This window comes from Hetaerina americana, unplaced genomic scaffold (genome assembly GCF_022747635.1).
Source record: "Hetaerina americana unplaced genomic scaffold, ioHetAmer1.1.p SCAF_7, whole genome shotgun sequence".
Taxonomy (NCBI): domain Eukaryota; kingdom Metazoa; phylum Arthropoda; class Insecta; order Odonata; family Calopterygidae; genus Hetaerina; species Hetaerina americana.
In genome coordinates, this window is record NW_027287316.1 from 28,650,554 (window position 1) to 28,722,642 (window position 72,089).

The window sequence follows — 72,089 nt, forward strand, 5'->3', positions numbered from 1 at the left end:
TTCCACTTATCCACTCTAGAGCTCTGCAGTTTTCGGTGCAAATATTCCTCTATATACTAACAGGGCTCATGTTCTCATCTGGTTCCTGCCTACTGACATCTTTGAGTTGAGCCGAGTTTTTTTGCCTGTTAACAGGTCACTCGGGAGACGTTGGAACATTATACCGTTAACATCGAATTTACCATCGAAAACTCTCCGAAAGTATCGACGCTTTAATGAGCTATTGCTACCTACTAGATGTTTGTAGGGGCAATATTAGGCAATCAAGTAAACGGGAAGAAATAATTGACATGCTTGAGGGGATGAATAGAGGTCGAAATACTGTCGAAGAATGGTTTATTGAAGTGTAGGGTGTTAAGTTGCTTCGTCTCGGGTGAAGTTTAATAATTTAGAAGTCGCTATCCTGTACAACCATCCAAAGCCTGCCTTAAATGGGAAACTGCCATTTATAATTGCTACTTACTGATTAAAAAAGAAAATTAATTTTTATTTCCTAAAAGGGTGTTCTGGCTAGACCTTTTTGACCTACCATGAGCTTAAAGCATGGTGAAAATGTCAATTTATCTCTGCCGTATGATCGGAGACAATAGAAAGAGGTCAATCAATCAATAAATATTTCTGCTGAAAGTTCGAATCACTACATCTGATGAAAATTATTTTCACAGGAAACGATTCAACCAAGCCATCAGGAAAATGAAGAACTTTGGCCAATCGTTGCTAGTTGCAGGGATTTTTCTCCTGGTGGCGGTAACCCTTGCAGAAGGCCGATCAAGATGGAGAATCACTTCCAGTTTGTTCATTTAATATATCATTGTTTATAAAATCATCCTATGGCTCAAAGAAGCCTTTGGTGGGTGGGTGACCCAGATATTAGGGAAAGAGGAAATTGGGGTGCTTGTAATTACACATATGTGCAATGCTCAGTTTTATAATGATTTTAGAGATCTTGCCTTCATTTCACAGGAATGTCTGGTAAAAAAGAAGAAATATGTGCCTTGCCCATCAGATATCTTGCCATTAATTAAGGAGGGCGGATCCTTTGCCCTAACTTCTCTGGCATGCTCTATGAGTTTGGTTTTGAAGTTCTTCCTGTTTGGCCAATATGAACTTGGTCACATGTGTCACATTTCCGATTATACAGTCCACTTTTGTTTTCTCACTCAGTCATGTCCATCATTCTTTATTAATATTTAAAAAAGTGTCCTCATGGTATAGAATGTTATTCGAAGTTCATCACTAGGGAAATGGTTAGCTCTTGAGTTAGAAACTTTCCCCAAGAAATGAAGTTTACACAATTTTGACAAGTTTTTTCTCAATGGGAAAGAAATAGCATGAAATATCACACTTATGTCAATAAAAATATGTCACATGCTTAGTAAGAACATTTTTGGGATAAAAAAATTTACCCTCAAATACATCCATAAAAGTTTCTACTAGTAAAGGGGAGAGGGGTTAGGTAATTGTGCCAGTCTAATGGATGATCAAATTTGTGATCTAACAAAGAATTATTTTTATTTGATCAGCCTTTTTCCATTGATTCTCCGCAGATCCATTTGTTGAACACTGGATACCTCTTACATCTGGGAAACCTTCTGGTTCTGACAAGTCATAAGAGCTCTACTTTTTTATGAATAAGTTTTAAACATTATGGACATTAATTTAATACCTTTTTATCAAATAAGCATTTCATCTTGATCACCTTCCATCAGAGATAATCAAAGGCAAAGTTCTCAGTCATATGTCTTAAGAGCATGCATCCTGGGTACCATTTCATTTAAAGAAAGAACTTTCAATTGCAACTTCTCCAATTCTGATGGAAGTACTTAGAGTCCATGGGAAGTATAAGGAGTTACATGGAATGAAGAACACCATGTATTTTTCCACTGTTCTTTATTTTGGTACTACTGGTTTCAGAACAGTGGAAAAGTACACTGTGTTCTTGTGTGAAAATAAGGAACAGTAGAAAAACACATTGTGCTCTTCATTCCATGAAAATCAACTTTCACAAAGTTGAGCCAGGAACCAAAGGATTTTGCATGCCAAGTTTGATATGTTATGGTAAATTTTCGTATGGGAAATGTTAAGTGCTTCATTACTGATTAAATAACAATTTTAATTAACTCAAACTTCTAACTTTTTAAGGTATTGGGCAATTGTGTAAACGGGATGATGAATGTGGGGACCATGCTGTTTGTTATCTGTCATCAGATCAACAGTTTCGTTGTCAATGTAGATCTGGATTTTCTGTATCCAAGAATGGATCTGTATGTTTGGCAGGCAAGTTGATGCATACAGTTAATGTAACAATTTAATGTAATTAAATGTGATTTTATTGAACCCGTTTCTAGAGCAATGTGGTGAGGATGGCTCAGTAGGTGAGATTAAGAGGAGGATAGGGCCAATAAGCAAGAATCAGAGTTTGAGGCTGGTTTTTGATGGTTCAAACTGAGAATCTCAAATTTGAAAATCCAAATGCTAACATGGGACAATTGGTCGAGTCTTGAAGATATAGTACATGAAGACAGAGGAATGTTGGGGGATGTAAGAACTTCAAATGAGCTCTCTAAGACATTCTGTTTCCTTGGGTATAAACCTTGCAATGAGAGTTGGAGGATGAGTAGTGAACCAAATTATATCTTATAATTATATAGATCTTATATAGATATAGATAAATAGATCTTATAATGCCTTATAATTGGTAGTATGAGAATGTATGACATGTGATGTGTAGAAAATATTTCATTATGAGATATGAATGTTGTAATAAATGTTAATTACTTACATGTAGAAAATATTTTGGAATATCCAAATGAAAACAGACACAATAAGCAGAAACTTGTCTTGTAAAATATGAGCAAAATTCGGCTTAGCTGCATTATTAGTATTTGAGAATAGGGTGGCAAGTCCTGGTGAATTTTTGGGAAAGGAAATTATGCTTTATTTTTCTTTACCTGTAGTGGTGAAAATAATTTCAATAAATAAACAGAAATCACCCCCATATGTGGCAAAATGAAGAATTTTTATCATGGAGTTATCATAGATTAAAGTTTTAAAATCATTCACTTTGACAGTTCATCCCTTGATATCTGACCAAGTGATTTAATCCTTTAAGCTACCCAAGCATCCTCTTGCACTGTTAATTTATTTACGCTTGAAAGGAACAAGATATTATGACAAATATCATAAACGCAATGTCACTAATAATCATAATCTTGTGAGTTGTGCCACAGTCCAGGATATTAAAGCCAGCATTTAAACACAAAGGTGTTTTCTTTTCATATTTGAAGATCTGTGGGAGATGCAGTAACTCTAATGAAGTCATCCTCTGATGTGAATCTTGCCCATCGTGGCATCTCCCACAGCTATTTGGGTCTTCCACCACGGTTTCAGTAGCCTCTCATTTATTCCATCCCCAATTTTAATGCTGCTTTTCCATTTGTTATGTACAGCTATTTTATCAAGTTACCTAGCTCTTTAAGATGTTAGCACTCCTCCATAGCAAATTTGTATGCTTTCGTACCATCATATCTCAGGACCCCTTATTGCTTGTTTCAGAAGAAGCCAATATGTCCATTTTACTAGTTTCTGATTGGTTAAATTGGTACCTCTTATTATGTATTAACCCTTGAATGTTCCATGCACCAATATTCAAACACCTTTTCAACCAGGAATCACTCTTTGTCTGACTCCTACCATTTGATTGTCTGTCTTGTGTTGCCATACCAGCAGGTTAAACTCTTCCCAATAGAGTTCTCACAATCTTAGGGATACACAAACCTACCCACTGTGTACAGGTGGTGGTCCATGGGTAAATTATTCTAATCAAATTAAATAATGATCCCTGATAGTGCTAGCCCTCAATTTCTTCTCGTAATACAACAAGTGATTTCCTCTTTTCAACTTTCAGAGCTTAATGAAACTTGTACTGCAGACAGTGACTGTAATGGGCAGTTTGTCATTTGTGGAATTTTCAAGACATGCCAGTGCAAGTCTGACTACATGGACCAAAATGGAATATGTCTGCCTGGTAAGAACATTGCACTATGGCATTTAAAGTTATAGAATACTAACAGAATGAATAAAATCCATTAGCTATCGAGGAATGACATAATATGAATATATAATTACTGCCAGAAAGGGTAACATCCTGAACTCTGGGAGGTGACTTGTGAACCTGCAGAGGAGAAACCATATCCAATGAAAGATATTCATCTTGTAGATCTGTCCTCTGCCCTGTAGCTGTAGCGGTCCATCTGAGGGAGGAGGGAAGTGTGTTTAGGGGCTGGTAGACAGGAGTCCCTCTTCAATTCAGCATACTTCCTTCCTCACTGCATTCCATCCAATCATCCTATCCTATTCCTGTCCTTCCCTTGTTTGCATAATGTTCTCCCCACTGTCACAGTATTCAACATCCTATTGCCAATCAAAATATTATGCATCCTTTGGATTTCTCCCAATGATCATCTCTTGCCCCCACCATACCTAGTACACTTCATTTTTTTTCATTTCAGCCCACATCACCTTTTCCATCGTTCTCCACATCCACATTTCAAAAGCCTTGAATGCACATCATTCTACTTCATCGTAGCTTAAGTAATGGCAATATTTCCCTTTATTTCTCTTATCTGCCATCCTGTCCTTGTAAAAATTCTCTCTAAAGAGATAAAAGAGAAAAGTTAAATGCATGTTTGGGAAGATAAGCCTCAAATTAGAAGTGAATGAGGAACTTGAGACATTATGTTAACCCCGCAGTTGATACTACACAGATACATGAAAAAGACAAAAGGCCAGGTTCATAATATGAGCAATTTAAATTCATCAAAAGTGCTCAGACAAGGATACACCTTCATTAGAGTTACATTCATTGATATTATGATTTTCATCTCACAGGACTTCATAGCTACTGCAATGGTTCTAATAGCTCCTGTTTTGAAGATTTTTCTACGTGTGAAAACAACACATGTGTCTGTATGGAGAATTACAACGAAAAGGATGGAAAATGCACACCTGGTAAGTCAATAGAGTAGTGTACTTTCACATTGGCTCTCTCCCTCAATTTGTCTTGTCCATCTTTCTGCCCTTGCAAAATTTCTCTCAAAGAAGATGAAAGGGAAAGGTAAGCTGCATATTGGGAAAATAAGCCTCAATTAGGAAGTGATGGGGGAACTTGAGATACTACATTAACCCCACAGTTGTTACTACACAGATACATGAAAAAGACAGTAATACAGGTTCATAATATGAGCAATTTAAATTCATCAAAAGTGCTCAGACAAGGATACACCCCGATTAGAGTTACATCCATTGATATGATAATTTTCAACTCACAGGACTTCATAGCCACTGCAATGGTTCTAATAGCTCCTGTTTTGAAGATTTTTCTATGTGTGAAAACAACACATGTGTCTGCATGAAGAACTACACTGAAAAGAATGGAAAATGCACACCTGGTAAGTTAATAAAATAGTAAAATTTTATATTGACATTATCACCATGTAGTCTATTCTCTAATATCTCTTCAGCTCTGTTTAGTATTATCCATTTCACTCTCTGGTGATCCGATGATGTGTTTATTAAGTAATACAATGTATGTGGTTCAATACAAAGAATTTTGTTCTTGGCTCATTTTTGAGAAATTAAAGCCATTCCATATTTCTTGAAAGTTGGCAGTTCTCCCACCTTAAAATGGGCAGTGCTCTTTGCTTCAAGATTGTGGCTTCAGGGAAAAAGGTATAATGGTACAAGGGGAATGTTCAGTCGGAAAATGACCTACATGCATCATAAACAACTGGAAAGGCTGTCCATCAAAAATTAGAACAGTAATATTAACAAAATACCTTAATACTTGATTATTCTACTCAAGTTGAAATTTAGAAATCCACTTCACCAACTTGGAAGTTTAGGTAATTTGTAAGCAAGTAAGATATAAGATATGCCATGAACTGATGATTCGTTTTTATTCAATACTTTATAGTATTTATCAAATTTTAATTTCATTCCCAATTGATTCACATCATCACACATTGCAATTACTTTACCAAATGTTTTTTTCAAAAAAACTCATATTCATATTTGCAGAAAATGTAGACATTTTTCTGTTTTATCTTACTGCCCCATAAGAACCAGTTTCTTCATTTATGAAAAACTTACAAAGCACTGGATTTGTGCAGTAGCTATCGGCATATAAAATATTTCCATATATTTTTTTTATCATTTCACCTGACACACCTAAATGACCACTTTGATCAATATTAGTTTTCAGCTCTGTTCAAACTATCATATCTAATACAGCACCCATCTCACAATCATAAAGGACAAATATTTTGAGATCAAATCTGTGTTGTTTACAGGGAATATATTGTTTGAAGCCTAGGCAGACTTTGAATAGAACTATTGATTCTTCAACCACTGACTTCTGAAATGGCTTCAAGACAATAGAATCTTTTCTTCAAATAGGGAAAAATTTAATATTTTTTTAGGCATGTATTTGCCAACGATATCAGTTTTTGAGAGGGTATCATTTGCCAATAATCTTAAATCCCATGCATTTTTACCAATTGCATTAACAATTCTAATGTAAAAAACAAATACATTAAGCAGCTGTTAAATCTTTCCACAACTGAATATTAGATGTTGGAAATATCAAAGATAAGAATTTAAATAAAAAAGTTTAAGTTAATGTCACCCCTCAATTTAATAGCTCTCTGTAAAAACAAATTTCATAAACATGCCCTGACAGAGCATAACTTAAGCACATGACTAAAATTGACCACCAATCCAGTGAATGACTAAAATTGTTCTAAATTTTACATATTAAATTTCATTTTGTCTTCATTTGAAAAACTTTATTGGCTCATGGAGTATGCTCTAATTACTGGGAGACATTTGGTGTTTGGTCTGTGGATACCAAGTGAGATATTGCGATTTAAGCTTTTTTACCAAGGGGATAAACTGTAACGAGTAATCAACATATCTTTTTTGAACGTGGCCTAAAAGCTATTGCATAAAAACTTCTTTTGTGATTTGAAATTATTAACAATGACTAATTAATTGGGTTAATCCTGCTTCATTGGTTAAGTCTTCAAGTTCAAAAGTTTCTATCCATTATCTACTGCTCCTTTCTCCTGGATACAAGTAAATAAATGTTTGCATGTTAAATTTCAAAGCAATTTAATCAATATGCTCAGTTTTTTTTGGATACCAGTTCCATGTGACATTCTTGAAATATATAAAAATAGTTCTATGCATAATTAAATGAAAAAATTGTGGAATTTTTCACACCAATTAGGAATCTATGACCTAATATTTTTTTATGCAATCCTGGATACTTAAGTAGAAAAGTATCTTTTAATTTACCAAAGTAATTTTTTTCTAGTCCTCATTAATAGACTCATGAATAATTTTCTGATTTTTTTAGTTAGGAAATTTTACTATGACACTAAATTATAAAACTAAATCAAAAGTGTTTCAGTGGTCTCATGAGTACCAGCCCAAAACTAGTACGTTTATGGTATTCGAGCTATCTTAAGTTTCAATATGTATGGATTTATGCATAATCACAAATTGTGTATGCCATATTTCATGCTTGTTTAGTTAATATTTATTATTTAGGCATCTCTCCACGAATGAATTTTAAATCATCCTATATATTTCAGCTGGAGTTGGAAATAATATTAAATATCAATACCAATTATTTTAGGTATATAATATTATTGATGTACTAGCAGAGTGGCACTTTATTTAAGAAAATAAAATGCCATATCTCTCTATCTAATCAAGAAGAGACAATGCTATGGAAGTAATGCCAATGGTTTGACATGTTACATGCCTTTAACCTTATTTTAGAAGACTTTGTAAAGTGACCCTCATTAAAGATTAAATAGTAAGTTATACATTCACTTGGGCAATTTTCCATTGATTTGAAAGTAGGAGTTGCATATTTTAAAATGTATACGTGAAATCCATCCTTATACATAACAGTTTCAGGTTTAACTTTGTGGAATTCCTTCATTATGAGGGTAAAAAGAAACTTTACGCTTCCACGATAAAGATTTAATATTTCACAACCATGGTTTTGATGCTGCGAATCCTCACCAGGTGATGATGATGTGCAGCATCGGAACCATGGTCATGAAATATTAAATCTTTATCGTGGAAGTGTAAAGTTTCTTTTTACCCTCCATCCTTAAATACGATTGAATCAATATCATAATTGTCCATGCATTAAATTGCAAATATTCAGAGCAATTTTATTTTTCACAGTCGATCAAATGAAAAAAAATGCATTGTATGATAATAGCAATTATAGTACAGTAGAGAATGGATGGAAAATTAAAATTATTGCAAAAACACTTGAAATGTGAAAATGATTCATATAAACGTCTTTATTTCAGAATTGGGAATTCCATGCCAACCATCTGCTGGGTGCGTAGATCCATTGGCAGAATGCAAACCAGCTGAAGGAGGGGCATATGTTTGCCAGTGCCTTGAGGGCTTCGAAAGTGATGGGGAGGAATGCAAGCCTAAGCAGCAGAAAGCACGTTCAGTACGCATTCACTTTCGCCAAATGGACACAAAGGAGATAGAAAAAGATGTTATAATCGAATATTAGGATGAAAAATGCCAGCAACCCACTAATAAAAACAACTGAACTCTTTCTGATTTATTGCTTAACCCTTCGAACTCTATATCAGTTTCATTTCCATGAATTAACAGGAATGGTGATTACGGCTGTATGAGTATTATGTGAAAGGTCAACCCCAGCTGTAATCGTAATGGTGGGCAAAAGATATGGTGAGGGAATATTCAGGGTAAAAAAATAAGATTACATTAAATTAAAAAAAGAAATTGGGTTAGGATGGAACAAACGATTAAACCAACTTTTCATTTTCAGTTTCATTAGATTAGTTTATTAACATTTTCATTAAGATATCCACTGATCCTTGAATTCCTTCTAACCAGGCATGGTAAAATACTAACAGATAACCTGCTAGAAAACCTGTATCAGACAAAGGAAATTGGACTTTTGGTAGTATACATAATACCTTAACCAAATCTTCTGGCAATGATTCAAAGGGTTTGTAACCAACTGAATATAGTAAAGGCTTGGTTGAATTGCATGTGTTGCTGTCTATGGCGTATTTTCTGTCACATTATCTATCTCTTTTATGCAGGATCAAAGTGATCAATGATACTGTAATGCCATCTCCTCCTAATCAAGAAAAATAAATGCTTCTTTATACTTTAAGTATTGACAAAAAAGATTAATGACTTTTGGGAGATTTTGAGATACAATCATAGAAAAGGATGGGAAATTTTAAAATTGATTGAGAAGAAAACTATTGAGAAAGTCTTAGGTATGGTAGGGAATGAGAGAGATAGGATAGAGAGGGGAGAAGTGAAATAAATCCAAAAGAGGTACAAAAGGTAGATGCAGAGCATTTTGATTGGCAATGGAATGACTAAATACAGGATGTACTGTGATGGAGAGGAGTTCATAGATAGTCAATTGTTAAGTTTCAGTCTATTTTAATACATCATCTTTGGGTAATAAGTGTAAAATGATTGGTTGGAACTTGCTGCTGTGAGCATTGTCCAATGAATGTTTGGCAAACAGGGATGTTGGGTTGGCATTTTAAAAACAATTTAATTGTTCCTTGGAACACTCAAGGGCACTTCTTCTGCTTTGGCCTATACAAAACACAGTACAGTCCCTACAAAGTAAATTGCACACCACAAATTTCATATTCCATCTTTAAATTCATATCCCACCTCAAAATCTCTTCCTCCATCTCATTTACCTCCTTGATCTCCATCATCAATATTACTTAATTATGCTACAAAAATTCCCTTTCCAACAATCAATCCCTTACCTCAATTCATATCAAACACACCAACCGCCAAAGGTATGTATATTTGAATAGCTGGAACCCTCCATACACTAAGCACGCCATCCCCTATACACTCTCAATCTGTACTCATTGTATTTACTATAATCATCAATGACTCTACCTTCATCTAGAAAATCTCAAAGAACCCTTCCTCAAATGTGCGAATCCACCCTCCCTTCTTAATCTGTGCATCCTGACTTCATCTTCTAGCAAATTCAATGTCGATACAACGTCTAAAAACTACGCCACCTTCTTCCCTTAAATGGATAAGGTAACAAAAGGCATTTCCTTCATTCTGGAGGTCAGCCCCCCAACCTGAAACCTTGTTACGAAATGCTCCACAGTCCCCAACAGACGACCCACCACACTCCAAAATCTTCTACAGCCTCATCACCCTCCAAACACAATTATTTCCCTTCAAGTCCCCAGATCCTATCCCTGCCATCAGTCGCGATGCAACGTATTCTTTCTAATCCGCTTCATTTCAATATTTAATAGCCCTAGCAGTCCAAGTCCACTTTTAATTTCATCCATGTGATAACTGATCTTCATAGAACGTCATTATCAATTAAGTGAAACCAGTGCACCTCGTTTTCTATATTTGAAATTTCTACCTTATCTCTTCATCCGCATTAACAATCACAGAGTCTCTTAATCGCAGTTTTTGTTTACCTCCCACAGTTTTTTTTCAAATAATTTAGCATGCAATTTTCCTGGTGCAATCCATCAAAATATAACAAAATATTCACATTTGGTCAAATAAAGACTTGATATGTATATGAATACCTATCGACAACTTGTGTATGAACGTTTTAGAAATAAAAATTCGGATTGTAAAAATATAAGACGACGAACGTGGGCACTTTTTTGCCGCATTTGCCAAGCATTACTTCAAGACATCACTAGAGCAGCTTTTTCTCCCATATTCTTGTGAGTTGAATACCACTGTTAATTTCCTAGATAGTTTATTTTTCTTCGCCTTCAACAGCAGTACGCTCAAAAATTGATATCTTCCTCTGGCAATCTTTGACATGACTATTACATATAAGCACTACCAAGCGCTTTCCATCTTCTTACTTTCTCACAGCCCTGGATGCTACACTAAACATTCTATGCATCGAATTCTGATGGCTTCCGTTTGACCACTCGCCGCTGGTCCGATGCACTACGATTGAGGCAAGTATGTTCGAGTCCCTCTCTCTCGCTGACCGAACGGCTAGTATTTTCCGCCTGTGCATTCTGGAGATGGGGTGGTGACATGTGTAAACCGGCCGGCCGAGTCTCGAAAGAGTCTGTCTAGAGATTAGCAAGCCTCTTTCGCAGCACACGCATGCATTTCCCATTGACTGACCTTTTTCCAATATCAGATCTCGCTTCGTAAATACTCCGCTGTAAAGCTAATTTTAATTGTGTTCGTCCTCCTCTTTAAACCATGACTTTCACCCTCCCCATTAAACCACTCTTATTGCCTTGTCACGGAATCGACTATTGTACCGCTATGTGGAAGGGAATGGAAAACCGCCACATTATATTCTCTAGGTGATGCAGCCATGCATACGATACAATATGGCTTGATGACATTCCTCCTGGTAAAATATTCTGGTGACAAAAATAGTCTCCAAATCGGATATCCGTTTGGGGAGTACTATGAGTGTAACATTAGATAGAACTGGAAAATGTATGGTAGGGATGTGGAATATCAGGGTTGCCATACCTTCGAACGATTGCGACAAACGGAAAGCCTCCTGCGGCCTTCCCACTCACAACCTACGTAACTTTCAAGGTAGACGCATCGTCATCTGGCGTGGCAATGCACAAAAGCGAAGGCACTGGACTCATCAGAGAGGACGATCTTGAATGTAAGTAACATTCACTTTCCACATTCTTCTATTCTCATCAAATGTTTTAAAAATTCAATTGCCTAAAATATTTGTCAGCCATTTTAATTCGTTCTGTTGTTGAAGTCTGTGGCATTGCTTTTGAAGTTTGTGACTTTTACGGTGAATAACTTTCATGCGTCTTTGATATTCTCTAGGTGACATTGATTTCACCCCGTTGCTGTAAGTGATGACGACCTCGGCGAGAAGCCTGGATTTTTGGAATTACGCAAAGGGAGTGAAGTTGAATGAACTCGCGACTTAGGTAAGCGTGATAATTACTTATTTAACATTCATCCCTCGTGTGTCATAAAAATTTGTATCCGTAGTTCACAGAATAACAAAAAAAATGTGTGAATGAGGAATGTCTAGGATAGTCCATTCGGTTGGAGAGAGTGATCTCCTAAATATTCTCTGCATTCCATTATGGGAGGATTGGGCTTGAGTGGAAGGGGTGGCAATCCATACGCGCCCATGTTCATACCTCGGAGTTGCCAGATTTCAATGGGCATCTCAATGTGCGATGCCCATTCTTCCTTCTAAGAGTTCGACGTAATTCCCGGGAGGCGCTCTCGCGGGAGTGGGGTGGCGAGTTTCACCGTTTTCCTCTCCTTGCGTGAGCTTGTGGGAATCTTCCGCATCGCGAGTCCCGACATCACCAAAGAAAGAGATTCCCGTTCATTCGACCCATTTGCCACCGACCTGTTGATTTGATAGCCGTTGAATGGGCCATAAGAAAGATCATCTAGAATGCCCGCGGTCAGCTGACCGACTAACTGGACGCGGGGAAGATTTTGGGCTTGAATTTGGCGAGCCTCCAATAATCCGACCGAAAGCTCGATAACATTTCAAAAGCCTCCAATCAACGTCCATGTTTCCGCGCCGTAAAAAAACCACACGGCATATCAAAGTTGAGATGAGCCTCTTCTTAAACCTATCCTCAACGTCCTTGCCATGAATTTCCTCCTCGTTTTGAAAGCTGCTTTGCCGAACACAATTCTTCATCTTATTCTACCTTGACCATTGTGTTTCAAAAGGCTTCATAAATTGGTAAATATTTACTCTTGGTACGGTGCGCGAATTCAATGTTAATATATGGCTTAGATTTTCTCTTTCCCAAAAACCGCATAACGTACTTAATTTGCTCTTATTCTCATCCCAGACGTATCATAATAAATTTCCAACGCGCTCAGTATTGCTTTCAACCTGTTAACTATATGGCTAACTAAAGCTTAATCATCAGCAAACCTAACGGATTTTATGAATTGATCTCCAACTTTCACTACTAACTCCAGTTCTTCCCATGCCATTACTCATTACTCTTACTCATACTATTGCCCATGCTCTTACTCCGCATATGTGGCGAAGAGAACAGGTGATAATCTGTCTCACCCCTCTTCCTAATACTGTCCACGTGAACTCTACGTCCGCCACTCACATCTAAGTAGTCTAAGACATGTACAGGTTTTGATTTGTTTTTATCTCCCCAATCTACTCCTATTATCTGCAAAAGGATCCATTAATTCTGCGCAATTCATTCCATCAAACACACTCTCAAAATCTACGAAACAGACAAATATATCCTAATTGTATTACGTCTTTCTCTGTGGTAGTGGCGTAAATGCTACTAAGTAATCTCACGTGCGGCACTACCCTTCATGAACCCAAACTGATCATCCTAACTATCAATAACCATATTTCAAACCAAACTTATTGTTCTCTAGTCCTCGCATTTGGCTACCATTCCCTTTTTTAGAATAAGAACAAACACTGATCGGACGAAATCTTCCGGTCGGATTTCTCACTCGTTAATGGTATGAATTAGTCTATAAAACTCTTCTTCCAACGTTTCCTTAAAGTAGTTCCACGGGAATGTTGTCTATCCCATGCCTTTGTATAGTATCATCTGTAATATATCTTTTTTCTTTGTCATTTCCCTAAAGTTTTGTTTGCAGCTTTGAATGTCCCTTTTTTATTTGTTTCTATTTTTTCTATCAGCCTGTCCTCACCCCTAATTTTCTTTAAAGCCTCTTCATAAACCTTTCTTGTCGTTTCGGTCAATGCTATATTTCATTTCCTAACCCGTCATCCGTGCTTTTACTTTTTGATTCGAACGTTGAAGTTTATTATTATAAAAATATAATCTGAATCCGCATTCGCTCCCGGGAAACTGCGAATAAATCACGCTATTTCTAAATCTGTGCATAGCTGTAATATATTCTCACTGATACCTTTCTGCATCGGAGGGAATCTGCCATGTATACCTACGCCTTTTTTAGCCTCCAAACCAAGTGCTCCTTATGATTAACTTTTCTCTTCTACAAAACCTTATTGCCTTCTTCCCTCGGTCATCACTTCTTCTAGAACCGTAGTCCCCTACCTCACCACCATCTCTTCCTTCGCCTATTTTGTGCTATACCACCATCAAATCTTTCCCGCTGTCACAAGGACAAGAGGTATAATGGCCTAAAACTGCAAGAACAGGGTAAGTAATAGAATGAAGAGAGTATTACTAATTTAAAAAAACTGTAATGACATCTTAAACCTGTGTTTAGTAGTGTTAAATTGAGTAACTACATTAACAGTTGTTGGTAAAAATGAGCAAAACTATGAGATATTAGGGTTCAAATAATCCAGAAAATCATTTGAGATGAAACAACAATAAATGTATTTAATTTATGCTGAAGATAAAAATATTACATTTTTTGTACGTAACTTGTCATTCATCGCAGGAGGACTTTCTCTCCACAATGCCCCAGTGTGCGCAGAGGTGATGCTTAGGAAAGGCCTCTAACTAGGCTGTATCACCTACTCCACGGCAATTTGAATTGTTCACTACAGACGTATTCTTGAGGTCTAAAATTAACACGCTGTGCCTAAATTGTCGTCTTGATTGCGAATTGTATGCTCGCCGTTCCTGACATCTTGGTTTTCTCCGACGGTTCCTCCGACTCTAGTGGTGATAGTTTCAGATTGTTGGAAGTCAAAATGAGGCATCAAAAAGGAGGGGTTGTTAGGGTAAGGGAATCATGGGAGGAGAGTAGTGCAAGTTTTGGTCTTCTTCTATGTTTCGCAGGTGCAGCCATATTGACTACAAAAGCATTCAATGAGGGTCTGTAATTCATGATCTATGGTCGGTAATTTTTTGGCGAAGATTTGAAGGGAAGTTTTAACTTTCTTGAGTATAGGAGTAAGCCGCAGGTCTTTCCTGATTCCTTTGTTCCTAATGCACCATGGGGGGAACAAAGATTTTTCTAGTTATTTTATTTTCAGCTATTTTATTTTGTTTTATATACGATCTGGCTGCGAGGAGTCAGGCCGGAGATACAGAAGAGAGCAGGGGGTGGATCGTTGACGTTAACTTTGAAATGATATTGTACCTAGTCATTTTCCCACCTTTCTGTCCCTCCCTTTCCTCTACCCATTTCACACAATTCGCCCCTCCATGACGTCGTGCTCTTCTCGTCCGAGTACAATAAGCTTTCGCGAGAGCTGGACTTGCGGCTTGGTGTCAAATCATTTAGATAATCACAAGGAAAGTAAATGTTTTGTGAATTTCGTATAAATTTTCAAAATTATAGAAATTTTTTCCTAAAATCTAGAGCTCAACTCATGAGTCATCGAATTGCTCTCTGCGGTAGCTACTTCCTAGGATGCCAAGAAATAAAAAGGACCCAGGAGGTTATTTTTTAGTGCTCTGCTAGCCACCGCTAGGGTGAGTGACAGTGGGTGACTACCAGACTAATATTGACAGCTAAATATTTCCCTCGTAGCACGGACGGGAAACGTTATTCTCGTCCCTTATCGGTTGTGGGAAAAATGACATCTTAAATCACCCCTGCAAGTAGGGCGATGGAGAATACTCCCACAGTATCCCTGCTTGTCGTAAGAGGCGACTAAAAGGGCGGGGAGAAAACCCCGAAAACAAACCCCCAGCCACCAAGGGATGCGTCCGGACAGTGTTGTGGATCAACTGCCTGTGTACGGCCATACCATCTGGCCTGCGATCCGCCCAGGTGTTTCCCGTGCCAGAGAACCGCAAGGGAGAGAAGGGGATGCTGGAGGGTGAGCTATCTGGTTCCCAACAGGGTTTCGAATGCCCTTTATGGACCGGGATGTGATACCCCTCTTCGGCCCCCGATTCCGTGTAAACGGGAGGCCGGGAGATAGCCACTCTCGATCAATTGGCTTCCGTCGCGTTTTCGCTCCGGTGGCGAGTGCCGAGGTTATGGGGGTCTGCATAGGGAGGTCGGGTATGTTAGGGTTTAGGTGGGCCATTGCATCGAAGATCCACCCCGAAACAGACAACCACTCCTGAAGCGTTATATCCCTCGAGTTAGCACTGGCGACCGCTACGGTTCAGCAGAGCAGCGTCCCGAATGAGTGGCTCCGTAGTGAGTGGGGAGGAAAAATTATTTATTATGGAGGAAAATATTTTTCCACTACCCAAGAGATCCCGTCTGGACGCGGGCGGGGGAGATAATGGTTATGCCGCATGCAAGCGGTACTTAATTATGTCCTGTGCTAAGGAAGGTGAGACCTTGAAAAAGGTGTCTCCATTTCTTATTCGGAGAGAGCTGTCGCAAACGTACCTAGTCACTCTATGAGCGTGAAGAAACTGAGGGATGGTACAGTGCTCATTTAGACCCTGAACGATAGACAGAGTGCAAAAATATTGGCAATGGGAATGCTTCATGACATTCCCATAAAGGTGGAGGTGCATCGCACTCTAAACACTTGTCGGGTAGTCATTAGCCATCATGACCTCCTATACGTGGAAGTCGACGAGATCAAGAGAGAAATATTTTCCCAGGGTGTGATTGAGTGTCGTCGACTAACCACAAGGCGCAGCGGAGAAAGCTATAAACAGCACCTCCGTGATATTGACGTTTGCGTGAGACAATCTCCCCGACAAGGTGTTAGTTGGGTATGAATCTGTTCCCGTTCGGCCGTTCATACCAAACCCAGTGCGTTGTTTTTAGGGCCAACGCTTCCGTCACGTCGCGTCGGGATCTAAGGGCAAGGCCATCTGCCCGCGCTGTGGCAAGGACACGCACGAAGGTAAGGAGAGCACCTTGGAACCTCTTTGTGTTAATTGCGAGAGTGCACACCCAGTGTGCTCCCGTGATTGTCCGAAGATGAAAGAGAAAAGGAAGGTCATGGAGATAAAGACTCTGGGAAAAATCCCTTGCATCGAAGCGAGGAAAAAATACAGGGCGCTGATCGCCCCAACTTTCTCCCAGTCCTTTGCTTTCGTTGCGTTCATCTCATTGCCCAAGTGTACCATCGCCACTCAAACTGACGATCTGAAGGACAATGCTGCGGACTTGCGTACACCAAAAATGAAAAGGGCCAAAGAAACTAAGAGAAAGGTGGACAACGAGCCACCTACTCCGGCAGTGCCTTAAAAGAAGACCCAACCAAGGGGGACACGCCGGAAGGGCGTGAAAAGACACCATCCTCTACACCACCAACAAAGTCAATAAAGCTGGAGGTTATTGAAGAGGACCATAGTATCTCTGATGCTGAGGTCCTTGCGAGCGAGTGGGGATACATCGCTTCAAGCGATAATCTCGATTGATCATCTCACCAATTTAAAAAAAACTTATTTATTTATATTTTTTAACATTTGCAATGATGTATTTTATTTTGCAGTGGAACTGCAATGATTATTATTATTATTATTATTATTAAATTTATCGGCACAAGGAGGAGCTGGCGGTTTTCATTCTTGATTTTATGCCTAGAACTGTAACTGGGGTGAAAAAACACCGCAGAGCGATTGAAAATATCGCGCCAAACGGAAACGGCTTACATTTGCGACCCGGGGCCCTCACTATAATTCATTTCGATTATCCGGAAGAAGGGAGAGCCCCTTCCCCGCGTCAGCGGCACGCGCAGTCTCGAGCAGTAAACATTAGAATTGCCCCACGTTACGAGAATAGGGTGAAAAAACTAGCGTTGCCGTTCTAGGGTTACTCATCCTTGCATTTGTCTGCAAGTGGCACATTTCAAGGCGACTGGCAAGGGTATTTTAAAGGGATACACTGTTTTTAGACTGGATGACACGAGTTGTCAATGAGTCCAAGGCTGAGTAGCAGTTGTGACTCGTGAGGCCCTTTACTCCTTCCGAGTCCGTCTGAACTCTCCATTCCAAGAAATGGCTATCACACTGTACATCCCTGATAGGATAACGTTATGTAACGTTAACCTGCCGGAGAGTGCACCGCGGATGCATCAGAACAAATTTGCCATTCGAAATTGAATGAAAAGTTTGCATGTTTGAACTACAGCAAAGCTACCGTACAAGCCGATTTTTTCGCTTTTGAAATAAAATATACATTCAACTTAACGAAAAATATGGGACAGGAAGGCTTCTCAACTAATTCCATTGAAGTAGAATGTTCGAAAGACAAACCGCGAAAGATGGTTGCTCAACTTGGAAGCGTCTACTTAAAACAAAAAATTCATAGATAAAAGATGAGAATTTATGAAAACTATTATTATTTCATCAAATGTTTCCTAAACATTACTCCCTTCGATTCCATCTGATAAGACGTGAGAGCAAGGAATCAAACTACAAATGTTGTTGATATAAAATTTGTAACATTTTTGTCGGGAAAGATGCCAGTCGTCAACAAAGAAATTTCGAACAGAAATATGATCCATGAAGAATGAAATTTTTTTAGCAATTCATTGATAATCTTGCGTCAAATCGATCCGATCTGATCATAACTGATCTGAAAACTACTTGCATTTTTTTATTATTGTATTGATATTATTTTAACCTAACTAATACATTATTGTGAAAATTTAAGTATGCGTTCTAATCGGCTCGATTGTTGCGCTGTTTGCGGTGACGCAAAATCGGTTCATCAAACGGTGGTTTATTGAAAATTTAACGACATTCTCTCCCACGCGATGTTAAAACCTTATATCTTTTGAGTTCTTGATGGGAGCAGCTTCAAAATAATTATTTAATGATGCACACGAGACTGGGAAACGACTCGATTTTTTTTATTTTTATAATCAGTTGACGTTATTAATCAATTAGTCCCACCGTTGATGACGGATTTGAGTTTGATAGTCAGCCTTGAAAGGCCTTATATCTTTTATCTCTGTCCATTCTTAGCAAAATAAGAGTCCAAAGTCGACTTGCCTAACGATGGATTCTTTGTAGGGACTTCATTTGACTATAACGAGAATTCTAAATTGGAAAGAGGGGATGTGCTGTAACAGCCTAGAAAGTTGAGCGTTCGCCTACTAACCGAAGGGCCTGAACTCAAATCTGTGATATGCTCTGAACACAAAATCATCCGCTCAATTGGTCCCATATGGTGCAGTTACCATACTTTTTGCATGGAAATTTCACTGATCCTCCTACCCTGGTGTGCGGATTCAATACCCAGTAGTAGACTTGGTACGAGGTGATCTCTACCCTTGTCTACAGAAACCGAACTGCGGGTGGCTATTCTCTGGTTTTGTGCAAATCTTAATAAAATGAAATGGGATTCGTTGGTTCTGAATGAACAACATGCATTTTCAATTAGTCAAATTCATCTCCCAATTTATCCCCCGTTGCATTCGAACTTATTTTCTTCAAGGGCAGGTGGCCTTACATACGATATGTAGCCGCTCCCTCTCCCGAATCCCTCATGTAGACTTCACTGTGATTCGGCATTCCAATTCTGGTCGCCGTATTCTCTATTATAATGTCATCAACGTTAGGATTGTTTTCGGGCAGATATTTGAGTGTCTTATCTGCTAACCTCCTCTTAAATCAGTATATCTTTGCTTTTGCATCTGCCGCTATCTGTTTCAAGAACCCCAACTTCCTCAGTCTTGAACTGTGCTTCGACGGTAGTCTTCAACGCTGACCGTAGTGACGCAGGACTTTCCTCGATGATTTTATCTCTTTTTCATTACATTGTTTTGTTATCATACCACGCACTCCTCCAACTCTACCAAGAATTTTATTTTAAAAGTGTTTTCCACATAAGGTGTCGTGTCTTATTCTGTGAGTATATTTGTTTGCTATAGAAGGTCTGACTTGCTAAGCTTCCTTTTCAAATCACTGATGATACCACTTCTCAAGTGAAAAAAGATTTTCCATCTTTTCTTATTTTGGATTTATGATTCATACTATAATTTCCGTTGTATTTTATTGATGATTAAAACATACGAAATACATTTTTCTGGATTTAAACCAGAAAGAAAGAAATGAATGGATGTCAAGGGCCGATTCAAAAATTTTTGTAATTTGTGTGATTGAATTTGGGGACTAGACATTGAGTCCTACGATATATATTTAGCTTTTTATGTGAAAAGTGAAGTTTCATTCACAAATACAATCATACTTACGCTTAAATTGACTCAATTTGAATATTTGATGGGCCTCTGTTGCATTTAATGACCGAAAAGCTCTTTCAGGAGAGCTACAACTTTCTTCCATGACGGAAGGCGTATTATTAAATTTTGTAGGGACAGTATTTTTCCAGAGATTTGCATCTCTAACCACGACTCATTTCGCCAAATTCTTCAATTATGGTGAAATTTTCTGAGAGATAAAGTTTGCCGGATTCTTGTCTCTTCTTACACTCAACTTACGTAAAATATCGACGAGAATGCGGATATGCGCTTAGACTGAAAAAGTACCCATTAATATAATATTTTGCATATTGTAATTTTCTCGAAAAAAAATAGTGTCATAGGTGAAAATTTGACGTCTCATTGGCTCAATGTCAATATGTTTATACCGAATGAAATGTTCCCTAATTTTTGGCCCGGAATCAACATTGTGGTCGTGTTTTACTCAGATGATAAAGAGTTTGAATTGTTTGTCGATGAAGATACTTATCTTATGATTACTTTAAAGATGGCGGTAATCTTTCAAAGGGAAAAATTTAAGTATGCACTTACTTCCTATCCTTACAGGTGTGAACGGTATTCGTAAATATTTGAGAGAAATATGAGGGCGTATTTGATTGGCTTCCTCGTCGGTTGTTGCTTCCTCCTGCCAGTGGAAGTTGGCGCGGGAATAATCGTCCCGGAACGAAGAGATGATGGTATTATAATAAATAATTAACGAATCAAATTAAATGGAAGAAAAATACCTTTTTAAAATAATTTTTTTACATATAATTATTTACTGTTGATATTATGCCGTTTGATGTATGTTTTGGTTGGACACAGCCTTTACAACAGTTACAACGATAAATATACATTCCTCACCTAAATCCGACATGACAAAAAGCTTCCCTTCAACCCCGCATATTTCTTCATCCCTTTAATCCGTCCCACAAGCTTAATCTATTTCTATCCCTCACCAATGCTTTCAACCCCTGGGTTGACTGAAAAACTAAAGCTTGATGATCTGCTCACCAAACAGATTTTATGAATTGTCCACCAATTTTCATGCCTATCTCTAGTTCTTCCCATACCTTTTTAGCCATGTACTCCACATATACATTGAATATCGTAGGTGATAATGGACATCCATGTCTCATTCATCTTCCTAACACTACCCATCCTCACCCTCCATCCACCACTTGTACTTGAGCAGTCTGAGACATGAACAGGTTGTGGATGTCTCCTATCCCTCCAACCTATTCCTATTTTCTGCAACACATTGATTAATTCTACCCAATACACTCTTTGAATATCTTTTCGAAATATACAAAATATGTGTATACTGATTTATTTCTTTATTGCTCTCTATTAAAGACCTCATTACCGCTATGGTATCAGGTGTACCCATCCCCTATCTGAACCCAAACTGATCAATCCTTAAGTAATCATTTACTTTTCTCTCCTCCCTCCTGTCAATTATCCTGAGAAATACTTAACTCGATCTGCTAATCATATTTCATACTAAAAATCATACCAATTGTTCTCTAGTTCTCACATACAGCTGCATTTCCCTATTTTGAATTAGGAACTCAAACTGATCTGTCAAATTCGTCAAAATTCCTCCCTCATAAATGCTATAAATTAGTTCATAAAAACTCCTTGTCCCATGTTCTGCTAAATCTTTAAGTACTGCCATGGGAATGACCTTATTAAATATCAGTACTCAAATTCCCTTTCTATTTTACCATCCAGTAAGCCTTGACCTAAGCTATCCTCATCCACATCATATTCACTTCCTATGTCTAAGCTTGCTAGTCTAATATCTTTGCCATACTTTTCCTCAATATGTTCCTTCCATCTCTCTTGAATTTTACCTGGTTCAATCAATAGTTTTCCTGACTTATCTTTGATGGTTTGTATGGATTTTCCTTTTTTACATCCTAAAAGTGCTTTCTACTTTAATATATCTAACTAATTTCACCCTTCCTATGGAAAATTTTCATACTCTTCTACCATACTTATTTTGCTCCCATCTTAGTTTATCATTATTCTCTTTTTTTACTTCCTTCCATCTATCTCTGCATTTGCATTCTATTATTTCCTTTTCTCATCTATGTTCTAATCATGTCATGATTTTATGATCTTCCTCTTATTTACTATTCCTATAGTTTTGCTAGTGGCTTCTCATATCCATTTTGTGATATTTTCTTATTTGGTCTCTTTTGTACCAAGTTCCAATTCCTCTCAAGATTTTCTCCCCTGGCTCCTGGTATTTCTTTCTTTTAGTTCCAGTTAATGCTTCAGTCTTCTATTTCATACCCTATTTTCCCTGTTTTTTCCTCTTGAATTTGACGTTGCACTTCTTTAGCTCTAAATTATTTTCTTCTTGAGCTCTAAATCTACATATGCTCGGGGAAAATAGTGAATCAAAAATGTTGTTCCTAAATCCTTACCCAACTATTATATAGTTTAACTGAGATCTCTCTGTGAATAACCAGGTGTTTTTCATGAATATCTATGCTTATTGGGGTATTTTAATCAATCGCTCATTCTAAGTTTGACTCCTGGAAAGATCTATTGATTGCTCATTCTTGGTTCCTAAGGGTAGCCCCTTGCCTCACCACTGTCTCTCCTGTTGCCAATTGTAGCATTCCAACCCCTCATCACTACAAATGTTTAATTCTAGGAAAACCCATCATCATTTCCTTTAATTTATCACATATTCTGTCAATTTCTTCTTTCTTATGGTTGATTGTAGGCATGGTGACCCAACTAATAATCAAGTTCATAGGTTCAGCTTCTATTTCTAGTAATTATATTCTATTACTCATCCCCTTTAACTATACTGCGCTTTTTCCTATTTTTTTTGTTCAATACTACTGGCAAGCCCTCTCTGGCTCTCTCCCTTCATGCTCTATAACCAGTAATAATTTGCCATTATATAAAATAAAGTGTTTAACTCCAGTAATTCCCAATGTCCTTCATTTTCTCATTGCACTGCCCTAAATTATGTATATTTCCTCTCCCCTTTCTTTCCTTTTCCTCTCCATTTCCTGCTTTATTTTAATTTACCTTTCCTCAAAATATTCCTGACATTCCAAGTCCCTATTATACTACCTCAGTTTTTCTGTTCTGCTGTTGTCCATACCTCTTAGTTCATACTCCAAAAAGGTAAAGGTTGCCATATGCAAGAACTGTAGAACAATATTTGATTTTGTTGGTAATTAAAGTAATTTTCTGGATCATCAAGAAGAGGATGGCAAGCCGAGCAAGTAATATCTTAAAGGATGATCAATCTGACTTAAGGAAGGGGAGAAGTATGAGTACACATGATGCCATTGCAGTATTCAGGTCACTAATTGAGAGGAACACAGAATGCAATCAGGATGCATTTGTACGCGAATTGAGATGATATAGTAAAAGTGGTATGATGAGAATTAGATATAGTAATAAATGAGGGTGAGTTTATCAATTCCATAAAATGATGTGTGTGGTTGATCAAACTTTAGTTAGTCAATCAGACAAGGAGTTACACAGATTATTTAGAGCATTAGAAAATGAGAGATAGATATGGGATGAGAATCAGTGTAAACATACCAAAATTTTGGATTTTTTGAGAAATAGAAAAGCAAATTCAAATGTTAATGCAGAATAGGAAAGACTAGAGGAAGGAGAGGAGCAGTGCATCTATCTTAACAATGATTCAGATCGAGATATTCTAGGAAGCATTAGAAAAGAATTGTGTTTGGCAAGGAAACTTTCATGGGGAGGAGAAAATTGATGATAGGGATGTTAGGTAAGAATTTTAGAAAATACTAGCTAAAACTTTGATTTGGGGCATGTTTTTGTGAGGTATGGAAACATGGCCATTGAAGTAAAACAATTGGTGCATAGTGAATGCTTTTGAAATGAGGGTGTGGAGAATAATTCAAATGGTGAAATGATCAGGAAGGAAAATAGATGAGAAAGTACTAGGCATAATGGAGAAGGAGAGAGGGTTGTTGGTAGAGGAGGCATAGAAGACATGAAATATGGGTGCAGAACATTTTGATTGGTATTGGGATGTAGAAGACTGTGATGGGGGAGAATGTAAAACGAACAAGGAAGGGGTAGGAATATGACAGGTGTTTGGATGCAATTGCAGAAGGGCGGAAGTACATGCACTGAAAAGGGTTTATTTTACTGTCTGATGGAAGGTTGCGTTCTTCTGTAGAAGCAGGACACATTGGTGTTAAGTCTTTATCTGCCAAAAACCAACCACAAATGGTAAAATACTGATAATAAAAACACACACAAATTAACAGATATATGACCTTTGTACATAAGTTGAGGCAAATGTTAGTAAATGACTGATTTCTGGGGATTAAAATAAAGTAGAAATAAAAAATCAAGGCTTTGCTTGAAGAAAAGTCTTGTTAATTAAAAGTTATCCTTATAATATGTACTTTTGCCTTGAACTCAAATCAGTAGTTTTTGTCAATGGATGGACAGGAATACTGTATTATTTGAAAAGTGGTGATCATTAATGTTGAGGGAAAAGGAAGTTGTGCATTCTCAAATATAGGAAGGGGAAAGGTTGCAAACTAGGGTATGAGCAATATTTTATAAAAGACTTTTGGCTGGTAGTAAATCTAGCAAATGAAGCTAATTCCATAACTCATGTAATTAATGTGCCTTAAAAGTAGTTTCTGTAACTAATGAATTTTAAATACTGTTTTCAATTTTTTTATTTCATTTTTTTCTAGATATTAAAATCCCTGGAGCCAACTGCATCTATAACTGCAATGACACCTTGCATACTCTTTGCAACTTAATGACTCACAAGTGTGCCTGTGGGACAGGGTATGTCAATGATGGAAATGTATGTGTTTCAAGTAAGTTTGGATTATGATTTGGTGGATAAAAGCAAAGGGCTATGTAATTTATATTTTTATATATTTAGGTTAATAATCACAGATTACTTCATATAAATATCTCTCAGAAAATGTGCTGTAGGAATCAGATGTGATGAATACCCAAAGAAATTATTTCATGTTTCCATTTAGCAATAATATACTCATATGCTATATACTCTGGTATATAGAGACATCCTAAGAATCTTTAATTCAAGTTTTGGTTTAAAATATGAGAGAATCAAAGCAGTATGTAAAAATGTTATCAATGGAATAATGCAGACCATCATACAATTGTTAACACTGAATGAAGTTTTCAAATGAAAAAATATTGCTTATTTGGAATGATTAAAGTTACTTTTAAATGAAAAAATTTTTGCTAAATAGCTGTATTTAGGTAACCCTCTGTAGTTATAGAATTCCTTCTTCTGATATGCCATACCATAAACTGGAAAAAGAATCAGAACTTGTTTGACGTTCAAATCAACTCCTTACATGGTTTAAATATCACTTTTTGATTTATTTCATGGTAATATATGAAATTGGCTGAAATATCAACCAATGAAGCCAGAATCTTGGAATTAAGCCTCCACAGAATAAGATAAGAATCTGTGGAATTTAAAATAAAAATTTATTGCTCAATTCAATGCCATAATTTAGCACCAAACATACATAAAGCAGGATGGTATAAAATCATATGCATAAATGAACCCGGAAAATTTTTCCATGAATTTGAGAAAATGAGGATTGAAGTGTTGATAGTTTGTTAAACTGGGTGTGGTTCACATTCTTGATGATAATAGCAACACACTTAGATGAAAAAGAAACAAGTTAAGGATACTTCTGGCAGCCATCAGAGCTAGGGTTATTGGAATGGCAATGATATTGAAAGGGGAAGCCTTTGGCTGTAGGAGATGGTAGGAGAGTGAGAGGGAAGTGCTCATTCTCTGCTGACCAATCAGAGAGAGGTTGTCTGATTCGTTCATAATGCCAGGTTTTGGCATCACACGGCCTCGTGTAACTACTGTCAGCCTACTGATGGCCTTTAAATTTAATGTTTTATTGTTTTTTTAATGTACTCCTATTTTACTCTTCCTTTTACCTTGTATCAAAGGGTACATGATAAATATGTGTGGTATTATGTTTGTGTAGGTCGTAATATTGTTTTTATGCCAAAACATTAAACTATGAAGGTATTATCATAAAATTATTTTTCAATTCATCATTATCTACAAATATATTCATACAAAATAGACCCTAACTCATTATTCCCAAAAATTAGTGGAAAATGAGTTACAGATTAATATAGATATTTTTATGCAGTAAGGATATAATGTGACATATAATTTTGCTCTTACTTAATTACTTCCAGCTATTCAGCAATGGTTTTTATCGCTGGGTAGTCTGACAGCCTTCCAATCCAACTAACATTTGCCTCTTAATCAAATGTTTTGTAGTCATGTACCATTAATCTGCCGTATACATTCTGTCATATCTTGCTCTTTGCTCTACCTTCTACCTGACCTAACCTCTACCAGAGAGAGAGAGAGGGAAAGAGAGAGCATTATTACATATCCTCTCAACAATTTAGTGTCCCATCTGCTAATAGTATGTATTCTACTTGAAGTGCTCTCCAGTACCCAAAGTGTCCTATGCAAAGTGCCAAGTAGGGATCAGGATACCTTGGAAAATATCCACCATGACTAGGATTTTAATTCATCTCTCTGGTATCAGAAGTGAGCTCACTAGCCACTGCATTAACCTGAGAAACATAGAGAAAAAATATGCTTGTTTCATTGAGTTATCATGAGCAAAGTATCAATTTGCATGGTTGCGATTCCAATTATCCATTTTGACTAATGAGAGCATGTAAGCTATTCGATTTAAGTATTACAACTTAGATCCACCTAATCTCTGGAAATCAAAGTTTTTTAATCATCTTTTTAAATGGATTTTGGTGTAATTCCATATTTAACAATTTCTAGATAAGGGGATCCCTGGAAGCTTCTGCTCTGGTCCTAAATTTTGCAATGACACTCTTCATACAACATGCAAAAAATCAATATATTCCTGCATATGCAAGGAAGGATATGTACAAGTGGGAATCAGATGTATACCAAGTAAGTCAATTTTAGTGTTAGTTCATTTGTATTATATCTCATATATTTTTATGCTTTTTGAATGAAAATCAATTTCCTTCAAATGAAATCATATTGTATATGCAAAATTTTCATTATTTGTTGTCCAATTCACTGGTGATGAGAAATGCAAAAAAATCATTTTTATTTCTATTTGGTAAAAACATCAAATATATTCCATAATTTCATGAACCATACAAGAAATTTTGAGACTAAACTAATGAGCAAATCTAAAAGGAAGTACACCTCAAAAAGACAAAATTGAAATTGCAGAAGAACACAGGCAATAGCTCGTTTAATAAAGAACTGGCCGTAAAATTAAAAAAAATGTTTCAATATAGAATTATTTCATTAATTTCAATTGATACAATTTTTTGTAATTAGTGATGTTTATATTTTTACTTAAACAATGCTAAAGTTGGGCCATGTGTCATGCCTGGCAGGTAAGAAGTAAGGCTTTCACAGTCACCATTTCATGAAGTACTTATAAAGCAAAACCAAAAGCAGCAGTATAGAAGAGAACTGAATCATTTAGAAGAAGATCTTGAAATGATATGCCACAGAGCAATTTTAGGGAGAAAGAAGTCAACTGGGTGTGCAATCAGTGGAGGTAATAATTGCAAATGTTCATGGAAGGAATTACTTGATGGTGAAGTGGGATGATTGGAATGCAATGGTAGGGGAAGGGAGAGATGGTGGTGGCATAGGGAGCTAATTTTAGGAACTAGGATTGACTGTGAGAAGAAAGCTCTTTTCAATGTATATGTTGAGGAAATGCTAAAAGAGACATGACAAGTACTTGATATAAGAATGAAACTGGATTGGTAAATTATAAAATTAATTATGTTTCCTAACTAGCCAGCCAAGGATTCACAAGTATTGCTGAGTGTAAAATAAAATCAGTGTGGTAGGTATGGAATGAGAATCAATGTGAACAAAAAAAAGGTTCTGAGGGTTTCAAGTTAGAGGAAGGCTAATTTAAACATTAAAATAGGATGGTGGAAACTATAGCTGGGGGAGCAATGTAGCTATCATGGCTGTATTTTGGACCAACATGGTCAAAGTAATATGGGCATACGAACAGGATTTGAGTTATGCAAAGTCAAGAAATGTAGGGGAATAGATGACTGGATTGTTGAGTAACAGGAGATTAGCGTTTAGAGATAGGGATGTATCAGCATTCTCACCTGTTTTCTTTCATATCCCACTCCTTTCATCACCTTCCAGATGATTTCTTTATGGAAGGTGAGAGGTCTCTCATCCCTCTCAACAAAGATAAGTCTTAGGATATCAGTTAGACCATTGTAGGACTATCCTTCATTTCCATGTAAGTTGGAGTGAATTTCACATGTTAATACATACTAGTTTTCTTTAAAAAGAATCATAAATGTTCCTTTAATTTTGGTCTTAGAAATGTAAAGCTTAATGTAATTGTGAAATTTTAGTTTAGCTCCAGTTATCCATAGATATTCTGTTTACAGGTGAATTCATGCTTCAATAATGGAGTCCTAGGAGTTTGATGAAGATATTGCATGAGTGTCATAATGCAATAAATTCTCTTTTCCCTTGGTAATGGTATTACTTTATGTCTAGATTCAGGGATCCCAGGAAATAAATGTGACAGCCAAAACAACTGTGATGACCATTTCCATACAATATGCAACAAAACAACATTTAAGTGTGTGTGTGATGCTGGATACATTAAAAATGGAAGTAAATGTGTCCCAGGTAAGTCAAGATTTGCATTGGTTCAATGGAACAAAAGCCACTAAAATTCATTCCATGAAATAAATTTTCTTCCTATGAACATCTTTTGTTTCTATTTGTTCTAATGATTTATCATTAAATTTAGTACCTATGGAGCATTCAGAAAAGCATATTCTCTATTTAGTGAGAACATCAAATGTACTCCATTGACAATTTCAAATTGCAAAATTCATTTGCCATGACCAGGATGTGAACATGGATCCCTCAAAGTCCAGTCAAGTGCTTTAGCAACTTAAGCAAGTGAGGCATCTTCTTACACTCCAAAATTTTGGGGTTGTAAAGGAACAAGATGCTGGGGAAAAATATTGTACATACAATGTCACAGGTATTCATAGGCAAATGATTACTACACTATGAAGTTGTAAAATTTTAATGCACATTAGCAGAGGACTCTGTTAAAAGTTACCATGACAACATCCCCCTAAGTTTCTTTGAATCTGTGCTCCATTGAATTTAGGACCTAAAGAGTTTTTGTTTGATAAATCTTCATTTATAAAGGAAAGCAGCTAACTTATTGAAGAAATGGTATCTATGGAAGAAAAAAAGGCATCACTCATAAATTAAACAAGTAATCATGAAAAAATATGATTTCAGTTTTAATTATATAAAATTTCAAAAAAATAAATACTTGGTTATTCCATATGTATTGTTTATTAAACACGACCCAGGTTTCGACTGACAAAGTTGTCATCAGCTCCTTTGTAATTCGAAACCCGGGTCGTATTTAATAAAAAATATATGTGGAATAACCAAGTATTTATTTTTCTGAAATGAATCGCTTCCACAAAGTGACACCTGAAACCAATCTGTTCATATAAAATTTCATAAAAACAGAAGCTCTATGTCAATATTTAGGGAAGCCTATAAGTTAAATAATTTCTTATTCTATTGGTGTGCCTAGGTACAGAAAGAGAAGGAATGAACACAATGCTCTAAAGTCAAAGCAGCTTGATTGTGATTCATGACTGATTTTGATTCTGGCTTGAACTGGTGGAAGATTAACAGGGCGGTTCAATAAGTACCCGTGTTAGAAATGAAGAAACCATTTTTTCAAAAACATTTTTTTATTTTTCAACATAGTCCCCTTTTAGAAAGATACACTTCTCCCAACGTTCCGGCCATTTTTTTAACCCCTCCAAAACATAGGATTTATCAAACTCTCCAAAATACGCATCTGTCTCGGCGATAACTTCCTTGTTTGAGCTAAATTTTTTTCCCGCGAGCCATTTCTTCATGTAAGGGAATAAGAAAAAGTCACAGGGATTCTGATCGGGTGCGACAGCAATTCATAACATAGTTCATGCAGTTCATGAAGTTGACAGCCGGATCAGCTTGTTGACGACCGTGAGCAATCCACCCATTCCCATCGGGCCGACAATTTTTTCATCGCCAACTCATCATGTAAAATATTAATTGCCGTTCCGGTCGACACAATCACGGCCTCTGCTACTTTGAGCACTTTCGTTCGTCGATCAGCGAGAATCTTGGCATGGACTTTTTGAATGATTTCCTCGGTTACCACATCTGGCGGGCGTCCTGGTCGCTCCTCGTCAAAAACATATGTTCGCTCACGTTTAAATTCGTTGGACCAATATCTAACTGTAGTCATAGATGGCGAAGTGTCCCCATAAACAGTATCCAACTTTGCTTTTATCTCCTTGCATTTCTTCCCATCCAAAAGCGAATTACTGAACGATACTGCTCTTTTTCCATCTTTGTGAAAATCACCAAAACACGTCTTACTTGAATGGCTGCCAAATCCAAACTAACCTTTAAATCAGTCTGAAACTTGTTTCGCTGTCGTGTGATAGATGGCAGCACAGGATGATAACATAAACTTCCCTCAGAAACGCCCTTTGTTGTCAAACACGGGTACTTATTGAACCACCCTTGTTCATAAAGAAATGGATTATATTTCCAAAAAGTAAGCCATTTTGTGGAAAAGTGCTATCTTTTTCATTTCGATGAAAAATGATCAGGACTGACAATGTTATGGCAATACAAATGAATACATTTATGGATACTACAAATATTTTCCAGGAAAATCTATGCAATAAGAAATTTGAAATTTAAAAATTACGGTATACCTTATCCACTCGGAGGAAGGGAAGAAAGTCATAGTTCCTGCAAGTTTCAATGAAAATTTTAATTTGTCAGAGAACTACATAGAGGTGAAGATGATTCAATACCAATTTTTCAGAACAGTATTTTTGGTATCATGGAAATTCAATTTAACTCAGTTTTTGATTCTTAGCCACATATTAGCTGTTATATTATAAAAGTAAAATTTATGTTAAGTTAAAATAATAATACAAGCTGTTTTCTGCCTTAAATGGGCTTTTCTGACTTACTAGATACTGGATCTCCAGGAACCAACTGTACATATAATTGTAATGACAAATTTCATACATATTGTAACCATCAGAACCGTGTGTGCATGTGTACCCCAGGATATACCGTAGATGGAAATGTATGTATATCTGGTGAGTTCCAATTAAGTATTGGTTATTTGCAAGTAAACTTATGTAAACTGTATTGTAATTTGTATATATAAGATAACTATTTGCAACCTATCCATCCATCTCTCTTATAATTTGACTTAGCAATTGGATACAGTGCGAATTCCAAGGCGCCATATCTTGCTTCCACTCAGCAATGATATTAAATTTACTCCAGCATTGGGGCGTATCCCAAAAATATTTTATTTAAGGTTTGAAAAAAATAAGCAGGAATTTTAGTGATACATTGAAAATTATAGCCATAAAATAAAATAAAATGTTGAACATTTACTGATGCCAAATGAGTAATTCAAATGAAAACATTGTTTGAATATAAATGGTTAGTTTACCTGTGACTGCAGCAATGTCTGTTTGAGGAATGATCTCTGTTCGACCCGCAGACCAAAACCCACCTATAATGAAGGAGAAACATGCTTTGAGAACCATACCTACTGTAAAAAACTCTGAAAAATAATCACCTCAATTTTAAAATCTAGGAAGATATTTTTTCTTTACATATTAATCAGTTGCATGAAAAATTCTCCTTGGTTCTCTGCATGTGTATTAGATTAATGGGTTTCAGTTCTAAACTGTAACTGTATTACATTTTGAATTTCCACAAAGATAATTCAAACCATACCAGTTTATAAATGGAATGTAGGATCCTATCTACAGGGTTCGTCTGGAAAATAAGTGTACTGAGCTCAGGAAAAAAAATTTATTACACTTTTACATATCTTAAGCTAATATTCCTCAAAATAGGACCCTTGTGAGTCGATACACTTGTTCCAGCGGCGTTCCCATTCCTGTAACGCTCCCGCGAAGGCATCATCGGGAACCTCTCGAAGACACGTCGTCACGGCCTCTTTGACGGCGTCCAAAGTCCCGTATCGCGTTCCTTTCAAACTCCTCTTTATCTTCGGGAACAGAAAGAAGTCCGGTGGTGCCAAGTCCGGGCTGTAGGGTGGGTGCGGCAGCGTTGCCACGCCGTGCTTGGCCAAGAAGTCCGACACGACAAGCGCGGTGTGAGACGGCGCATTGTCGTGATGCAGCCGCCAGATGTTTTTGATCGCTGGCCGGACGCGGGCGACTCGTGCACTATTGTTTTTGGCACATTACACTGCTCTGCTATCATCCGAACACTAAGACGACGATCAGAGTTCAGTACATCGCGAACTTTTCGCACATTTTCGTCGGTGAGTGTCGTTGATGGGCGTCCAGGCTGTGGTTCGTCGTCGACCTCTTCTCTGCCCTCCACGAACATCTTGTGCCACCGAAATATCATGTTTCTGGACATGGCTGACTCCCCGTAAGCCTGGTTAATCATACCGACAGTTTCGGTAGACGATTTCCCAAGCTTTACCGCAAATTTGATGGAATAACGCTGCTCCAAAAACTTCGGCATCGCGTTCCGTGACGTGGGTCGAGCGTGGAGGTTCGCGTTAACAGAGCTCCTCACTACACCACAGCTCAGAGCCGACTGCCTTTTTCAGCGTCGCTTGCCAACATACCCCCCTCCAATCGCAGCCCATCAGAGCGGTGCTGGGCGCGCCTGGAGCGGCGGGAAAAAATCAGTAGTCAGTACACTTATTTTCCGGACGAACCCTGTATGACACTGGATCCAGTTGAAAACTTGTTCTCTATTCCACAATATTCCCTAATTCATTGGCTAACTAAGCCCCATCCCAATTCCCCTACAGAACTTGAGCCTTAAAATATAATACATGCTTGCTGAGGAAGGTTTCAAAGTATATCTAGTTTCATTTATTTATCATGGGAGAACTTTCCACCATATCTGAATAAGCAATTGCAGTCTCTCTTCCATTATGCTTCTTCCTATCCGGATACACACCTTCATCCAACAAGTCATTACTCAATGGTTGGTTTTAGGCTTCCAAACTTCTACATCCTCCTCGTGGCCTGAGCCTTTGCCTGCACAGGAAAAATTCATTGAATTGTGAACAAATTGGCGAATAAAGACTTTACCTTTCTAGATCTTCATGATTGTACTTTTGCAGAATTGTATCTCAATGTGCCTGAAAATTAAGAAAAACGTTTGTAGAATAGTCTTTCTCTATATCTCCCTCCTCTTGCTCAAGCCTGACTGCTGACCATTTTTTCTTGATGGCCCTTCTTTGCCTTCCTCCCTCACACTGCCCCTAGTGTACTCAATCATATAAGAGTACAATCATTGTGCATGGTAGGCAATCTGTATGACACTCAGATGCTTTAATCTGGGCTGTGGATAGAATGGTTTAGATAAATATTTCTACAGCTTTCTTTTTTTAAATGTAGTCTGGTATCAGTAGTAACTGGTATAAATTGCTATATTTTTTGGTCAATGCCCTAAGACATGGTTAAAATGAACTTAATTATTAAACATTATTATAAAATTGTTTTAGAGATTTGTCATACCTAAGTATGTATTCATCAAAAATACTTTTGAAATCATATTTATCTGCCAACAGTGAGGATATATGTCACAGATTATGATAAATATTTTGGTATTAAGGATATAATGGTCTCATTGCATTGCCTTTTAAAATTACTTTGTAGACCCTTGGCAATAATATCAATCCCCAGGTAGCCTGATGGTCCTCCATTCATGTTAACATAGCTACATTTCAAAAGATTTGAGTTCACATATCATTGCTCTCCTGTACACATGCTGTGATGTCCAACTCCTTGCTTTATCTTATGGGTGATCTCTTTGCTAAAATTATCTGAGAGAGAAAGACTCTCACAATCCTCTCAACAAAGACATCCCTTTAATGCCTTTGGAAGGCTGTTTCACTTTACCAAATATGTTACAATGAATGGAATTTTGCAAATGACTTCAGGTTCCAAGGCACCAAAAGAAAATGTTATTAAAAATTTGGAATGGAAAGTACATTTAGTACGTTTTAATTTTCTTCCAAAATAATCAAAGGCAATAGCTTTACTTTTTCCTTCGAAGTATCAAGTTTTCCAATATGCAATTGAAGTATACATAAAGAGAACAATAATGTTTTGAGAAATGCATAGAGTTTTGGATCTACATATGTGTACGGTCAGAATACTCGATTAGGGCTCCTCTATGAAAGTTGTCAAGTGCTGGCACATGATAACTGTTGAATTAATATTATCTTATTTGTTAAAAAGTTATTGAATAAAATCATTGCTAAAAAATTTCAGAATAGCCTATGCTATTGTCTAAGAAAAGTTGAATTTTTTCATGGAAGGGATTATGAAACACACTGGGGAACCTCAAGGTCAAAGAGAAACAATATGTATAAATTATTGTCCTACATTCAGTAGGGCATGGTTTAGTTGTCATTCCCCATATCTTATTTTGCCTTTGAGTAAAGAAAGCTTTTAAATCAGAGGGATATAATAATAGTGAAACTTATGCTTGGGTAACATTATGTACTAAAATTCTCTTTCTTTGGGCTATTGTATTTTTTCATGTCTAGATGCTGGGACTGTGGGAAGTTTTTGCATCAGCAGTGCAGGATGTAATGTACAGCATCACACAACATGCAACAAAACATCTTCTCGGTGTGAATGTGATACAGGATACATCCAAAAGGGGAAAAAATGTGTACCTGGTGAGTCAAGATGGTAAATTTGTTTGATGTAAATAAAAACTCATCCAAATGTTAATGAAGGCTTCCAGCATGCTGCACTGATGTCATCAAGTTTTTCAGCTTGATGTTTATCCATTTGGTGCTTGCAGAAATTATTTTTTTCTGTATTTTGCTACCTTTTTATGAATTAATTCAATATATGTATACCATTTTCATGTGGGTCGTGGTAGTGCAGTGGGTAGAGTGTTGGACTGCTGACCGGAGGGTCCCGGGTTCGATTCTCGGGCAAGGCACTCAGGGCACCTGCAGCTCCTCCCAAGCTTAAGTGATTTTTCGGGTACCAGGTCTTCCTGGGAAACCATAACCGGCACAGGGAAAGGAACTGCTCCCCCTACCCTGATGTGTGAATTTCACACGCCGTTTAGGGCTTAGTACTGGGTGATCTCTACCATCACCTACTAAACCAACCTTTGGGTTGATTGCTGTGTTTATGGTTTTTTTTTTTATACCATTTTCAATGACCTAATCCACAAATCAGCAGTTTTAAAAAGCATTTCTTTCCATATTCAGCAATAAACCCAAATATTATTATTATTGGTATTATAATGTTTGAGATATGTTTTGAATGGATATAGAACAATAATAAGTTTCTTTTTACTCTCCTAACAAATCACAACCAGACATCTGACACTTTAATAAAACATTTTCTGCTGCCAATAATTTCTTCCTCATTTCATTCCATCCAATATGCCTATCTTTTCTGACCTGTTCTTCATTTGCCTAACATTCTCCCCTCTATCATAGTCTTCAGCATCCCATGGCCAGTTAAACACTTTGTACCCATCTTTTCTACCTTCTTTGGATTTCTGGCAATATTTCCCTTTCCTCTCCCCCACCTTGCATATCACTTCTCTGTCCATTTCACACTTTCCATCCTTCACATCCAAATTTCAAAAGCCTCCAATCTGCACCTATTGTCTTGCTTCAATGAGCATTTTTCCACGTCTTTTCTCATCATATTTACCCAATGCCCTTATCAATTCCTCATTGTGAAAGCTTTTTTGCCAAATGCAATTCTTTGCTTTATGTCCCTATATTTAGACCATTATTGTCCAAGACACTTACAATATAGGTGAACTGTCTCCCTGCTTTAGTTTTTCCCCTCAAATTTTGTTTGATTTAACCTTTCTCCTACTCATAACATTTGTTTTGTTAACATCAACCCTTCATCCTATACCTATTCCATTGATTTTTCACTGAGCTCGGTGATAATTTTGCCCCCTTGTCTGACTAGTTAACTAAAGCTTGAACATCCATAAACATAAGCAGTTTTAAAGATTCCTTGCTTGTTATTCCCATCTCTAGTGTTTACCGTAAGTCTTTTACCATTGTTTCCACATATGCATTGAAAATCTTAGGTGAAAATGAACACCCCTCACTCATCTTACCCCTCTTCCTGTCACTGCCCATCCCAACTCTCCATCTGCCACTCTCACACCTGAGCAACCTGAAACATGCTCTGGTTGTGCATTAGCCACCTATCCTTCCAATCTACTCCTATTTTCTGAAATGTATTCATTAATTTTAAAAATTTACTATATCTATTTCCCTTTCAACATCTATGAAATGTCCAAATGCATCTTGATTGTATGATATTCCACCAAACTGAGGCCCAAAAAAATAAAAAATGTTCTGTATGGATAAAAATTAAAGAAAATAGGCAAAAATAATAATTTAAAAAATGGCAGAATACATTTAATGATTTTTCTTTCCTTACCCTTACAATAAATATAACCCTTACCCTTATATAACCCTTACCCTTACAATAAATATTACATAAAATATATAACTTTTTTGGAATGTGAAGTTTTTAATTATGATAGAATAAAATGAGACCATCAGAAGAGAAACAGACTACATCAAATGAAGCAGATCACATTTTTGCAGTGTTTTGGACAAAGATACTTAGGTTAGGTTTGTGGAAAATGATAAGAGGTCAGAAAAAGGAAATAGACAAATTATAGGGAGTCATATTTATTTATGCTATGAAATGTCATTGAAAAAGGATTATTAATTACATTAATTTTTACTCTTTGGATCCGCAACATTTTAAGCAGGAGCATGGGTGTGGTTGATAACATTTTTAAGGGTACTTTTGGTGAAGGAAGAGGAAAAATTAGTTTAATTACCTAAAGTTATGGGCAATGGTGACTAAAAAATATTAAAAGGACACTTGAGTAGCTCTAAAGTTGAGGGACAGGCAGTTGACCGAATTGATGCACAGTATTCTAACATTCTAAACTTCACCATGCATGATATCCTATTTTCAACCCATCTCACACCAATTTCAATGCTTAAAATATCCCCTGCTCTGATGATTTTGCCATGTATGAAACATGCATGGAGAATCACACCAAAAAGGACAAGCATTGCATGGCTGCTGGGTAAATAGAGTACTGTACAAATAAAATCATGGGCTATGGGATGTTCAGCAACGTTTTGTTATGAAAAATGAGTTGCCTCGATGCCTGATGAAATTTTTTTAGTAGATAATGCAAATGTATTACTTAAAAGAACGTTATGCTACTATTCATTGTCATTAATTTGGTTCCTTAAAATAAATAATTTTGATGGCAAATTTGTTACAGGGCTACATGGTCAATGTGATATGGACAACCCCTGCTTTGATGATTTGACCACATGTGTAAATGGTACATGTGCCTGCCAGCCAAATTATGGGGAAAAATTTGGCAGGTGTCTGCCTGGTTAGTACATTGAGAATACAATGCAATGTTGAACAATGTCTGCATTTCTCACCATTTATTTTCTCAAGGGAAAGAATTGGTTATAATCACTTTCATCAGACATTTTTCGACAACTATTTATGAGAGCCTTATTACTATTCAGGAGGTTCACCTGAAATTATGACAATAAAAACAGATTGTTGAGTAATATATTTAAAAGATAAAAAGTTGATTTTATGTAGTTATGTTCAATCCAAGTAAGTAGTGAAGCTTAATATCATTGAAGTTGTTATTTCTTTTTGGAAGTGCAAACAATTAAATATAGAGTTGGTCAGATGCGTTATTACATGATGCTGTGGGGCCCCGAGGATATCGGAACATTTAATTGTAAGGTCTGTTTAACGTAGTGGTATTATTTTTCAATGCTCTAAATTGTTCTTTAAAACTGCATATTTATAATATCCTCCATTGAGACCAATAAAAATTATATTTTTCTCCTGTAAATTGCTAGCCGAACATTCTCCCAGTCTTCAATTTAGTATGCATCACAGCATTCCCTTAAGTCAGTTATTCTGTCTTCATCACTGTCTTCATTATTATTCATGATTAAGGTGCTATAGTTTCATAGCTTTGTTAAACCTGTTGAATGAAGGTTTTCTTTGGACCTTGGATGACTATTACATGATTCCTTGTGCTGCTGACGATCTTAGCACAGTTTAATGTCATCTGTAGCTCATGAAATCATTTTTCACAGACTCTAATTACAGTTATAATTACAATAGCTAACATCAGCTTGCCTAGGTGACACAGAAAGAGACAGCACACATAATAGGTACTGTCCAAACAATATATAAGTGATCAATTACTGATACACTTGCATTAGAATTTGGACTATTGATGCATAATGACATATTTTCTACCTTCAGGGCTTCATAGCAACTGCACAGGTTATAATAACTCCTGTTTTGATGATTTTGCCATGTGTGAGAACAATACATGCATCTGCATACATAACTACACTGAAAAGGATGGAAAATGCATGGCTGGTAAGTTAATTGAAGAGTATATACGAGGGTAATCCCAGAATTGCCCGGCCCAACAAAGAAGAAACAAAAATTTTGGAAAAAAAATTATTTATTTTTTAGCATAATCTCCTTTCAGCTCGATACATATTTCCCCGGGATGTTCCATAAGTTCGATACCCTTTTTGTAATAAGAACCATCTTGCTCCTCGAAATAGCCATTGACTGCTGACATCACTTTTTCACGATTGGAAAATCTTTGACCATCGAGCCATTTTTTCAAGCTTTTTTTCAAGTTTGCGAGCAGAAAATAATCCGAAGGGGCTAAATCTGGCAAATAGGGGGCATGAGGTAGCAATTCAAACTTTAATTCATGAATTTTGGCCATTGCAGTAATGGATTTGTGAGCTGGTGCATTGTCTTGATGAAACAACACTTTCTTCTTAGCCAAATGCAGCCACTTTTGCTTGATTTCTCTGCTCAAACTTTGCAATAATTTTGCATAATACTCGCTGTTGAGTTTTTCCTTTTTCAAGAGAGTCAATGAAAATTATCTCATGGGCATCCTAAAAATTAAACACCATTAGCTTGCCTGCAGACAAAATGGTCTTTGCCTTCTTTGAAGGCAGTTCTCCCTTTTGAATCTATTGTTTTGGTTTTTCTTTTGTCTTGGGTGTGAAGTAATACACCCATGTTTCATCCATGGTTAGGTTATGAAATGGCACAAAAATTCTGCTTTGTTGCTGTGACACTTGGCTAAACACTCAAGAAACATCTTCACGACACTGGTTTTGCTCGAGTGTGAGTAAACGCAGATCCATCCTCCACACAGCTTTCTCATGTCCAAAGTTTCAGTTAATATGCAATGTACCGCACTTTTTGAAATGCTGACTATGACTGCTAGCTCTCGCACTTTGTCGACGATCATCCGGTATCACTTTGTGGATTTTCTTCACCGTTTCTGGAGTCGTCACCTCATTTGGTCAACCAATGCGATTCTCGTCTTGACAGCTCGTAAGGCCTTGTTTAAACTCTGCTACCCATTATTTTTCTGTTGTAAACAAAGCAGCAGACTCACCCAGAGTATAGTCCAGTTCAGCTTTTATAATGGTTGGGCTGAGGCCTTTCAAATAAAAGTATTGTATCACATGACCATGACCAATTTTCTCCATTTTCACAAATACACTGAATACGTTCACCAGTGATGGCTTCCAAACAAATACTGAACAACATCTTCAAACTTGAAACATGCTTTATAGATTGCGTACTTTCTAATACAGTGATATCTCATCAAATACTGTTCTTTTGGATTTTAACCCCGAAAAGTATTTATGCCACTCTTTCATGTCCTTTAATACACTCATTGCATTATTTTTATCAAATTTGCTGCAAACTGGGAATAATATGTAAAAATATATAAATTTAAATTTGTAAAATATCCTGGCATCTAAGATATTCAGAAGCATTAATCTGTTTGCAAATTCAAATATACCTAAATGAGTATTTTCCAAATTGGTCAATAAATATTTTGATAAACAAAATACTTCTGGAGTTTCTCCCTTGTCCATTTTGTCAAACAAAGAGCATAGAATTTGTTTCTTCTCTGAACTGACAAGATGAGCCAATGATGAAGACATTCCAGAAGACCTTCAATTCTAAATTCCATCAGCAGAAGCCCATGCTTCCATTATCTAGTTATTACACAAGTAAGCAATGTGTGATCGCTTCAATGCTGAGTACATGGAGCCAGTAACTTAAACTTACTAGAAATAAACTATGCATTACATGTGATCAATATTATGAATTAGTGAACTGGAGATTTAAAACTCTACAACGTACAAAATAATTAATAATTTATTCATTTTCTCTCAACAGTTAAGTGCCAGATTAAACAAATAGTGTTTTATCATGAGGACATTCTTGAATTTTAGATATTATAGTAAAGCGGTCTTACAGGGATATGATAACAGTAAAACTAAGTGGAATATAGCTTTGATCAATTTTTTCTTAAGATATTAATGAATTTTGGTTGTGAAAAATAGTTTTCATTTTCACTGATATTTTTATATTAACAACCAAACAAATAAAGGAAGGGAACACTGAGGGAATTTCCTTGTATTGCAAAAATTCATTGCATATTGAATCAAATGCCTCAATTGCTTAAACACTTTTATTTCAGCATTAGGAAGTGCATGTACACCCTCTGCAGGATGCCTAGACCCATTTGCAGAGTGCAAGCAGACGGAAGGAGGGGTGTATATCTGCCAGTGCCCTGAGGACTATGAGAATGATGGGGAAGAATGTAAGCAGAAGCAACATAGAATTCACATACACATTCATCAGGTGATTGATAAAGATATTATGATCGAATTTTGAGATCAAGAAAGCTCACATCATTAAAGAGCAAATGCATAAAGCCACAAGATTCAAATTTCATGAAATTTCTTATTACTCATATGCCTTGAAAAATGTATGACTAATAAATGTCTGCAGCACCTCATTAAAAGTAGTCTCTGATTCTTGAAGACCTTGGAAATCAATCGATTTGGTAAATATACTTCAAGTAATGGAGTAAGAGCATTTTTCCAGGTAAGTATGTGTCTGTACAAGTAGAGAGTACCACAGTCATTCACCCATATGTTGGCTTGACAGGTGTGGGTAGAGTTCACCTAGGACTAAACCAATAGCATGTGAAATTCTAGCATTAGGTTAAGGATACAAGTTCATTTCCCTGAGCCAGGTGTAACTTCAAAGAAAGGTTAGTGCAAAGTAAGTACCAGAAAATATATTTCACTCTAATTATTAATATCCACATCATATACTTTTTAATGTCTTACACTAATGAAAGCAACCATGAGTAAAATATATTCATTGTTAATAGCTTGAGGAATTTGAATGCAGTAAATAAATATATTTTATCAAGAAGGACAATTGTTTCCTTGAACAGCAGTGGCTTTAAATATGTTTATGAAAGGGCAGATCTGCTTTGGATATGAAAAGTTTTTTTAATTAGTCCTGGAATAAAACAAGTTTGGAGAAATATAATAATTAGTCCAACATCCTTTTGCGTTCACTCAACTCCTATGAGGCCATTGATGAGAAATTGTACCTAATGCTAAACACATGTATGCAACACCAAAGCAAATACAGCCACCTGCACTGCTTGTGAGAAAATTAATTGCAGTACTTTTCTGTATTTCTTTATTGAGTTTTGTCCTTTGGGCTATGTTGACATAAATATCATATTTGTCTCATCCATAGGCCATTAAGTAACTATTTCTTGATTTGATCTACGACTAAGTGAATAGAAAGGTGTTCAAAGTAAAGATACATTTGGTATATGGATAAAGACTCATAGTGACTCCAGTGGCATATTCAAGGGAGGTTTATGGGTCCATGAACTTAATATAGACAGTTTAAATAATATTATTTTATTTGATTGCAATAAATTGTTCAAAATTACCAAGCACCCTATAACAGAAGAAAATTTATTTCTACAAAACTGTTTAACATATCAATCTTACTAACCTCAGCCTTTACTCCCCTCTCTGCCCAATATTGTGGTCACCCCTTCTGTTCCCTCCTAAAATTCAACCTTGTATCCATCCCTGCTCCCCTCTGAGATATTTTTAGGAACCCTCCACTAAGAAATTACACTACCAGGTCATTAAGTGGACAAAGGAGTTTGCAGGACTCAATAAAACCTACCCCAGGGACTGAATGATCACACCATGCTGGTATTCTCAAATTGGTTTGCAAAGGATTCAACTCAGTGGCTAACTCCAAGGAGCATAGAAGCACATTTCTTGGTAGGCAAGATTCCATTTGACAAGAGCAAATTCACAAATGGATGCCAAAACACAAATGTCTTCTGGTTGTCTGTGACAATATGATTTCTTTGGAAGGGACAGTGACTGCTTAAACACACTCCCTATTAATGGCTTCCCAGAAGAAAAGTATGAGAGATGATGAGTTAATGGCAGGTCTTACATCAGGGAAACCTGCAGATCACTCACAACAAGAATTACAGAACATTGCATTGGAAAGAGTGATCCAATCAGAGTGTGGTACTTGACTACCAGCCCTATATTAGGCAGACAAGAAAACTTCCAAAAAAATGCCTTTGACCAGAAGACGCAGGCAGGATGGCCAGCAAAACTTTCATCACCCGAAAACAACTAATGTGGATGGAGAACCCTGAAATGCAGAGACAGTCAGTTCAACACTGCAGAAGCCTTCATATGAAATTTTATGGTGTATTTATTTTCCCATTCTGATGATGGCTCATCACTCCATATGACCTCTATTTTTGGCTGAGAACCCACCTCAGCAAAACATTTCATGAATTAGATTGTAAATTAAGACATGCACAGTAGTTGCATCCTTTTTCAGTCTGTCAGACAAAATGATTAGGCTTTCTAATCTCTTTTAAAGGACCGTCCAAATAAATCACATATACGCACACCTGCATCATCCTTACGTGTTTGCTTGTTCCTGTGAAAAACTGTCACAAATAAAATTAATTAAATATTTGATAATTTTTTCAAAGGGAGAAATTAAAAAAGTTAACTTGTATGTCCGCAACATAATTTCTTTAAGGTTTTTTTTTTATTTTGGGAAAAAAGAGATTTTTTAAAAAGTTTTTGAAAGTCAGTTTTTTCATGATTGATAATTAACAATGACACTCTTTACATTTTGCTTATTTCTTGAATAATATTGCAGCTGCTCATAGTTTTTCATGCATGTGACATTACATATGGGATGTTGTATTCAATAAGTTCTTAAAATAAGAATAAAATGGTGAACATAAAAATTGAGTAGCAACTCTAATATTGCTTTATACTTTTAAAACTGTTTCTATCACGTAAGATCTGATACAGTATCTTAGCAGGTGTCTGTAATTATTCAAAAGAGAAAATCACACATTGTGAGTTTATGTAAATTATTCTTTGTTTACTGGCTACCTCTGAAATTTTTTTCTAAGTCATAATGGTGCAATTAAAAATTCCTCGGAGGCACAGATACACTAAAAAATAAATCAAAAGTGGCAATGGGCTCCAGTTTCTCAATTGCACCAGACTAGACCTTGATCAAGTAGCAACATTTCAAAATGTGAACAGGTGAACTCGAAAAAAGAAGCTGGCAAAAGTAACCCCGAAATAAAATTTAAAAACTGCTCCTCAAAAATTGTGCAAAAAATTAAATAGTTAACTAACTAGAACCTATCATAAAATACAGTTGTAAAAGGACCCCTATTCAGTATGATTACACTTTTTGTAAAAACCTTGTAAGGCATGCTGCATGTTTGAAGTGAGGCATTATATAAGTTTTGCCTCTCTTATTTTGATATTAGTTACGATACTATCAGAGCTCAACTTGATTTCCTCTGACTAGGTACCTTGAAAGGTGCTGGCCAAATATTTTTGTATGGTTTGCAACAAAACCAAATTTACTACCCTTACTTCTGGGAAATATAGAATTTTGCCCACACCTCAGAGTAACAAAAACCTTAGTACATTTAATATTCCTTATTTGTCCAACAATTTTATTTTTGTATGCCATTATTCAAAATCGTTAGAGACAATAACCAATTTTCACAACATATAGATATTTTTTCATTCTCAATTTGGAATTACAAGGATGCCGTAAATGCTGTTTTATCTAATTTAATCCGTTCAGTATAATGTTTTTTTTCTGTGCCTTGATTTTTTCAATGCATATTTTTTCTCAACAACCTTGCATACAAAAGTACAATGGGAGTTATATTGCTATTTTTTTGTATTTCCTTAATTTATTTTGCACTGCTAAATCTTCTTTGAAGGTAATTATGACCACCTTGAACTACTTACTAATATAATACCTTATATTACTTATAATCCTTGCATTACTTATTATAACTACCTTGCATTGAAATTTGCAATAGGGAAATATTTTTTCATACTAAATTAATAAATATCACATAGAGCTGAAAAAGTCCTCAGAAAAGTTGTACCTTAGTGCTTAATAGTGATTATAAATCAATTCGATTTTTCATTTCAAATACAGATAATAGTGGTTATATTTAATACATTGTGACTGCTCAGAAAATAGATGTCACTAAAATATAAAATTTTTATGAAATAAGTAAAGAGTTGTAGTTATAATTCTGATGTTTTCATGAGGCAGAAAAAATAGTTTTTAATTTCATTGTATCTCCCAAACTTTATGAAATGCTCCCGTAGGGACAAATAGCATATGGTTTATCTGTGCATAAATGGAGAGCCCTTAAATGAAACCATGGAATTTTGTGATTGCAAAGTGAATTTAAAGTATCACTTTTTTGACCTGTGCATAAGCATTCTTCCCACATTCTGAGAAGCTCCTTGATGTGAAAGCTACAGGTTGTAAACCCTGTCCAGGGATATTCTCTTGCAGCATGATCTAAGCTAGACTGAGAAGCACCGCAATGACCTGCAATTCTTATGGTTGAGCAAAATCATGTCAGCTTAGGGGCTGCTGCCACTCTTTCTTTTAGTCACTGAAAAGCATTGTCATGGGATGGCAACCAATGTCACATAGTCCCTGTTTTAAACAGTTCCTGCTATGGATGATCAGTTCCTGAACACCCAAAACATCGCCAATGAAACATCAAAAGTACAGGGATAAACAAACTACCAATCATGAACACATTACCAACCCTAGGTCTAGCATACAGTCTGCTAAAAATAATCTCATATTATCATATCTCATTCGGAAGTATAAAAACTTGGTCATTATTAAGTATGACTTCAGAAAAAATTATTCTTAGCTTATTTCAAAACATCTGCATCTCAATGCAATAGTTTTACTTAGCAATGCTTAAATATCAACATTATTAGTAACAAAAACTATGAGCAAAGAGTTTTTCACTAGACTAGTTTCAAGTGTGTGTGAACCTGATTATTTTCTAATGCCCTTTAATTCCTTTTCAAATAGAAATACCTGGAAAGAGCAACAATAATAGCTTATTTCTTGCTGAGTCAGACTCTTCATTTAAATCCCTCCCATAAAATGATATCATCGAGAGGATAAAGAAAGAGAGGACTTGCAGTATTCCCAATGAAACACCTTACATTTCCTGTAACTAATTCAACCATTATGATCCCTATGTAGGCATGCGGTCAGCCAGGTGGTGATCGAAGAAGAATCCAAGGATTCTAATTTTAAGGCAGCATCTTCATGCACCAAGGACACCTGGGGGGACAACAATGTCAGCTCCAATTGTTGGTGTTCCCTTTCATGCCTCAGTAATTGCGAGTGCCTTATTGTTGAGAGGTCATGTTATTAGCTTCATAAAGGTAATATAGGTATAGTCAGCACAAAATATCACATTTCCAGGGCCATAAAATGCAATTTTTTTACTTCAAAATGTACTCGAAAATCAGCCTGCTGGGGGTGCATGGGTAAAACTTCAACCAACTAGCACAAGCCAATTTAACAGAAAAATACTTACTCTTTAATTACTTTTCCCTGCATCAGGTTTAGAAAATGGTTGCTTTTATTACAAATTTTGATAATATCTCTGTTTTTGTCAGAAGTAAACCACAGGGCTTAAATATTTTGTTGAAAGTACTTCTCAAAAAACTTTCAAAAAATTGTAAATGTATGCAATGTAATGCATTTAGTTTTATCTCACATCTGGTGCTGCCGCAAAACTTACTATGCATTAGACTAACAGGGATGTCACCCTATGCATAACATGTATTTGCTGTGTCTCTCCTCATAAACTCGAGGTCTATAGGCATTCAACTTTAAGCAAAATGAGAGTGTCATAAAAGCATAGAAAATGGTTAATTTTAATAAAAATTTTGATTATATCAAACAAATAATAGAAAAAAGCAACATATAGTGAGTTAAAATGATAATAAGTCATGGGGTTTTAAGAGAGAAGATTGTTATAGTGTTTCCTTGTATTACAGAGCCTATATAGGTATTACTTTGCATTTACTGCTCTGTGGTCACTAATTCCTTAAATAGTTTCTATACTGAAGACTTTTTGGTATGTTTGTTGCTAAAAAGCAGGAGTATTATTACCCCTATTTGGTGAAGTAACAATTGGTGTAACATGGTGTTCAGCTTGAAAGAATTAAGAGCAACTTCCAGGTATCTTTGTCTTTACCCCCTGTTTTTAAACTAAATGTCAGTAGAAGGGATACTGATATATCCACCAATTATTCAATCATTCATTTTTTCAGGATGAGAACATTTTAATTTGCTTGTCTACTTATAGTATTGAATTGACTCTATCATCTGGTGTCCTATTAAGTGCTTGTGCATAGGTTATTTTGGATTGAGGACTCTTAAATTGAACACTAAACACTTAAAAAAACTGTTATCTGAAATTATCTCTACCCTGCTGATGCAAGAGTTCTTAACAGCAATAATGGCACTACCCCTTAATTCTATTAAATCTTTCATTTCTGTCAATGGAAAAGGAATTTGGGAAATTTTCACTGCTGACAATTTCAGTGGTTATCCTACTACCAGCTTCAATAATTATGTCTGAGCCTGTGCTTTGAATAAGGAGATGATACTTGGTACTTTATTTTTTTAACTAAGGTAGTTAAACTACTTATATAGAGGTTTCCTTGACATGGTGGTTGCCTGAATATTTAACAGTGATCTCTTTCTAATTAGTATCATATCTTTTGGAAAACATTCCATCAGATACAACATGATTTACGTTAAATAACAACATATTGCATACACTCTGACGTTCACCCTCACTGTATGTGCTTGTATGAACTTTTTTTCACAACACACCCAGAAAATCTTTAAAAATCTACTTAATCAAATGTATTTTGATGGTTATATTTTAATTTTAGGGTTCTCACCAGAAATCTTTTGACTCATTCCTTGTCATTTCTTACAATTAAACATTAACTTCAGCAATGGGTTTAGTGAAATAAAATTAGGGGGAGAGCAGGAGTCTCAATTTCACAAGCCTTTATTTAGCAAACAATAATGTTAAAATTGTAAGTTGTTGCACTCATATACTAAAACAACCATATGATATGAACTTATTAACAATTTGACTTAAGAAACATGTCATAGTCTATACCATCTATGAACAATCACAAGCCTCCTTCCATTTCATCATCTCTAATTACTATTTTAGATCACTTTGAAGTGAAGGGCCAAACTACATCATAACACTTTCCTCCTCCACTACCAGCTGTAAGGCCCCATGGGACTGCAGGTGGATGGCAGGTCACCCATGAGGCCCTCTGATGCAGCAGCAGGAAGGTGGGGTGTGAGGAGGACTTAAAATAAATTAGGGAAATGCAGCCAACACCTTTCCACCGCCAGCCTCGGGAAATGTAGTACCCATTGGCAATACTTGGGAGAGGGCCTGCAATATCAAGGAAGTCAAATTAAAAAGGTCTCTCTTTGCTACAGGTGCCACTTTTGGAAGAGCCATGCTCTTCCTGTATGGACTTCGTTTGCTGCATGCAGTACTAATGTTAACATACATGCATCACCACATTTCATTATTTTAACATTCAAAAAGACCTAATTTTGCACTGAAAATTATAATTAATCAGATTTCAATGAATTGAATGCAGTGAAACTTAATGATCATTGTAAGTGATACTTGAAATTTGTATGAATTATTTCCAATGGTGCATCAAATGAGCAATAGCTGTACATTTAAAGTTTTCTCTTTCAGGTTAGACGTTAAAAATTAATGTATTAAAAAGCAAGCCAAGAGTGAAATAAATTAGATAAATTCTAAAAAATGTTGCATTTATTTTTAGTGATACCACCTTTCCTTTTTAAGTAATAAATAAGTGTATGTTAATATGTTGCAACTGTCCAGATACACTCTTGCTTGAGTGCTTCCAATTACTTGTTAGGTTGTATTTGGGGTTGCCTAAAGTTCAAGGATGAGTAAGTTGAGTGAAAGTCAGAAATCCTTGAACTCCAGGCAACCCCCAAGACAAGCTACCATGTTCTTGGAAGCACTCCAGCAAGTGTTTCTTTGATCCATGAGTCATGGAGAGCAGAGGAACTCTGAACGACCTTGAAAAATTCAAGAAAAAATTTGGCATAGGTTCCCCCAAATTAAGATAGTAAGGAGGACCTTTGGGGGCCCATTCACTTCGGGCACACCACAGAGTGGGTTTCCAAGCCCACCCACCGCCCTTACACTCCCGGCCAAGTGCTTGATTCTTAACTTGGAACTACTACAAAGTGGAAATTATTTTTAACTCTTCTCTTTATGACTTTATTAACAAATAAACTCAATCAAAACTCAAATCAATGAGTGGAAAGTTATTTTCTCCAACAAACCGTCATATTATATTTTACAAAAACTTTAATGCATTCAAGATTTGTTTAAAAAAGGTGATTTTTCTCTACCTCTGTAAATTGACCATAGGGCTTTTCTGGACTAGGAATATTTTTGCATTGTTCATCCCAATCATTCTCTGGACTTAGTATTTTCTTCCTTCAGACCACTAACAATCTTGGAACATTACTGCAACACACCCTCTTGAGGACTTTGAATATTTATTCTTATCCCTCAACTTAAAATGATTTCGTTGTCTTCTCCTTAGAACTTTGATTCCTGTTTCTAAACTCCTCTAAACTAGCCATGCTATTATCAGGTCTTGTTTTTTCTTTCTTTTTCCAGCTCTCTCCTCAATGGACTTAGACCTTCCTCTATTCTAAGGCATGGACATAATTTTACAGTTTGCCACTATGAAATTTAATTATTTTTTTCATTTGGCTGCTATGGCTCCCTCCATTTTGCAGGGTCGGGATGGTATAGTGGCTGAAGAACTGGCTTCCCACCCAGGACCCAGGTTAAAATCCTGGTGATGGCAGATATTTTTCAGTGGTATCTGATCCCTGCTTGAGATGCTTTGCAGTGCACACACTGAGTGAGTACTCGGTCTGCCAGGTGGTTACACTGCCGACCACTTGGCACCTTTCATTAAGAATATGCTGATGCTTCAATGTTTCTCTCCACCCTTCCTCCGTTCCCATTCATCCCCAACCTCCCATAACAACTGCTACTTCTACACTTTAGAACAAAGTGTAGAAATATTTTTGGTCTGTTAAATATAGAATTTCTTGAATTGCACCTTTGAGCTAAAGAACAAACTTTTAAAATATCTGTATTAGTTATTCCTGCTCGACTTTTATAAAAGAAAATTACCTCTAACCCTCGGGACTTAGTATTTTTGTCACCTTTCCTTTCATTCAAACAAAATTCTATCTCTGCTGATTGGGTTATTTATAAAAAAAAATTAATTTATTTATACTCTTATGATTTCAGGCTTCACTTTGTGGTAGTATTTGGATAGGTGAATACATTAATTAATCGCTACATACTATTACTTAATGAAATATTACTACACATGAATGCTATGGATAGAGTTTTTTACTCTTCTGCAACAAACACTAATTTCTTTATGGAATTCCAAGGTTTGAGTAACTTGGCTCCTATATTATTTCACTCTCCAGCACTTTTCCATCAACCAAACTGGCTAGGCAATTTGATTTAGTTCAGTGTGGTAGTAATTAGTATATCAGCAATGGCAAGTTGATGCCCCACTTGCCTACTCTAAAGCTCAGAGATGTGCACTGCATATTGTTAATTCATAAAAATAATAACTGAATTCTTCAATACGGCCCAACTATTAATTTCACTGGCATAAGGTTGAATCACAGGTGTAACTATAAAAAATTTTTCCCAATTTATTTAAAAAATTTATTTTACTGAGCAAATACAAAATTATACAGATACATTGTTACAGTAAACTACATTACAGGTGCATCAGAATACAGCATAATACAAAGAAAACAATACAGAGAAAGCAGATGACTACAGCTTTGACAAAGATCAAGTACCCATATTTTTTTTCAATTCCTCCTTGCTTAAGGAAAATTGGCAATTTGACCAAACCTCCCTTTTAGCAACTGGTATGCAACTCTCTTGCCCTTAAGGAGTACCTACCAAACCTTAGCAAACATTGAAGCAGCACTGAATCAATGGAATTTCACAACAAATGGGGTAATAATAATAATCAGCCAAAGGGGGAAATTGATATTTAAAAGTTCCAATAATAAGCAAGATATTGAAAATAGTGAAATCAAGGAGGTTTTCTTTTGGGGTCAATTATATTTCTCTATTAAACAATGGCAATGGCTTTTCAAGACAATACTGGAGCATATACCTACATGAATGCATTTGTAGCACTACTTTTGCACACAAAAAGTGTATAAAAAATAGCAAGTGATTGTTATAATAAATTTGGGATCATAATTTTATTGAATTACATGGAGATGGGTTTTATGCGCACACCAGTTGATATCTAATAATTGTCAGATTAGGGCAAGTATATGCTGGCTATCAGATTGTCCTTCAGAAGAAAAAAATCACCACTTCAACAAGCCTGTAGTAGGTGCTTAATGGGATTTGGGTCCACTCCTCTGCTGGCAATGATATAATGAAACTGAAGAAAACAGTGCTGGATGTGGTGCATAATTCAAAGTCTGGTGATTTCGTACCCTTATAGGAAAATCCATAGATGGCCTAAGGCAAATTGAGTTGTGAAGGTATGAGGGTAATTCTTCTGTTTAAAATTATTCACATAAATATAATTTATTTGAATCATGAATTATTCACTTCATACACTTCTACCTTAGCTTGGCGCACCTCAAAAATTGTAGTTGCAAAGAATAGAACAAAATGAAAAGGTTGTTTTCACTTAAAAAGAAACAAGGAATCTAATGAATGCATAATATGTATGCATAAATGTCATGGCTGACCTCATTATATAAGCCCAGGTGCTGAACTAAGTTTTATGCCGTGAACTCAATGTTATGTCTTAAATTACAGACTATATACAGGAGAACTGAATGCTTTCCCTAAAATTTTAGGATAACTATCCCTGTTTCCAGGAAATTAAAAATATCTTTGAAGTTAAAATTGCACTTCTGTTTAATTGAAGATGTTTGTAGGACTTGTTTCATACTTCAGCCATACCAGATTACAAATACAGGGGTTGAAAATGTTCTAGTCTTTGGGGTAATGTGGCTATAGAACAGTATTTGTTTCACAAACATGTTCACTGGGAGTATGAAGACAATTTCACACCGAGCTAATGAAGTTGATTTAAAACTAAGTACGGGGATGGATAGAATTCTAGCGGATAGGAATTGATAGCAGGAGTCTCCTGGAATGGCTCATAATAGAAAGTGCCATCTTCAAAGAATGTCAAGGTAAGTAACATTAAGTTGCCTAATGAGGAACAGAAAATTTTACAAATCACAGAAGAATTTGAATTTGGTTTGAAAAATTTTAGATTACTAATTTTTAGTAGTGCAAAAGATGTAATGTGGAATACAGGCTAAGAAGTTTCCCAGCATTTGGTAAATGTGTCACTTTTGTGGAAAAATGAATTATTTCACTGTGGAATGTTACAGAAAAGAAAGGAGTCTGTAAATATAATTTTTTAAAGTATTTGATGGTCGATATGTAGTGATGAGAAATACACAAAATTTTATTTCCTATAGTAAAAAGTTTATACAGAATATTTGAAGTTGTATAAGCAGTAATTTAATAAAAAGAACAACTGTCCCAAATTGGAGAGCAATAGGATTAGACAATAAAGATGTGTGGCATTGTGATTAGGGTAATCAGAACTTGAAATGTATGATTTGTTGAAAACACAAAGAGTTGGAAAATGACAATGTCAAAATGACCACCTACTTAGTGTATCATAAGCCATGCAATTATTGGCCAAGTCACGCCTATTTGTCTAGGTTTGTGCAAAAGGTTTCATTTAAATTATTGTCTTTAGCTTGCCATACACCAGTGGATGGCAAAGACTGATGAACAAACACTGAGAATAACTGTTAAGTTCTAAATGTGTGTGACCATAAAAGTAGCTGCAAAATATTAATGGTTAGGGTTGTGTTGATAGGATTGCCTCCGAGGAAAACGTTGAACCAATTGGTAACCCCATGCAAATATGTGCAGTATAGAAATGAATAAAAAATTTGAAAAGGATTATTTTTAGTGGTTGATTGTTTAAGCTAAAATATCTTCACGTTTGAGCATTAGAAAGGAATAGGTGATCACAAAAGCATTGTCCATCCAAAACCTACTTTAATCAGTATGCTACCAATGATTATATCAATGACTGACTTTTTAACTTCATTCTGGAAAGCATCTGAGTGGCTCCATTTAATGCAATAGAATTTAAATACAATGCATAATCTTATCCTTTGAGCCAATGTTATATTGATATGGTTTTCAAGAATGTAAGGGCATTATATCCTGCCGAGTGGAAATTCAAAAGCTAAATAGTACTTTTTAGGGGAGGTGACTGACAGCAGAGGTCATTTGTTCTGTTAGTGATGGACAGGAAAGGATGAAGGTTGGGGAGAAACCCAGCATTGACATTAACCTACTCTTAAGGAAAGGCACAAGCAGCTTAACCTCCCATCTGACAGATACCCTACTCACTCAAAGTGCTCTCCACAAAGCACCTGAAGTAGAGATCACAGTACTGAAATATATCTGCTACCTCCAGGATTCAAATTGGGTCCTCTGGGTGGGAAGTCAGTACTTCAACCACCACAACATCTCAATTCCCTCAAAATCCAATTTTTGCATAATGAAAAAGGACTGGGAAAGTTTAAAGCCCTTGGCAGGCAGCACTAAGTAAGCATGACCGTAATTTAAAGCAAAAAGTGATTTGAAAACTAGTTAATGCACTTATTTTTTATTTTAAACAAACTGCATACCAACAATAGCCATCCATCTCAACACATCAAAGAAGATTCGTTAGATCCCCATTCCGAAAATGAAAAAAACATCCATGTAGGGACTATGGAACAATTTGGTTGATTTCACATGCATCTTTGATAATACTTAGAACCATCAATAAGGGAAAATAATAATTTAAGGAATGATCAGCTTGGGCTCAGGATGTGAATGTGTGATACCATAGAAGTAATGAGGTTATTGGTAGAAAGGAATATGAAATAAAAGCAGGAATTATTTGTTTCATGGATTTCATAAAGGCATCCAATATGGCAAGCAACCTAGAATTAATGAGTTTATTACAAAGGTTGGAGTAACTGGAAGGATATGAGATTTAACAACCTCCACTTGTCTCAGAATGCTCAGGCATATGTAACATTAAGAGTTCGGATGGGGAATGCTAGATGGGGGGGTCTGTAAATAAAACAAAGTAAATGGGCAAATTCTATCAAATAAAGGTCAAGTTAAACATTAAAATTAAAGGGCAAAATACCAAAGCAAGTAGACCAATTTACTTAATTTCAAAGTATTTTTAACCTATGGCGGCAAGGTAGTTGAAATAGAGGAAGAATTGCATTAGCCAAGATACCTTTAAGGAGGAGAGGGGAGTGGATAACAGGAACAATTAGTAAGGATCTTAATAAAGGATCAAGTAAAATTTTGGTATGGAGCAGAGACACTGCACAGAAATTTAGTCACTGAGGTATGGAAAAATGGAATAAACATGAAAAAATGTCAGAGGGAGTAAGCAGGGCATGGGAGAAGTAGGTTAATGACAAAAATTCACATCCGAGTCATCCATCTGGTGACTATTGATAAAAAAACTACTCTCATAAGAAAACAAAACATACAATATGCAAACAGACAGTTAAGAGAAAGAGAGATTGCTTCATCACTGAGCAAAATATATGTATTAGGAGGCAAGAGGATTGTTGGGACAAATCCAAAGGAGTGGAAAAAGTGGAAAAGCATTTTGATTTGCAATAGAAATCAAAGACAGAGACAAGAACACAGGCAACCAGGACAGCAAGTAGAAAAGAAGAGTTATTTTAGATGGAATGAAGAGAGCTAAAAAGTTTACAGAATGGATGAAAGATTTATTGTAGTGCAAGGATGTTAAGTGGGTTACGGTAGTCCGGGGGTAGGGCATTGGTATATTCATATTTATAATAATAAATTCAGCTGAGAAAAAAATGTGTGCATGGCATGACCACTTTTCTAGGAAAAATGCAAGTTTTTGACAAAAGCTTAAACATTTTTTCCTGATAGTTTGTTTAGTTCCTAATGAGAAATTTACAACAACTGTGAACATCTCTTAGGCTACTACCTTAACTTACTAGAAGAGTAGCCACATTTCACTGATACCAAAGAGTTGGTACTGAGAGATGTAAATAAATTTCACTCCTACAATACATGTTAAAGGGTAGGCACAAAATAGAATTTTGTGTTTCCCACTATAGACTACTGTGCACCTCCAAAGGGTTGAGAAGCCAATACACTAGCCACCACACCAATCCAATCCTCCCAATTTTAAGTACAAGCTAGTATGACATAGGAACACACAACCACCCCAGGACCTACGAAAATGCATCAACCAAAATGGATGTTATCTAAAATATAGAGGAAAGCTCAAGCTTCAAAATGATGTACCAATTTATTGAAATTAAATCTTTCTATTTATAAAAAAGTGGAGTCTTCAATTTTTAGATTACCCAAGTAATAAATATTTATAAGCATATGATGGCTTCATTATGAATAGTTAAAAAATAGTTACTGCTATTATAATTGAAGTATGTACATAAAAAATACATCACAGACACCAGTACAAAAATCTTTCTACAAGGATTAAAGTCTGACTAATTTTATGCTGACAAAATTCTATTAAGAAAGCAAAAAAGTTGGCCCAAGAAAAAGGCACAAACCTCTCATTGAATGATCCATGGATAGAACAGCAATCCAAGTTGATATCCTTGCACCTGCCCAAGTCCTTAGCCATTACACTTCATGCAAGACTATATCACCAAATTAGCACCAGTTGTAATGAAAATTCTCAATAACTGGAAACATTATGCAAGTATTGCTAAGCAACAGATGCTATTAAGGGAGTACATCATCATCTCTCATCAATTAAAGGAGATAGCTTCAGGCGTCACTGTCTATTATTAAACAGATAGCGCACAGCAATGGTTACACGCCCCAATTAATTGACCGTTTATACCAGTGTAAAAGAAAAAAACTAAGCACGCTGTTAATATATGGTTTCAATCATAATGTTTTTTCAGAAGCCAAGTGGCGCAGGCTTCCCTTCCTAGGACAGTTGTCTCTCTCGGTCGCTAAAGTGTTACCAAAAAAACGGATAAAGCCAGCCTTTTACAATAGACGCAACTTGCGAAACATCCTCGCAAATAACAAAGACGAAATCCCAAAATCGGAAAGGAGCGGAGTGTACAAGCTAACCTGTGAATGCTCCGCCGTCTACGTAGGCCAGACGGGAAGGAAGTTCCGAGAACGTGTGAAGGAGCACCAGGCCTGCCTGAAGAACGGTAATGGAAAATCTCAATTTGCCAAGCATTTGATTGACCAGAACCATAAGAGTGATTTCAGCGTGGAGTTTCTCCATTTCGAAAGAAAAGGCCCCCGGTTGGACATTTTGGAAAATATGGAGATATTGGAAAGAGCAAATTCTTCCTGTAATATAGTGAACGACGTGCTATGTAACTCCCGGTCACCCCTCCTCAACCTTAAACTCCCAAACTCTTTGTCCTATCTCCACTAACCCGAAGGCGGACCCCCGCCAGGCAACCCTTTCCCTACCATGCTTCCTTAACCTCCCCCCCCCCTTCCCCCCCCCCCCCCGGAGACTAACCTTGACTCCTCCTCCTCAGTAATACCCCAATCCCGCTCCTTTCCCTCCCCCACCATCTCCTCTTCCTTTCTTACATCCATACACACCCCCCCCCACCTCCCCATTCCTTCTGTTATATAAAGAAAGATTTTGGCCTGTATTTCACCTGAAGATGACGCTGAGCGTCGAAACCTAGGTCGTGAATAAATATTTTATGTGGAAAAACCAAGTGTTTCCTTTGCAATCTCATCAATTAGATAAAATCTTCAACAATTCTCTTTCATCAAAACATCAAAATGGAAAAGAATTCTCTTTCCAAGGAATTTATCTCATGAAGTGACCAGATTCTTTCCGGAGAACAGAATAAAACCAGCCTTCTATAATATAGGCAACTTATGGAACGTTTTATCTAACAGCAACGACAAAATTCCCATCATGGAAAAGAGTTGAAAGTATATATTGCAATGTGAGTGCTCTGCTATTTACAAAGAACAAACCAGAAGGAAATTCGTTGAAACTAGTGAAAGAGCATTATGCCTGTTTCAAAAACAGAAATCCCTCTTCCCATTTTGCCATGCACCTAATGGAAAATAACCACAAAAGTGACTTGTTCCCTAGATTTTACATTTGGAGAAGAAAGGTTAGATTTAGATGCCTTGGAATGTTTGGAAATTTTTAACAATGGGCATTATATGGGTATAGTGGTTAATTGCCTCATGTATTCCTCCCGCTCTCCCCTCCTGGACCTCCCTCTGTTCCACAGCCCCTCTCCTCCCCTGAGGCCATACCCAACCACCCTCTCCCCCTCCCACCCTTACACACACCAGTTTCCCTTCTCTTTCCCTTCCTCCCACTTTACCAGCACCTCCCTCTTCTCTGTCTAGTTTATAAAGCTGTGTGTCCTCTGTGCCTCACCTGATGATGACTTTGCAAGTCAAAACCTAGGTCATGCACAATAAAATATATGCGATGAATTGCTTCCACAAAGTGATGCCTCAAACCATTCTCTTAATCTAGCAGCACATGCTTTGTTAATCGGTAATTCCTGGTAGATTGCCAGAAAACAAAAACAATTTTGCCATGAAAACTTACTGGAAACACTGCAAATTAGGTGAAGAAGGCCTACACCAATTCATAATATGGGCATTTGAATGAAATTAACACCTACAGCAATAAATATTCAACAATTTTCTATGCACCAAAAGAGCACATTCTAATACATTAATTGAATCATGGTCTTCATGTAATGTCCACTTACAGCTTACGTTTGAGAAAATTCTTTCCCTCAGGGATATGATTCAACTCTAAAAGGATCATTTGATATTTACAAAAAAGACAAACCTATCATAAAATTTCATAACTATTTTAAGAAACTTTTTCTTCAAATCTTTACATTTTTCTATGAAAATTTCCTTTTAAATGCGGAATGTCTAAGCATGAATATCTTCGTCAACCAGGATACCAAATTCCATTTGACAAAATTACTGATTAATGAATCCTACCATTGAAACTTAAACGTGTAAATACAAAGATACCAAAGAGTTTGAGAGTAAAGGTACATTGGAGCAGGGGGAAACCAGTGTGTAGAAGAAAAATAAAAATCCTTAGTTACATAGATATTCAATTACATGGTCCCTTCCTCCCCTCGTCACAAAAGCCTACTCATTTAAACATCCTTTATTTCTCCATCCCACTATTTGTCATGATTTTTCATACCCATTATGAAGTCTCAGAGCATGGCTAATAAGACAATATTCAACCCCACAGCCTCAAAATTTATCTCCTTTCCCCAGTTATATAGAAGCATGTATTAATAGAATTAATTGAAATACAGTAGTTTGCTTGATTATGTTAACCCTGCATTGCATACAGTTTACAGTACCTTGACAATTTTTCCTCCAACAAAAATGCTCTGCTAACTATTTTCTATTTATTAATTCACAACTATATACACATGAAATTAAAAGCTATACATATATTACATTAAATTAAGAGCATTACATGTATTTATTATGTTTAATAGCATCAAAGAAAAAGTTCCAGAACCCCAGACATATCCTGGCTTACTCCCATGAGGTGGATCCCCTAGGTATAATGTGATATGATTTCAGGAAGTCATGGGATTTTATAAAAAATATTTGAACTCAGCATTGAACCCTGAATCTACAGTCATAAGGAATATTGGCATTCCTTTTATATCATTAACAGAAAATACTTAACTTCTGGGCCAAACTTTCCCTTGATATCCAATGATAAAGACAGGAGAAAGATAAATGTTCCAAAAGTTATACATTTCAGGGTAATAAATTCAGTTTTTTAATTTTAACACATGAAAAATAATAATAAGTCTATGAATTCAAGCTTTGAGTAATGAAAGGAAAGATACAGGAACACCTGAAGCGAGCCCTTGGAAAGTTAAAGAATTTTTTAATATTCTACCCTTACAGCTGAAATAAGTGGCAGACTCAGATTATGACTCCCCCAAAAGAGAATGGCATTTGTCAGTTTTTCTGCCGATTCTTATAGATATTGAGATCAATGCTGAAACAGGTTTCAATGCATTTACAAGGAGTAACACAAGGTGTCATGCTTCACTTTGTAAATAAGTTAACTCGATGTAAAGCACTGAAAAGGCAGATGTCCCATGAAAAACGTACTATACAGGTATATGTGCTACCTAACGTTTCCTTAAATCAAGGTAGGCTCATGACCTGAAAATTTCGAGATCCACACCTAAGCTGGAAACACACAGAATCTGTATTTATCTCACCGTGCTATTACTAACGAGGTACTTTCCACCGTTTCGAGTATGCCGGAGGATGAAAAGACACGAAGAATAATGAAACGGCGACGTAGTGGAGAGAATCTCGACGTTGTCAGCCTATGTACTATGGATGAAAGGTGCCCAAGAGCCAGAGTAGTTCAACATCCCATCCGACAGAAGAACCGCTCCCTCCACAGTGGATTACCACCAAAAAATCAACAATCGCGTTGCTGACTAGTTGCGGCAAATACATTTCCCGTGAATTTTGAAAATTAAAGCCGAAATACTCTCTCATACTATTGCTGACTAAATAATCAATGTGCTTTTACCTTGTGATCAATATTATTGAAATAATAGAAGGGCGGACGACAAAGAAGGCCCATGTAAATCATCTCCAAAACAACAGAATTCTGCGATATAGATTCCCTCTCTGAGACGGCGGTACAGCCACCGGATCACCGACAGCAGATGAACAGAAATTTGCAGTGAAGCACCTCTCGTTGCTGACTGCACCCTTCTACTCTGTGGCTGGAGATCTGGATTTAGTCCGAGATGTCTAGGTACACATTGAAAAACACGAAAAAGAATGTAGGCAGGGGCGTATTTACCAGTATGCCAACTACGCCATGGCGTAGGACGGCAGCTCCCGGCACAAATCCCGGAATTTTTATTTCATCAGTTTTTTCAATTTTTTTTTATGCGAACATATTGATTCAAAATCCCGCGCGTTTTCTTTTTTAGAAAAAAGGTTCTACCATAGGCCGCCAGGAGTGCGAATCCTGTGTTTACATTAGTCATTGTCTTGCGAATGATCACGCTATTCCTTTTTTCGCTAGTTCCTGTTGTTAGGCGCGAGGACCTTGTGGACACATTGAATTTGGTTCGCATTATTTAAACAAAAGCTCTGAATTGTGAAAATTAATTCCTTAAGGGGGCGGCAGACATTGACTATAGCGGAGAGCGGCAAATGGGGTTAATACGCCCCTGAATGTAGGATAATTGAAACCTCGTCAAGTTCATTCCCAGAATATTAATCCCTGGCAATCAATTAATGAGATTTCTCATCACAATGGGAATCTCCTCTACTTGAGCCACCCAGATTTTCAACATGATAAATATTGAAAGCGTTACATTTCAATAACATTTTGCGAGGCGACCATGACTCTGGGATTTAGGAGACGGATTAATCTCGTTTAAATGGCTATACTCATGTGAATTAACTCCAACTCTTCCAAAACGTCCTCAACTGTGACATTTCCAATCCCCATTTGGCAGCAGCACTTTGCTCAACTATTTTCGCGAGATTTCAGCAGTATCCTAAAACACCACTAAAACAAAGACAAAATTGAAATATTTATATTACAACTGCCGTAATAATGCATTTAGTCAATTTATCGGACAGTGGAAGAGAATAACAATACAGAAGACATCACATACATGGAAATCAAATTGATAGTTTTAGCGTTCCTTCTTTGTCACTATTTTTAGTTTTCGGTACACAATATGAACAGTGACCCATTCGTGCAATTCATCATTAAGTAAATAGGCGACATTGACGACGCCGGATGCTTCAAGTGAAATATCTCACTGGTACCGTAATTCAAATGGTATTTAAACTTGCACAGACGAGGTATTTCGATTTTTAATACAAGCACATAAAAACGTGCACTAAATATAAGTAAAAAGATATTATAACCTGAAATTTGGAAACACAAACTCGAGGTCTTCTATTGCTTCAGTTTATGCCGGTATCTGCGGCTGCTAACCAGTGGAACGCAGAGCTACACTCCAGCTTACGTGCCTACTTCGACGACGGTAGAACGATGAATACATCACATGCGCGAGGGAGGCGTAGGCGCGAGCGGGGAGGGGTTATTAAGGGGAGAAGGAGGGAGAGGGGGAATAGTTCGAGGAAGAACGATGGGGCCTCTTGTGGTATTTCTTTCGTTGATACACAGTTGACGCGTTCTAAAAAAATACGGTGAAAGTGGCAGTGCAACAAATAAGGAGGGCGGATAAAGTTTGAGGTTTGAACCGACTATACTCAGGAAGGGGAGTTAAATAGAATTCCAGAGAGGAATTTTACCAGAACAAATAAAATTGGCGCACGCGTTACCCCGTGGTACGCTGGTCAAAATAGGCACGTGACTGGCAAGTAATCCTGCAATTCAACGCTCTGGCTCGTCGGAATTTGGAAAGCTGAACTTCATGGCTGAATATTTCGCGTCAGTTTCTCCCAGTTTCCGGGACTCGCTCCTTCCAACTCAGTACACTAGGAGCCTCGCCTAATTATCGCTCGCTCTTATTTAACTCGACCTTTCGTATTCAAAGCTCTCGATCGATTTTATGATCACATCTCGATGTAAATATTCAATATGAACCTTCCCATAACATAAAGTAATATTAATGATCAAAATTCAATATTCTTATCAAAATTAATTAATTTGATTTCACGCACTTCTGCATCACCGCGTTTTCACGGAACCTCAGAAATATGGTATCTATGGGGGTTTTCGTTGTGAATGGAGCTCAAAATTGAATTTTTGAGACATTTTTATTGGATAATCACTGTGTTGGTACATTTTCTCTTAACTGAATTCGTGATTTACTTAGCATGGTAAATTATTAGTAATCATTGACAGTTTGTTGGATAATCCAGTGAAAGCGTAAGATTGAACTGTTACTTCACTCTAGTTGAGCCACGTTCGGATAATTCGACAAGTATTTTGGACAAATGGAAGAAAACGCTAATGAAGAAATTGGAAAATATTTAGAGAAAATCCGCTTGGTTCGTTGAAAATTGCTATTGGTGGCGGATAAGTCTATTATCCCTGCAATCTACGCCTACTTACGGCAATACATTTATTAATTCTGCCCAACTCACTCTGTCGTAATCCTTCTTGAAATCTACAGAAAAAACAAATATATCCAGATAGAATTCTTTTCCTCTCTATTAGAGACATTATTAGTGGTATTGCATCACGTTAACCACCTTATTTCTGAACCCAAACTGATCATCCCCTATGGATAATCATTTGCTCTTCTCTCCACCCTCTTATTGATGATTCCGAGAACCACTTTAGTTGTAGGTAAAAATAAAACTTATTTCTTGTTAGTCCTAACATATAGCTGCATTTTCCTTTTTTCTGGATACGAGCTAACATTGATCTGATGAAAGCTTTCAGCCAAATCCATTCCTTATTACGAGCTAGTCTATAAAAGTAGTTCCACGAGAAAGTCGTCTACCCACATGGAAGTGCTTGATTTCAATTTTCTAAATACCAATTTGATTTTGCCATCCAGTACGTATGAACCCAAGCTATCCCCATCTGCGTCATCTTCTCTTTCTATTTATAATCTTTTTGGCCTAATGTATTAACCATATAGTTCCTGTATACGTCTATTCCTTCCATCTCTTTTGAATTTTTCCTGGTTCAGCCAATATTTCTGACATAGCACTGATCGTTTGGACGGGTTTTCCTTTTTCATCCCCGAAAGTGCTTTCACCTTTCTGTACAGTGAACCCATTTTACCTCCCTGACGTAAAATTTCCTTACTTTTGCTATTGAAATTCCATCTTTTTCTTCTAGTTACCAGGTCCCATTCCTTACTCATGATTTTCTATGCGGCCTACAGATACTCCTTCCTTTTCGTTCCGGTAATGCTTATATATTCCATTTCTTCAACCGTCTATCCTCTGTTATCCTCTCTAATATGACGTTACATTCCATTGGTGATAAATTATGGCCTGACTTTGCATCCACTCCAGGGAAGCTGAGTGAATTATTCAAGCTATTCTTAAATATGTGGTTAACCATGATATAGCCTACCTGATATCTTTCTGAATCTCTGGGCATTTTTATGTGCCCTTCAGCACTCATGGTCATTTTTATGGAATGTTTTCATCATGATTAAATTCTCTGCCATGCAGGACTCTTATTCTTTTCTCCCCGTGATTACTTCGCGTTTCAATCCCCCATCATTGTCCAATATTTCCCTCCAGAAACACCCACAGTTATTTCCTCTAATTGATCGTATACGTTGTTGATTTCTTCCTCCCTATAATTTCTTGGTGGCCGATAGACCTAATAAATGATCAAGTACGTCGATTCAACTTTTCCTCATACACATTCTTACTACAGCTTTTTCTTGCTGCTGCCTACGATTTTGTTTCAGAATTTTGTGAGATGACAACCGCGGAAGCCTCGCCACTCTCGCAGCCGGGCACGACGCACAGCCCGGCTGGTTGACTCCCGTGAATGCCAAGGCTCATACTCTGATCTATATCCATTATAGTAGTATGGGATATTTAACTAAGGTGGATTCCTATTGAGAAAGCTTTATGAATCTAGGAAATTAATCCTTCGAAAGTTTCAATTAGTCAAAAGTTAACTTGGTTGAGTACAAGTACCTTGATCTTGGCTTAAGTATCATTGATAGCTAATATGATAAGACATTTTAAAATGTACTGCATTGGGACATACTAATGCGCTAGTTATATCTACACTGACCGATTTTCAACGCACGTTGCGTTGTCTTCCTTGAAGGATAATGTAAAAAAAGTAGAACTCCCGGAAATAGGGCTATGCGACATTGAAACTTGGTTTGATAAGCAATTAAAACGGATAACACTTCGATCAAGTGCTAATAATGGATAGGAAAAATCGCTGCGGAAATTCGCAATGCTACCTTGGAAAATTTGCCATTCCATGTCCATGTCGGCCCGCATTGTAAAAATAACTGTGAGATGAGGGCAAGTTTGGGTGCATTGAAAAATGTCAATTTATAAGTGCATTGTGTTATTCTCCACGGATGCAGATCGTTTAATGGCAGGTAAGGAGAATAAAATAAATCAATATTGATATACTCGTAGTTGGTCATGGACTTTGGACTGGACTAAATGTTATTTGCATTGCAATTTCAACAGTAACTTATATCTAATATACAAAATACCAACGCATATTTATGAATGGAAAAATACAACCATTTCCGTCTTGTTGGATTTCATTATCATATGTAAATGTCAAAACGATATTGTGCATTAATGTTGCCTTAGCAGTTAGATTAAGTATAGTATCAATCAGTTATCAACTATTTATCAATATCGGTTTAAATTTCAATAATTGAACGACTTGCCGGTACGATGCTATAGCCACTTGAGCTTTCGGAAAACGTAATTAACCATGAAATCTGCGGGTGTTTTCTTCAACCAAGTGCCTCGATTCTTTGGCCAGGGGGATTCAGGAAATGAAATCAAATAAGGCCTTGGGAGTAAATAACATTCCTGCGGAGCAACTACAAGGTTTAGGAAAATGTGGGAGGAAGAGGCTATATGGGCTGATTCGTAGTATCTATGAGGAAGGAATCTGGCCGGAAGACTTTGTGAGATCAGTGTTAGTTCCTATTCCGAAAAAGGTAAATGCTAAATCATGTGAGGACTACAGGGCAATAAGTTTGATATCCCATGCAGCTGAAGTTGTTCCCAGGATCATAAACAAAATGATAGAGAGTAGGGCAAATGATTACTTAGGGGATGATAGTTTGGGTTTAGGAAGAGGAGAGGTACCTGTGATGTCATTGCAGTAATGAAATCACTAATCGAGAGGAATATAAAATACATTCAGGAAGTATTTGCCTGTTTCGTAGAGTTCGAAAAAGCGTTTGATAGAGTGAATTGGGAAAAACTGATGAGTATATTGCAGAAAATAGGAATAGATTGGAGGGAAAGGAGGCTAATCCGCAACCTGTACATGTCTCAGACTACTCAGGTGCGGGTGGGAAACGGGGAGTCCGGATGGGCAGTGTTAGGAAGGGGTGTAAGACAGGGTTGCCCATTATCACCGTTGCTGTTCAACCTGTATGCAGAGGAAATGATCAAAGAGGCATAGGAAGAACTCGAGGTAGGAATGAAAGTGGGCGGGGAATCCGTAAAATCAGTTAGGTTTGCCGATGACCAAGCTTTAGTTTGTCAGTCAGCCAAGGGGCTGCAAGCATTGCTGAGTGAATTGGAAATTCAGTGCGACAGGTATGGGATGAGAATCAATATTAATAAAACAAAGGTCATGCGATTTTCTAGAAAGAAAAGGATAAGCTAAACATTAAAATAGAAGGGCAAAAACTAGAGCAGGCAGAACAGTTTACGTACCTCGGAAGTGTTTTGGACAATCACGGTCAAAGCAGTAGATAGATAGATAAATAGAGGTCTGTGTTCCCTTCTTCCATTTAACCCACCGTCGTATACCTATTATATTAGGCATTAAACTTATAATTACATTCATATGTACACATAAATACATATAGACAGACATAAATTCATTTAGCACAGATTTGCACATCGAAAAGAAAAAAGCATTCGTAGTAGAAAGTAGTAGTAGGGACGTAAGGAGAAGAATGCGCTAGGCAAAGAGGCTTTCACAAGGAGGAGGGAGTTGATGAGAGGGACGTTGAGTAAGGATATTAAGAAAAGACTCGTAAAAACTTTGATATGGAGCGTAGCTATGTACGGCGCGGAAACGTGGTCATTGAAGCAGGAGGATAGACGTAGACTGGAAGCTTTTGAAATGTGGGTGTGGAGAAGAATGGAGAAGGTGAAATGGACAGAGAAGAAAACAAACGAGGAAGCACTTGTTATGGTGGGCGAAGAGAGGGGTTCGTTGGAAAGATCCTAAGGAGGTAGGAAAACTGGATGAAAGGCGTATTGATCCCCAGTGGGATGTTGAAGACTATGATAGAGGGGAGAATACTAGGCAAACGATGACAAGGCAGGAAAAGGATGGGGATGTTGAGCCGGATGAAGGAAGCACACTGAGATGAAGTGTAGGACTTGTTGTAGAGTAGGTTGCTGGATAGTGTTTTGATAAGAGTCACAAAATATTTATTTGGTAGTTGTGTCCATCCAAAAACCTACCTTAACCGGTAAACTACTTAATAATGATAATAAAATATATGTACACAAATATCCTCGGAATAGAACGCTCTTCGGTGACGCACAAATATATAAAAACACTGAAATAAATTTTTAAAACATAGAAACACAAAACAACAAAACACAGGTGGCGGCGTAGTGAGGGGGTGTGGCTTCGCTCTCAACGCGGCTTTGGAATCTTAAAAGTGATGCGAATGAAAAATTGCATTCTAATCTATTCTCCCACCTGGAACTCCCAAACAGTTTATCTAAGTCTCGGGAAAGCTTTATCTAGGTAATAAATCCTTCAAAAGTTATAAATTATCCTTGGCATTATTGATAGCGTGATCATCATCATTGATATGTGATAAGGAGTTTAAAAACGTCTTGCAATAGGAAGTACTAATGCGCCAGGCATATCTACACCGGCCGAACTTCAACGCACGATGCGTTGCCTACCTAAAAGGATTAGGTTTATTTTAATTGAATGGTACTTCTGGAAATGGGTCTATGCGGCATTGCGATTTGGATAGACAATTTAGGCAGGATATTACGAAAAGTATATTTTATAAAGTTTCTCTCATGATTTATGATAAAATTTTTGCATAAGGATGCTGATTTGACGCATGCAAGCCATTGAGCCAACTGTGAAATCATGAATATCTCCCAAAAATCAGGCTGAAGTGTGTTCCTCATCTTACCTAAATTTCAGACTTAGCTCCATGTGACTTTTTCCTATTCCTCAGTTTTGAGAAACACCTTTTTGAAGAGAATTTTTCATCATCAGAAGCAGCTGCAGATGAACTGAAAATGTTTCATCTTGTCATGGCTGCCTTGCTGATGCAATGCTGAAGTCAAATCAATGAAATTATTATCAAGTATATTTTGCAAATTAAGCTAAAAATATGAAAAATGTTTTCAAAAGTAAATTGAGCAATTAAAATAATTACGATCACTCTATATTGAACAGACCTCATATATATACATACATGAAATGTAGTACCTTTCTCAGTGAAAATGAGGAAATCCATTTCTGGTCACTGTGATCTTTATAGCCAGTCATTAATCTTGGGATTAGTTTCAATCAGCTTATATGTAGTCTTTTAATAGCCAACCTCTCAATGCAATCATATATTTTTTTACATTTAATATTATCTCTTTCATGAACTTGCCTGCACAACTTTCCTTTGCCTTGGACTGTGGTTTTGATAATTGTCTCCAACAAGCTCTAGTGCCTCAGTATTTTCCGGACAACTTTATTGCTTCATTTCAGTGTTTTTATCAAACTTCTTGCACTTCCCACTCCACCTAAAATTTCATTGCAGCATATATATACATACATGCCTTTGCTCTTTGTTCACAATTTGTGGTTCTGTGCTTCAACCACTAACAATCTCCTTTGTCCTGATGCTGCCAGCACTGTGAATATCTCAAATCCTCAGAGATACATAGTTAGAACTTGCTGAACTGTATTATAGAATTGAAGTTCAGCATTTTATCCAGTGAGTATAATTTTTTTATTACACAAAATCTTCTTAGCTTCTGTTTTTCTCTCTCAGTCCAAATTCCTTTTCCTGATTCTTGATGATGATATCTCCCCTGTCACAATATTGTTTAACTTTTTTCTAAATTCTAAAAGGACAGTTCAGATGATAAATTTATTACATAAAGAAGAGTATACTGTATCTCAAATTGAAATTTATACACTAATTGGTAATTATTGGTTAAAAAGTTGACTATTTTTATACTTCTTTGGAATAAATTTGCGGAATAGGCACGCTATTTGTGAAGTCCTATTGCATTTGACAATGTGAAAACTCACTTAGGAGGTTATACCTTTGAGGGATAAAGCGAAGTTCCTTCAGGATTGGTATATTACTCATTTTGATAAAAACAATATTTTTCCAGAGTGACTTTTATACCTCTGACTATAACCAGTTTTGACAAATATCTTTAATACATGCATGCTGGTATATTGCTGAAAGAACAAGTTTATACCCTAAAGGATATGGTCAGAGATATATTCTGAGATTGCAGATATCAGGGAATAGTAAATAGGTCCTTATGAATCAATAAAACACAGGAATTTGTTAATGCATGTTTTGATAATCTTCAGGTTCCATCTTGCAGTTGAATTCCCTGAATTTTAGGTCAGTCTAGAAAAAGTTGAATCAAGATGAATATGATCCCAATATCCTATTCCATGGAAAAACATTGTTTGTCTTCATAATATATATGTAAAATGCCATATGGTAAAGCCAGTGGTTATTTAAGTGCAGAACACCAAGAAATGTGAAAAGAATTATGGGCCGATTAATAGACATGCAACCCAGAAAACAAACTGTGAGCAACATACCCCATGACTACATGCTTGCCACAATCTGTGTCTGTATGGTGTGCAGCAAAAGGATGGCATTGGTCAGGGAGAGGGAAATACCTTCCCTAGCTGTAATTGATTGCATTGCTGCAAAGAATTTTATGGCAGAGTTTATTGAAGGAGGCGAGAAGCCATTTTTGTGATGATTGAAAATTAATAGAAACATGAGGATATAAAGATTACAAGTCTTCAAATGTAAGGGCTGGAGTCAAAGTTTATGCACTTTAGATAATGACTGATCATACATGTGTGTATTGGTAAACAGAGAATAATGAGGAATAATTCATAAAGGGGTAATGATTCAAAGAAAGGTCTCTTCATCAATTGACTATTCCATCTTTAATGGATAAATCCTGCATACGTCCATAATATTCACAGTAAAAAACGTTATATTTAATATCACTCAATCGATCGATCAAAAGCTTTAATCGTAAAATGTTTACAATCTCAAGTAAAGGACTCATCAGGTCTAAATATTTAGCATTAATTTATGATATAATAATTTTTCTGTATGGCTGGCTAAAGCACTTGGTAGGACATTGAGGGATTTGGGTTTGAACCAAGGTCAAGGTGAATAATTTCTACACTGTAAAGTTCCTGTACTTCAGTGCTCATTTGGGTGAAGAGGTTGATCTAAACATGCCATGAGTGGAATTTGAAACACTCTTGCCTCCTCAGGGTGAGGTCTGGGGTATTGTTAACTTTACCAAATGAAGAGCACTTGGAAATTGAAAGCAATTGGCACAAATTATGTCCTGGATACCCTTTCCATAACTGTCCTCATTTGTTTTTTCATATATCCTGGCACCTTGCACTTGTATAATCACTAACACATCATTTTTCATATTCATTGTGGTAATATCTCTTTGCCTGCTCCATGAAAATAGTCAGTGTAAATTTTCCACTTATTTCCACTTTTTATCATGATGACATAAGACATGAATTCTACCACAAAGCAAATCCTGCAGATATTTTTAATACAAAAAAATGTATGTTTTATCGAGCCACAATGAAAACTTTCCTAATGTGATGCTACAAATGATTCAAAACAGTTTTTGAGTTCCACCTTCTCTAAATAATGTTAAGGATTAGTTTATGGATTTAGGTAAGAAAGCACTTGTATTGTGCACATTGTCAGCTAATGGATTTCTTATGCAAAACATCTATGAGGATTTAGTGATGGACTTTTTCTTTGAATGGGCTGGTTGGCAGTATTCTTGTGTCTCTCATCACATGTTAATTGTATAAAACGTAAAGCTTCTTGATATGTGCATGCTTCAACTGAAAAGGTGGTTGCTACTGTAAAATTTCACACCTTATGGCCAATGTCTCGATATATATATATATATATATATATATATATATATATATATATATATATATATATATATATATATATATATATATATATATATATATATATATATATACATATATACATACTACCTTGATCAAAAAGTTCCCGGAATTTATTCAGAAAATTAAAAATACAAGTTTATTCATCTAAATCTATATTGTCCCCTTCAAAGTAATCCCCATCGACTGCAACACACTTATGCCAGCGCTTGATCCAATCCTCGAAACATTTTTTATATTCGGTTTTCGGTATGTCCATCAGTGCTTCCTGCGATTTTTCCATTACTTCCTCTCGGCTGCTAAAACGCGTTCCCCGTAATGGTTTTTTAACTCGATTGAACAGAAAGAAGTCACAGGGAGCCAAATCAGGTGAATTCGGTGGCTGTTGGATGGTATTTGTTGCATTTTTCGTCAAAAAATTACGAATAATGATAGCACTGTGCGACGGTGCGTTATCATTGGTGCAAAATCCACGAGTTTTCTGCCCACATTTCTGGTCTCTTTCGGCGAATTGCTTCACGCAAACGTCTCATAACGCCCAAATAATACTCTTTGTTTACTGTCTGGCCTTCTGGCAAAAATTCATGATGCACTACACCGTTGTAATCCATGAAAACCGTCAGCATTGCCTTCTTTTTTGACTGAAAACGACGTGGTTTTTTTGGTCTCGGCTCATTTGGTGAACGCCATTCACTTGCCTGATGTCTGGATTGCGTGTCGTACTCATAAACCCACGTCTCGTCTCCAGTAATGATCCTTTTGATGAATGTGGGATCGGATTCAGCCTCGCAAATCATGTCTTTTGCGACGTCAACACGGTCTCTTTTTTGCATGAAATTGAGGTCTTTTTGCTGCTACACGACGGAAACCCAAATCATTAACCACAATGTCTTGGGCGGATCCATAGGCAATGTTCAAGTCCTCCGCTATTTCTCTGATGGTTAATTTGCGGTTATTGACCAACATTTCTTTTACTTTATCAATTTTTTCACCGACTTTCGATGTCGATGGTCTGCCACTGCGTTCATCATCTTCGATTGACTCACGACCGCTCGTGCCACTGGTAAACGACCGTTTTTTTTTAGAGAATCGTTGCCGAAACACTTTTCCAACATTTCCAACGTCCGTGCGCCACTAAATCCGTTTTTTACGCAAAATTTAATACAAGTTCGTTGTTGCAAATTTAAATCCATTTCTGAAATTGTAAAAAATCGCCAACACACACAGAGATAGATGTACTCTTGGCTACGTAACTTTTGCAAATGTCAAGTTATGACACTAAGATTTAAAGGGAATATCAACAACAGATGTACCAATTTAACAAAAAAAAAACAGAACTCAAATCGGAACGATGGGAGCGCCACACGGTGGTTATTCCGGGAACTTTTTGATCAAGGTAGTATATAACAAAATGGTTTTTAATTTATGTCCTAAAGCCTACATTTAGGGTTTGATTTCCATGAATTATTAACAGTTTGAATTCTTAGATGATATTATTGATGATCAATTGTCTACTGAGGGAGCAATTTAAACCTCTACTTCTCCATCCTCACAGGTGTGAAAACGGTGTTTTTAAAGATTTGGGAGAAACATGAAGGCATATTTGATTGGCTTCCTCCTAGGCTTCTGTTTCCTTCTGCCAGTCCAAGTCAGTGCTGGGACAAGATTTTTCAATCTTGACCAAATAGATGATGGAGGTAATTGCTACAAATAATTAATATTTTGAACTAAAAAGATAAATAAATGCTCCTTTATAATAAATATACTACATTATATATTTCCTATTAAATTCTGGCCTTCTTCTCTGAACTTATTTAAGAAAAAACGTAATATCTACTTTAAATCTCAAATGTTACCTCTATTATATGCCAAACAACATGGAGACGTAATCATGTCAATATAATTTATTTTACTTTTTATATTTGCCAATATATTGATTGCTCTCAGAAATTTAAAAATTTATAATCATCGAGAAAATCCTGTAATCTCTTTCCCTGGTCTGTCTCTCTCTGTTATCCAAAGAGGAAAACTAATTCTCCTTATTTCCATAGCCATGTGTATAAAATTCCCAGCCTTTTTCCATTTATTACCACTATCAGTACCTCTCAATATCTGCCACATCCACTTGTCCTACCTTCTTTTATTTTATCCCAACAACCTTCTCTCTTCTCCTATCATACCTAGAAATTTGTTCAGGTATTTTCATTACCACCCATTTTATTTTTTTCCATTTTTCTCCCATTTAACATCTTGAAAGACTTTCTGTATATGCTCACCATCTTACCTAAATGACTACATTT

At 36.6% G+C, this 72,089-nt stretch overlaps 2 protein-coding genes across 3 annotated transcripts in view; both read left to right on the top strand.

The window, feature by feature from the left end:
* Positions 1-11,679: 11,679 nt before the first annotated feature.
* LOC139696748 (multiple epidermal growth factor-like domains protein 10) lies at positions 11,680-41,158 on the top strand. 2 transcript variants are annotated; one of them, XM_071595587.1, is made up of 11 exons: positions 11,680-11,749; positions 11,926-12,032; positions 20,702-20,832; positions 24,862-24,990; positions 26,994-27,128; positions 28,740-28,874; positions 31,268-31,396; positions 34,864-34,998; positions 37,626-37,742; positions 38,648-38,767; positions 40,923-41,158. In XM_071595587.1, exons 3-11 carry the CDS (start codon positions 20,736-20,738, stop codon positions 41,117-41,119), a joined length of 1,194 nt encoding a protein of 397 aa, XP_071451688.1. In that variant the 5' UTR covers positions 11,680-11,749; positions 11,926-12,032; positions 20,702-20,735; the 3' UTR covers positions 41,120-41,158. The 2 variants fall into 2 exon arrangements, with proteins under 2 accessions (XP_071451688.1, XP_071451689.1); XM_071595588.1 differs by lacking the exon at positions 31,268-31,396.
* A 30,222-nt stretch (positions 41,159-71,380) lies between these two features.
* The window catches only part of LOC139696600 (multiple epidermal growth factor-like domains protein 10), an 11,752-nt gene continuing 11,043 nt past the window's right edge, over positions 71,381-72,089 (top strand). The window contains exon 1 of the mRNA XM_071595406.1: positions 71,381-71,486. Coding sequence (XP_071451507.1) covers positions 71,381-71,486 — 106 coding nt within the window. The remainder of the gene's footprint in view (positions 71,487-72,089) is intronic.

Excerpts from the sequence above, each read along its gene's own strand:
- LOC139696748 (XM_071595587.1), top strand. The coding sequence starts at position 20,736 with ATGAGGGCGTATTTGATTGGCTTCCTCGTCGGTTGTTGCTTCCTCCTG. Across the intron at positions 20,833-24,861 it reads CCCGGAACGAAGAGATGATG|ATATTAAAATCCCTGGAGCC; the intron begins GTATTATAATAA and ends ATTTTTTTCTAG. Across the intron at positions 37,743-38,647 it reads ATTTGGCAGGTGTCTGCCTG|GGCTTCATAGCAACTGCACA; the intron begins GTTAGTACATTG and ends TTCTACCTTCAG.